The 72,089-nt window shown below is 42.8% G+C and overlaps 1 protein-coding gene and 2 long non-coding RNA genes across 12 annotated transcripts; 1 reads left to right on the forward strand and 2 right to left on the reverse strand.

Annotated features, from left to right (window-relative positions):
- Positions 1-660: 660 nt before the first annotated feature.
- Positions 661-42,790, forward strand: CSNK1A1 (casein kinase 1 alpha 1; the record flags this gene model as incomplete). Of its 10 annotated transcripts, none has more annotated exons than XR_013982892.1 (13): positions 663-1,233; positions 2,107-2,213; positions 14,293-14,419; positions 16,081-16,179; positions 18,403-18,486; positions 23,659-23,798; positions 24,525-24,603; positions 25,209-25,283; positions 25,503-25,609; positions 26,729-26,877; positions 29,822-30,072; positions 33,653-33,701; positions 38,156-42,790. XR_013982892.1 is itself a non-coding variant. In XM_080995288.1 (12 exons), exons 1-11 carry the CDS (start codon positions 1,111-1,113, stop codon positions 33,655-33,657), a joined length of 1,095 nt encoding a protein of 364 aa, XP_080851414.1. In that variant the 5' UTR covers positions 663-1,110. The 10 variants fall into 10 exon arrangements, 8 of the variants coding, with proteins under 8 accessions (XP_080851410.1, XP_080851414.1, XP_080851411.1 ...); XR_013982893.1 differs by having other exon boundaries at positions 26,729-26,841; XM_080995288.1 differs by lacking the exon at positions 29,822-30,072.
- A 16,480-nt stretch (positions 42,791-59,270) lies between these two features.
- On the reverse strand, positions 59,271-71,091 carry LOC308471922. The gene is made up of 2 exons (XR_013983212.1): positions 71,060-71,091; positions 59,271-59,522 (listed from the first exon to the last, which is right to left on the reverse strand). It is a non-coding gene; the product is annotated as an uncharacterized lncRNA (long non-coding RNA).
- On the reverse strand, positions 60,497-70,854 carry LOC308471921. The gene is made up of 3 exons (XR_013983211.1): positions 67,680-70,854; positions 61,159-62,712; positions 60,497-60,633 (listed from the first exon to the last, which is right to left on the reverse strand). It is a non-coding gene; the product is annotated as an uncharacterized lncRNA (long non-coding RNA).
- Positions 71,092-72,089: the final 998 nt, after the last annotated feature.

The raw sequence follows: 72,089 nt of genomic DNA on the forward strand, positions 1-72,089 counted from the left end.
AACAACAACGCCCATTCACTTGGGCATCTAACATAATTAGACGTGTGGACCCTATGGAAAGTGTGGTGTAGTGGTTAAGAGTGTAGGACCAAGACCTGGGAGACCAGGGTTTAAATCCCAACCTAGCCATGAAACTCAGACTAACCTACCCCGCAGGGTTGTTGTAGGGATTAAATGAGGAGGCGGGAGAGACACGTACGCCATCCCGAATTCCATGCAGAATGAACGCGATAAAAAGCAAACGATCAAGCCGCGCACACCTGGCACATTCCAGTTACAGTATAAGGGCTTGAACCGGTTGCTTCAGTCACTTCGAGAAGCCTCTCTTCGACTATACGCTATATTAAACTTTTCTTTCTTTCTTGTCTCCCCCTGCCCCTCCCAACCCCGTGTGTGGCGTGATGAAAACTGCGTAATTCAAAGTGTTGCCTACACAGTACTTAACGGGCGGGTCTACTCTTAAGGGGGGGCAAACACAACCCGCGCCTTCCTGCGCATGCGCCAAACCAGCCGATCCCTTCCAAGCCGTTAAGATCACGCACACTTCCTGCTTGTCCTCCCTCCGGGAAACGCATGCGCAGAGAGACGCTTCTCCCCCCCTGTTTCCCAGAGTGCTCTGCGCGGTGAAGAAGCGTCGGTCGCGGGCTGAAGGCATTTTGTGTCCTGGATATCAGCAGCGAAAGAGAGAGAGAAAGAGAGCGAGAGCAAGAGAGAGACAGACAAGATGGCGGCGGCGGCCGAATGAAGCGTCAGGCGGCGGCGGCGGCAGCCGGATCCGCTCGAGCTTCTCCCTCCCTTCCCAGCCCTCAGGGCTGCCTTTCCTGAGAGGGCAAAGAGAGCGCTGACAGCCGCGGAAGCGTGTGGAGGGGGACGTCCGCTTCCTACAAAGGGGCCTGGTTGCGAACGGAGCCTCGGGGACCGGAGTCCTCCCTCCCCCCCGTCCTCCATACACTTCCCCCCTCTTCTTCTTCCTCCCACCGACAGACCCCTCGAAATCCTGGCTTTTTCGTAGCGGGAGCTCCTTGAGGAGAAACTCGGCAGTCGGGCGCTCGACGTGTGAACAAGCCCCCCCTCCTCCCCCCTCCCCGCTCGCGCTCTCCCTCGGTCGCCATGGCGAGCAGCAGCGGCTCCAAGGCCGAGTTCATCGTCGGGGGCAAATACAAGCTGGTGCGGAAGATCGGCTCGGGCTCCTTCGGGGACATATACTTGGCCATCAATATCACCAACGGGGAGGTAAGGGCCGGCGGGCGCCCGGGCCTCTTCTCCCCCCCTCTCTCCCCCCGTCGCGTCAGAGAAGAGGGGTCGCTTCTCGCTCCTCCCCCCCCCCCCCCCGCCTGGCAGAGCATCAACTCGGGGGAAAAGCGCCAGGAAAAGCTCCCCGGACTCTCTTGCCACAAGTCTGGCCGCCCCCGCTTCGCCCTTATGTCGAGGGCCGTTTCTGACTTCTCCTTCGCCTTCTCTCCGCTTTAGTGGTTTATAGATAGTAGCGTCGGACTTTTTCCTCATTTTTATTTTGGAACTTATTTCTTAGGTTCTTTTTTTGGGGGGGGGGAGGACACGATCGTGACAAATCATAATAAGCACCTTCACGGTGTAGGGTTTTGATTTGTATTTTTGTAATAGGGTTTCTATCCTGTCTTGGCAGTGATGAGTCTGCAATGCTTGGTTCAGTTTCGAAAATGTTCTCCCTTTCCCCCGGACTCTTTTAATCGTTAGCTTAGTAGTGTTTGTAGTACATAAAACGCCAGGCTGCCTGGATAGATGGATAAAGAGGCCATTTGTATTGTTTGGGGGGATCCTTATGTGATCTGTAGAGAAACTGCACCTAAGCTCATTTCTTGCATTCACAATTACCTTGTTCAAGAGGCAATGAAGGCACCTTCATCTAAGTGTTTAAACACTTTCCGGGAATAATGGATTAGTGTTAGTATCCCTAGGATGGATATTTACAGAAGTCAGCACTGTGTGGAATATGTTTGCGGAGCTTGTCACTTACCAGGATATTCCTGTGGAAGGCTTTCCCATGCCCTCAAATATGCTGTAGTGGAGAAATGCAGTCCTCTTGCTCCAATAGGATCTCTGACCCATATTCCCTCTTCACTGCAGGAAGTAGCTGTGAAGTTGGAGTCTCAGAAGGCCAGACATCCCCAGCTGCTATATGAAAGCAAACTATACAAGATTCTGCAAGGGGGAGTTGGCATCCCTCACATACGGTAAGAATTATAGCTCTTGGGAGATAAAGTAGTCATTATCTCTTTTCCCCAAAGGATGAGTGTATTTTGTTTTTCACTGCTGGAGGAAGTGATACATATATGTTGCCTGAAATAAGCCTTATTATGAGTGGTAGCAAGTTGCATCTAGAAAAAGATCTTGAAGGATCCTTCTCTACCAGCTGCTTGTTTCCCTTCCCCATCTCTGCACCAACAAAATTATCTAGTACTTGAGAATATGGCAGTAGTTGAAACAGGAGTACTGGTTACTCTGAGGATTGGAATAGAACAGTGGAAATGGCTGCTTCCTTTTGTGTTTTTGTTCCAACATGTCTTCCTCCTCTGCTCAGAAAATGGCGGATGTCAGTACTTAAACATTCCCAAGAAGTGGAATATATTTCTTTAATTTCCCACCTCGCTCCCATTCCCTTCTACCATCAGTATTGTATCTTGAAAGATTGGGGCTTCTGAGGACTGGGGAGGGGGAAGGAAGAGTGCAGAAAGTGGAAGCCCCTTACAGTTGCTGACGCATATGCATCACTGAGCTCTTAATTATGCACTGCTGCTTAAATCACCTTCCTTCCTTTTATTCTCTTCTGAAAATGGAATTTCATTGTGAGATCTACTTGAGAGGTTCCCAGTCTTGTAATGGATGAAACTAGTAGCTAGTGGGAGAGTAAATAAAGTAGCAGCTCAGTCTGCTTTTCTATTGTGAAACTCATAAAAAGCACTTAAAAAAAACTTTATACAAAGGAAAAGATTCTGAGTCAAGACTCTTAGCAGCTCTTTGCTAGTGCTCTAAAACATCAGGCAGTACTGTTAAATACATTGTATATCTGAAAAAAATAATCTGATTGGGTTTTGCTTACGAATAGTGTTAGTAATAAGTTTGGCAAGTGGAGAGACTACAGTAAATGGATTCAATTTAGGATGGTTATTCTACTTACCTTTTTTGAAATGGTTGGACATTCTGAACTCTTACATTTCACTTCTGTATGTTGTACTGTGACTTCTGGCATTTGTACCTCATAATCAAAGTGAACCATGTGTAAGCAGAAAATAAACTTAGTAAAGGCACTTCTTGTAGATATTCCAATTCAATTCTCTAAGTAGTTAAAAACTGGTTTGCAATTGTAAACCAGTAAGAAATGTTGATGTCTTAGTCATAAGAGGCTTCTGCTGCTGGAAGTTTGTGAACTACATAAACTACAATGCCATGTTGTAACCTACATAAGTCCTTTACTGAATGGATACAGAATTATTCAATGACATACTTGTATGAAGCAACTACCCCCCGGATTTAATTACATTGTGCAACTGTAGGAATAAAGCTGCATTTATTACGTAATAGATTTGGCAGTTCTGCGTTCTGTTGATGGAGTTTTCACTTTTGATAAGATTCTATTCAGGCCTGTGCTTAGATGCAGAGCATAATATTATTTAAATTTTTGCTGCTAAGGTTGAAAATTGGATGATCTTGCTTTGAAAGCCAGTATTTTGTTATGAAGAACTGTAGATGTCATTTAAAAACCACTGGATTGTATGAAGTTACATGTTGTTTAGTGAGGCTATTTTTTAGTTTAAATTGATTAAATTTTACTTTTTGCTTTATTAAACCTGGCAGTTGTTTTTAAATAATAAAACATTAATGGAAGTATATTTTTAGGAAATGCAGAATATACTTTAGCCACCCAATTCCGTAAATGTATATAATGAAGTAATTGGTGACTTCTTTCAGTAAAGGAAATTGATTTGGTTGAGTGATGATAAATTATTATGAGGATATGGAATGTTTGCCGAGGCAACTGTTCTTTCATCTCAGAAGTAATCATTGAAGTTTTTGTTGTCTTCTTTGTTTGCATGTTGCTAGCTACACATGCTGGTTGTGTTTTCACATTGTAAGCTATAAACTATGGCTACCTGTGCACAAGCCAATTGTGCCTAATTTTCTCCATTGTGCTTGTGTTGGGTGGAAGCAAACTATGATCCCCTGCTTAGTGTTACATCTGAATCACGGATTGTGATTCATTGGCACCAAGCAAACTGCAATGATAGGTCAAGGAATGTTCTTTGTTTACTGTGATTTGTTGGATTACCATCAGTGTTAAAAACTCAGATATGGCTAGGCACCAAATGGCTCCTTAAACCAGGGTAACAGTTTCCAAAACAGAATGCCTAGTTGCAGTTTTGGGGCTAGATGCCTCAAAAGTCATATTTTTCAATACAGCTATTTGGTTCCTGAAATTCATTATGATTGTGCAGATAAAATACAATATAATTCTGCTGGATGTGTTTCTAGTGTATGAAAATAGTCAAGCTCCAAGGATCCCGAGGCTTGCACCCCCAGTTGGTCAGGTGTCATCCTGGTGCCCGGGCATCTTCATTTGGCTGCAAATGGCCGATAACCAGGCGCAAAGTGCTCCTGGCAAATTTCAAGTATTGATTACCATGGCATGCACTTGTGATCATTGCATAATTCAGGGCTTGCTAATCTGTGACTCTCCAGATGTTGCTGGCCATCATCCCTGACCATTGGCTATGGTGGGTAATGGAAGTTGGAGCCTGACAACAAATGAAAAGGAACAGGTTATCCACCCCATGTGTAGCTAATGGCTGAAGATGGTTCAAACTATGGTTAAAGGAAGACTGTAATTTTGCATATTGTCTGAATTGACAAAAGCATGATTTCAGTCAGTTGGCAGACCAGCAGGCCAAATGGCCAGTGCTAATGGATGTGATGTGATGTCTAAATTGACAGTTACTGTTGCTCTGCCTCCAGAGGCTGCTGCACTGTGAATATGAAGTTAAAACTATAGCTGCATGATTCTGAGAGATTAGAAAATGAAATCAAACTGGATGGTGAAGGTTAATGGAGTTGGGTATGTTTAGTCTGGAAAAGAGACAATTAAGAGGCAATATGGTATCTCTTCAGATACTTCCAAGGGCTGTCACATGATTGGATTGAGCCTGTTTCCTGTTGCTTCAGATAGTAGGACCCGAACCAAAGGGTTTGAATTACAGTGGTGCCTCGCAAGACGAAAGTAATTCGTTCTGCGAGTTTTTTCGTCTTGCGAATTTTTCGTCTTGCGAAGCATGGTTTTAACGGTATTAACAGTTTTAAGAAAAAGGAAACAAACTCGCAAGACGTTTTCGTCTTGCGAAGCAAGCCCATAGGGAAATTCGTCTTGCGAAGCAACTCAAAAAACGAAAAACTCTTTCGTCTTGCGAGTTTTTCGTCTTGCGAGGCATTCGTCTTGTGAGGTACCACTGTACATGAAAGGTGATTTCAGCTAAACATTAGGAATAACTGCATGTGCAACTAGATGTTCAGATCATGGTTTGAGTTCTGCACCTGTGGTTAGCACAGTTTGACAGTGGAACAGGCTGCTCTGGAAAGTGGTGGGCTCCTTCCACAGGCTGTACTACATGGAATGCTATAGTATTCATCAGCTAGGGTTGAACCAGATGGCCTTTAAAAACATTGAAGTACATCACCTGGATGAATGAATTTGTGATTTATTTATTTATTTATACCTCCATTGATTTGGTTGGCATTATGGCTCTGCTTTGTAATTTCTGATTTATTTTATTGATTATCTATCCAAAACACTTTTACTCCGTTCTTTAGCCAAAAGTTCCCAGAGTGACTTAGAAGATCAGTAATAAGACAGCTCCGTTCCTCACATGTAAAATACATGAAGCACAAGAAAGCATATGCACTCTTAGTTTATTCTTGCAGCAAATAGTTCGTGTTGGAGAAACTGAACAGGTTTTCCAGTATGTTTTTTTGTTATATTATTTTTGCAAATGATTAATTGGTTTGACGAATGATAGCTTGGATTAAAATTTAGTTGCACTTTGTTTCCAGTGAAATAACTGCGACTTAAGTCTTAACTAACATTTCATAGTTTTCAGTAGGACCCTAATGCAACTAGCTTAGACTGGTTTCAACCCAATATAACACAACACAATTTCACAAATACCAATACTTGATATCTGAAAGATGGCCTCCTGTCCAAAATTAACAGTCTTTATCAGTGACCGTATTGTATGTGCCACCACAAAGGGAGGCTAGGTTGATGGATACCCAGGACAGGGTCTTTTCTGTACCAGCACCCAATTGTGAAACTTGCCTTCCTTGGAGGTCAGGTTGGCACCATCTTTTCCTAACTTTAGGCCAACCCTAAATACTGTTTTGCTTTGTCTGGCTTTTGATGGATTTTAAATTCAACTCTGTAGTTTTGTGGTGTTAAGTTTTATTTAGTTTTAACTGATGTCTTTATACTGTTTTTACAAATTATAGCTACTTGTGGGCAGAAAAGGTATTCATAAATACTTAAAAAAATTTAAAAAGTCTAAATCATAGTCTAGTAAAATCTTGTCAAACAAGAGACTTGTCTTTGCATCGCCCGTCATGTGTTTATGTAACATAAGAGAGTGCCTGTAGAGAACTAATATCAGAATGAAAATCATGTTAGTTTGATTATAGACACTAAACTTTGCTATTAGAAACTTTTGTCTCTCCTAAAAGCAAACTGAGCTGGTTAATATTGATAGGACTTCAGCAAAAGCAGGGCCCATGATAACCAAGAGGGGAGGTATCAGTATGATCAAAGAAGCCACAGGGTTTGCAGATATACAAACAATCCGTAAGGAATACGAGAGGGACAGTCCACACACATATCAACAGGGCAGTGACGGCTAAGCATGCTCACTGGCCACAGAGCATCTTTGGGAGGCAATTGGAGGGGAATATAGTGGAAGAGGGTATATCTGGCTGTAACCCTGAACAGGAACACTCCATACAGCAACACTCCTTTTGCAGGTCCCCCTTGTTCTGTCCTTAGGAGCATCAGGGCAGTTTCTTTCTACATACAGACTTGTTACAGGCCCAGGTCAAAAAGGCTGCACAACATGCTTTGTATGTATGAAAGGATTTCTGAAATGACCCCACCCCATCCCTTTCTGAAACCTGCTCCTAGCACTGTTTGATAAGTTGCTTTGGAAACTCTAGGAACTGACTTCCGCATAACATAAGGATTTGCATTTTAGGGATTTTGTGTGTGTGTGTTTAAGCTTACCTTTGAATATTGGGCCCTGTTCTATGGTTATCCTATTTGCTACCACTTCATCATAAGAAACAAAACTACAGTGGTACCTCTGGTTGCGGACACGATCTGTTCCGGGGTGCCGTTTTCACGCCGAAAAGTCTGTAACCAGAGTGGGGCTTCTGTGCATGTGTGAAGCGCTATAGAGCGCTTCTGCACGTGCGTGTGCGCACACGCGCACGGTAAAACCCAGAAGTAAACACTTCCTGGTTTGCCATGTTCTTAACCCAAAAAAAGCAACATGATGCGTTTGCAAGAAGAGGTATGACTGTACAGAACTCTTTCAAACTGACCAGAGGGAAGGCATTAAACGGACAGTTTTGAAAAGGTGGAGTCATGGCATCTAACTTTTGATTGGTTTGGGTTAAGATGCATTTTCATTACAAAAACTAAGTGTGTACCTTTGCTTATGGCTGTTGAATGAAGGCTATCAAATATTGTCTTTTCTCTTAAAATAGGTTTGTAAAAAACAAACAAACATGGTGGGATTGGTTCTAAATCTCGTATGTCCATATAATTTTGGAAAATTGTCATAAGGACAACTTGAATGAAATGTTTCAAATTCATTGACCGTGAACTAGTTCTTAAACATTTCTTAAGTGCCAGTGGCAGTTTTTTAGGTGGCTTGAGGACTAGGTGCCATTGTTAGAAACTCAGATATATAAGCTAGGTGCCAAGTGGCACCTTAAATCTAGGTTACTGTCATCACAACTGAATGTCTTTTCGTCAGGGGGTTGGACTAGATGACCCTGGTGGCGCTGTGGTGTAAACCACTGAGTCTCTTGGGCTTGCCGATCATAAGGTCGGTGGTTCAAATCCTTGTGATGGGGTGAGCTCCTGCTTCTTTGTTTCAGCTCCTGCCAACCTAGCAGTTCAAAAGCATACCAGTGCGAGTAGATAAATAGGTACCGCTGCAGTGGGAAGATAAGCAGCGTTTCCATGCGCTCTGGCGCTCGTCACGGTGTTCCGTGCTCCAGAAGTGGTTTAGTCATGCTGGCCACATGACCTGGAAAAGTTGTCCATGGACAAATGCCAGCTCCCTCGGCCTGAAAGCGGAGATGAGTCCCGGACCTCATAGTCGAATTCAACTGGACTTAACTGTCCAGGGGTCCTTTACTTTGCCTTTACTAGATGAACTTTGGGGTCCCTTCCAGGACTACAATTCTATGATCTCAACTACATTGCTTGACTGTAGCTTGTTCTTACAACAATTCACTTGTCCCATTATGCAAGAAGGAGAAACGCGCAAACTGAAAATGGAAGTGGTATTAACTATGGACTAAGGCAGAGGTTTTTAAACTCTGGTCACCAACCTGGCACCCAGAAATCTCCATGTAGTCGCAACACCACTACCAAAATGTACCTGGCTAATTTCAAACACTGCTAGGTGCCCCAGGTTTTTCTGTTCCTAGTCATACAAATGTGAAATACATAGGAATGCATAAATTGAGGGGTCAAAAGTGTATCATCTCCATTTGCAGAAGTGAATAATTGGCTCCAGGAATAATTGAATCATAGAATTGGAAGGGACCCTGAGGATCATCTGGTCCAGCCCTTCAGTGCAGGAATATGCAGCTGTCCCATATGGGGATTGAGCCCACAACTGTGGTGTTATCAGCACTCTAAAAAACTGAGCTAGTGCCTTGTTTAGGGGAAGGGGATAGATTGCCCAAACAGCCCAGGTGATGGAGACAGAGCATTTCTGGTGTTAAAACCTGGAATATGAAAGCTAGGAGCTAAATGGCACCTTAAACATAGATTATGGGCTCAACAACGGAATGTCTAGGTGCGCTATTTAATAACAAGAATACAAAGCTGAAAATGAATGAACTGCAGCTAAAATGTTATGTTCACTTTTCACATGGTCTAGTCTTTCCCCTGCCCACCCCCCAATATTTTTAAGAGGGTCTCTTCTCCAGAGAGAGTAGCTGGAAGTGGGGAGGCAGCAAAAGTTCCTCCTTTCCTTCCACTATGCAGTTTTAATCTGAAATCTTAGGTGCAGTACTGCGCCCAGAGCTCAGAAACGGCTCATGCTAATGAAATTCCCTGTTGCAAAATGTGCCTAGAACAATGGGAGTTTTGAACACTGTGCATTTTTGCTATTCCAGATTCGCCTTAGCAGAGAAGCATGCTTGCAAATTAATCATGTTTAACTTCCTCAAGTTACCCTTTTTAAAAAGAAGAAGACTATTTTGTTAAATATATGATGAGCCAGTGTGGTGTAGTGGTTAAGAACAGTGGACTTGTAATCTGGTGAACTGGGTTTGATTCCCCACTCCTCCACATGCAGTTGCTGGGTGACCTTGGGCTAGTCACACTTCTCTGAAGTCTCTCAGCCTCACTCACCTCACAGAAGGGAAAGGAGATTGTTAGCCACTTTGAGACTCCTTACGGTAGTGATAAAGCGGGATATCAAATCCAAACTCCTCTTCTTCTCTATCATGAATTTCAGGAGTAGATACATAGGGTTACATAGGTAATATAGGTCTTGGTTCCAGGTGCTGATCAGACCTAAGCCTGCTTTCTTTGGCAAAGCATTAACTTAGCTTCTGAAGGTTTCACCAAGTGTTCACACTATGCCCTCTCATCCCCGGACTTAGACTTGTATCCAAAGTAGTGCTAAGTCAGTCATTCCGTTAGTGGAAGGATTTCTGTTTTCACAGTGGAACTTTCCCCCTCTCATCCCCCCCCCCCCAAATTTGTTCTGGAGTTTCCCCCAGGGTGTGTGTGCAGGAGGGGGAAGTTCTGTTGTGTAAGGCTAAATCCTTTGTTAACAGAATGAGAGCAGCTGCTCAGTGTGTTGGAGGGAGAAAAGGTTGGAAATGCATTGCCTTTTACCACTCCTTCCTTCCAAGTTAAACTATGGGCTAAAGAGCCATGATTAATATTGTTTCTCTGAATTTCAGTCAGTTCTCCATTTGATGGAATGTATAGGGAAGTTTCATGTGAACTAGTCTGTAGATGCATTGAGACAGTAGCCTGCTCTGGTTTATTACTGTGTTTTTTCCAACAGTGTCAATGACTGATATCTTATTGTGCATGCATTCTGACCCACAATTGCCTCTTGCTAGATGACTAGTTGCAAGGCAGAATTTAGCAAAATGAGGTATGGCTTTACTAGCTTGCATTGCTGAAATATGTGGTTTAATTGTGCAACTACCTTCAAAGGATAGTTGTCACACCTTAGAGTTTGGGTGCGTTCTGTGTTTGACTTCTAACTTATCCTGTCTAGACTTTGTGTTATGTTAAAAGTATAAGAAAAAGTGCTTGAAGTAGTAAAGAGACCCCTGACCATTAGGTCCAGTCATGGCTGACTCTGGGGTTGCGGTGCTCATCTCGCTTTATTGGCTGAGGGAGCCGGTGTACAGCTTCCAGGTCATGTGGCCAGCATGACTAAGCTGCTTCTGGCGAACCAGAGCAGCACATGGAAACACTGTTTACCTTCCTGCCGGAGCGGTACCTATTTATCTACTTGCACTTTGACGTGCTTTCCAACTGCTAGGTTGGCAGGAGCAGGGATTGAGCAACGGGAGCTCACTCTGTCATGGGGAATCGAACTGCCGACCTTCTGATCAGCAAGTCCTAAGCTCTGTGGTTTAACCCACAGCACCACCCACGTCCCGCTTGAAGTAGTACTTGAACACAAGTAAACATCACATTTTCTTCTGCTTTCAATGTTATATATATATTAAGTCGTGTTGCGTTAGGTTCATGTTTTGGCTTTTTGGCTTGCGAATGCGGCACAATTCCGGGTTTCGCCACGTGCGCAGAAGCGTTCTGCGTGCTTTGCACATGCGCAGAAGTGCTGTATTGCGCCGTGCTCTAGTTATGGACTTTTCGGGGTGCAAATGGCATCCCGGAACGGATTGAGTCCGTAACTACAGGTACCACTGTATCTGGATAATCACAATAGTTTCAAAAAATTCAGTGTTAATTTATGGTCTCAGTTGGGTACATTTTACTTTGACTAGCCCTTTCAGTGTTTTATTTAGGTAAACATGAAGTATATGTAATTGATGCATTTTAAATATAAACCCATGGTGAAATCACTATTGTCAGTCACACTTTCTGCCTGTCTGAAAGTTGCTAGAGATGCATTTAAGATGTGAGTATTGTGTAAGTTAAAACTTACTCTGCATATTATTTCCCTTATCCCATATATGGGATGCATAGCTCACTTCTGCATTTAGCACTATGATTGAAATTCCTATCTGGTGCCAAATAATTATGAGCCCATTAGACAACATTGATTTATATCCTTAAATTCCATAAATTCCATAATTAAGATATGGCCAAAGGTTGGCAAATCTATCTTCGTAATAACACATACCACAAATGTAAATGTTTAAGATGTTTTAAACATTGCCTTGAATTCTGAGTTGATCTTCTATGCCCACTGACTTCATTTAGTCCTTACTGGGCTGCTCTGGGACAGCCCACCCCATTGTAGTTTTTTGTTTGTGGAAAGATTGACTCATGCCCAATCCTAGAACTGATTTATCAATTGATGTCTACAGACAGCTCTCAGTTCCATCTCTTGAGACACTTAAATAGTTTATTCTTGTTAACCTGGAAGTGACCTACCCAGAGAATGTGATGGTTCATCTAACCTTTGTATACTTTAGTGCAGGGGTCAGCAACCTTTTTCAGACATGGGCCGGTCCACCGTCCTCAGACCATGTGGGCCGGACTATATTTTGAAAAAAATATATGAACAAATTCCTATGCCCCATAAATAACCCAGAGATCAATTTAAATAAAAGCACACATTCTACTCATGTGAAAACACGCTGATTCCTGGACCATCCGCAGGCCAGACTGAGAATGCGCTTGGGCCGAATCCGGCCCCCGGGCCTTAGGTTGCCTACCCCTGCTTTAGTGTCTCTACCTCTCACCTTTCTTTTCAGTCACTCCATTTCCCCCTCCCACCCAATTGTCTGTTCTCCCCTCCCCCAATTCTGTCTCAACATCTTGTACCATAGTGGTCTTATGCAGTTGTGGGAGGGGGAGTTTCTCCTCTTAAGGTTTTTTCCTGAAGAGTTTCTGAGCATCTGTAAATTTGAGACCAATATCTATCTGTAGCATCTGAAGAAGTGTGCATGCACACGAAAGCTCATACCAAGAACAAATTTGGTCTCTAGGGTGCTACTGGACTTTAAAAAACAAAATTATATATATATATTTCTGTAGTATACGTAATATGTTAATACCTCATGCAATTTTGCATGATACTGAGTACGTATAGGAAGTTTTGAATCATTGCTAGAAGGAATTAATAGTAATACCTGTATGAATCCCAAAGGTAATTTCCCCCTCTGCTTCTCTAGATACATGAGCATCTAAGGAGCATCTAGGGTTGAGTGTCTTCATTCCCACAAGACAAAGAGCCTCTTGGTTCCTCAAGTGCCAGCTGCTTGTGAAGGCTAACTTAAAAGTCAGTTGACTGGCTGTATCTTGCCAGTTTTCAAACATGCAGCCTTCACTTACGTATTTTCCTTCAACTGACCTTAGTATATGTTGTCTTCTGCTGGTGCCAATAATTTTATTATGCCCATCTTGATTTGTTGCTCTTTCTGTCTTTAGAGGGCAAGTTGAGATAGTGATTTCAGAAATGTTGACCTTGCTTTTATTTTTTACCCATTCATAAAGTTTACATTGGTGTGCCTCCCTGCGTTCAGACACTATTTTACTCTTTCATAGAATTCAGCATTGCATTTCAGATTGGTATCGTATTGTGGTCTTTGCTGTGGTGTGTTCCCAGCTGTGTGCAATTTACGCTCTCCAAGTAGTTAGACTCCTCAGTTTTAAAAAAGAAATGATTGAAACTATTTTGTACACAGATTTTTAGACTATCAATTGTCTGTTCCCATTTCTAAGTGACTCTACAGTGTGACCTTTCTGGTATACCAAATGTTGCTGTCATGGTAGTTTCTCAATTCTAGAGAGTGTTGGAGAAAGATAAAATGCCTGAATGTTGTTACATATGCATCTAGGGCGCTTCCTGAAAGTGATTTCACTGTGCATATGTTGTTGCTTTCTGCAGCAGTTGAAAGGATCAGTGTTTTGATTTGGTTAAACCAAAACCACTAGATGCAATCTAACTACATTTCCATGATAATTCTAGATTTTAGAGGGTCCTTAAGGAGAGATGCTCACAGTGGGTCCTCCTTACTCCTATTGTTGATGCCCATTCACTTGCTTCTCTGGGCTTAGTCAGCACCATTTTCCAGAGGGGTGTGTGGGAGAGGGAGGTCAAGGTGTGCAAAGCTACTGCTCCTTTTCATTGTCTCATTGCTGGGTTTAACCTTTAAAATCAGTTTAGGGGTCCCTTATCTAAAGGACTGCCTTCACCTAAACAATCATTCTTGTTTAAGATCAACTGTGGAGACCTCTGTGACTGCCCAGACATTAAGATGGTAGGCACAAGGGATAAAGCCTTCTTGATTGTGGCCCTGCAGTTAGCAGAGCTGCCTATGAATGGGAAAGGGAGCTTTCAGTACAGGCCTTCAAACACACCTTGAGGATTTATTTCATCCAGTCTGGCTTTTTAACAATGTTTTTAATGCCACTGAGACCTTATAGTTAAGAATCTGTATTCTTTTACATATCTTAGTTCACCTTGACTTTTTTTGCTGCCTTATGAGGTCTATGCTCCCAAAGCCAGCATATAAATCCTTATGGTCTAGCTTCTGCTGTGCTAGTGAGGAGGAGGAACAGGGCCAGGAGACTCCAGGGATTGGCAAATTACCCAGCAATGCTGATCCTTGACTGCATTATGTGGCATCGTGTGTGCTTTGTAAACCATAACCAGCTGTCAGATTTTAAAATGTTGTACAGAAAAATACGTCAACAAAAGTGGGATTCATTAAATATTAAGAAAACAATATTCAGAAAACAAGTATTTTCTGAAACAAGCTATGAACATTATGTTTGGTTACATTCAATCTATCCTAACCATTTCTGCTTCTTTATAGGTGGTATGGTCAAGAGAAAGATTATAATGTTCTAGTCATGGATCTTCTTGGACCCAGCCTTGAGGATCTCTTCAACTTTTGTTCTCGAAGGTTCACAATGAAAACAGTACTTATGTTAGCAGACCAGGTATGTAAATCTGCAAACATTACACAATGGCTATTACAGTGCCTTAAAATGCTGTTCTTTTCATTCTTTCAACTAGGTCAGACTGTATGACTTATTACATGTACTCGAATGAATATAGAAACAAAAATGATAGAAAGAAAAAGGAATAGTGATAGTAGCAGATTATTTAATGTATATAACACAATATTAGAATTCTAGAAACTGTTTAATGGAGCCATGCAAGCAACTATATTGAGAGTTTTGCCTCATATCTTTACTTGCAGTCTTCATATTAATTGCATAAGACTGAAGTTATGCATGCATCTTTGGCTAGGAAGATCATCCAAAATAGTGCAGTAGTTCACATTTCTCAGGCCAAGAGCCTATTGTAGCTATATTTCTCAATTAATTCATGGTAAACAGAAGCTGAATGAAATAGGAAATAGTAAAGCCAACATTCACAGAAGGCTTCAATAAGATTCATTAGAATCAACAGATCTGCAGCATGGGCATATAATGCAGAGATTTGCAAAGGCATAGATTCTTACATTTAGAATAAAATGGCTATTGGATAGCAATTTGTTTCTAGAATAGCTTGAACTGAGTAATCTGGAGGGCTAGTGAGCACTAGCCATTTAATATCAGAACTAACACAAGAAACACTCAAATACTCCAGAGTTGACATTTTAACAGTGTCATTTGTTCAATAACTGCTTGGAAGAAGTAGTTTGCAACATACAATGGGAGAAGTAGTTTGGATCCATAGTAGCTTCATCCCTGTTGAACAGAGCAAGTGAAGTATTCCACTGCTAAAGTTAAGCGTTCTTATGGATTACTCCTATTCAGGAAATATGGACATACTGGGTGTAGTAGACAGGTGCTCATTTGTATGGAGACATGCTTTACAAGTATTACTGTGATTCTAAATCTGTTATTTTAGTATACATTTAAATTGCATGATTAAATAAAATGTCTGTTGTTTTTCTTCTAAGTCATCAGCATGAATGCCATCCATACATGACGAAGCCTTTTAAACCTTTTTAGACTGTTAGGAAGAAACTCAGTATCCAATCTCTGTAGAGTGGATGAGTCAGCAGGGGTTTTTGTTTGTTTGTTTGTTGTTTTACACTAGCTAACATTCAAAAGCATTACTAAACTAGTAGTCTTACTGTCTGGTTTGATTTGTATGTTGTAGGTCAGGATAACTAACCATCCCTCTCGAAGCCCATGGGCCTGCTCTTGTTACCCAAGCAGTTTTTTTCTGGACCCTCCAACAATTATGGCAGCAGAAAAAGAAAACAAAGTGCTGGGATAGTTGGAAAAGTTTCAACCCCTCTGCACACCCCAGTACCTTGATGGCAGTGCATTTTACATTTCCCCCAATCATTTGATGAACAGGAAGAGGCAATAACCCCCCCCAAACCCCCCCCCCCCAAATCTCATCTGATTTGCATGGATCAGCTGAGGACAAACCATGTGTGGTGTGTGTTTGTGTAGACAAGAGGGTGAGAGTGGGTGTGGTGTGGTGTGGTCGCACCAACTCTTGGCTACCAACATGCAGTCTTTGGGTTCATAAAGATTAGCAACAATGCAGGTAATAGCCAAAACATGCTTAGATTCATGCCTAAGATATTGTTGCTTGAAAAGCTCTGTAATCTTGGTCATTTTTCTTTTGTTCACAGATGATCAGTAGAATTGAATATGTGCATACAAAGAATTTTATACACAGAGACATTAAACCAGATAACTTCCTAATGGGTATCGGGCGTCACTGTAATAAGGTTAGTCTAATACTTTTTTGCATGAAAGAATGGAGGATGCTGAAATGGCAGTTCATGGAAATGCTGTGCAGCTTGAATTAATTGCTTGTCATTGCTAAACATGTCAATTATTTGCTGACATCTGTCAATTATTTGGCAACAGATAGGAATTTCAATCATAGTGCTAAATGCAGAAGTGAGCTATGGCCCCAACCTTTGGCCATATTTTAATTATGGAATTTAAGGATATAAATCAATATGTTGTCTAATGGACTTATAATTGAGTATGCAAGTTCACTCTGTTCAGTGATACTGTTGATCATTCAGAACCCATGAGTTGCAATAGCACTGCTTACCATAAACTGCGATTTCTTTTTCTCAGTTGCATTTAGGCCAGCATGGTGAAGCCTTTACTACCAGCTACCTAGATATTAAAATTGGCTGTAACCAATCTATAGAGAAACCATTGACTTCTAATAGTAACACAAGCCTGTTGACTTAACTGCTTCCTTTGCTTTCACAAACCTGTGAAAGTTCAAAGTGCAGTTAGTGTAGATATAGCATAACAGTCACAGACTTAAAGTACTGTAACTTTTTTTTTTTTACTAGAAGGGGATGATTTATTAATTTAGCTGGAGATGCATGTCTTTGTTGGATTTTTTTCTTGACTAGACTGTGGGATTAAAATTCATTAAACTACATTGAGCTTGGACAGACAGGCAGCATTGGCAGTGCATTAAGCATGCTGTTGGATAGAAATTCTTAAGTGCAGGACAAATGTATGTGATTGATTATTTTATTGGGAGCAAGATACCCATCTGGTTCTTCATAGGCCTTCAGTGTTGACTCTTCAGATACTACTAGCTATAAAATGTTACCTTTGTTTGCCTGTATGGATGCCAACTTGGGACCATTACTTTAGAACCAAAAAACAAAACAACCACCGTCACTGTTGAATTCTGTTTTAAAGGAGTTACAGTACACCAGTTAGGAACATTGGGGAGGTGGGGTGAGAAAAAACAGCAGCACTCAAAAATAAGGTAAAATGCCTTCCTGTAATCCTATTCCTGTTAAATTTCATCTATCTCTAAATTTTGCACTCTTAACATTCTGTTTCCCTAATGCAATCCAATTCTTTAACTTTCTGGCAAGAACTGGAAATATAGCAAGAACAATTAAACCAGTTAATGCAATTTTTCTTCTTTTGAGTCCCTTTCTCCACACTCTTGACAGTTGTAGTGGGCTGGCATTGTAGCTCCTTGATTTTCTTTGAAGTGAAAGAATAGCCGGGAAAATGCTGTTGTGCTTTTATTAGGTGAGTTTCTTAGGATCATATTGGAAGATGTAAACCGCATCCCGTTTCTCATTCCCAGGGAGGCACTTGGAGTCTGTACCAAATACTTAAATGGAAAGCAGATGCCCACTATTTAACATTTCAAATAATGCTGGACATAGGAGTCTAAATCCCTTGGTTTAATCTAAGCAGAATTTAAATAAAATTTTGCTTTAGGTCTGTGTAAATAGCAGCGCGCTCTCTCTCTCTTTCTGTCTTTTGAAATTTGGTTTTAGATATAGTATGCAGTTTTCTTCTTGTAGCAAAAATGGAGGTAAACATTTTGTATCTTTCATGAATTCTTTCAAAACACACCAGTTGCAGTAGGATAGCTTGTTATGGTAATCTTGTTCCAGTAGATTTTTTTCAATATAAATGAATTTAAAATGTAGTGATTAAAATTGGAATGCTGCATTTCTCAAATTTGTTCTTAATTACATATTTAGGCGTGATTTCACTTCTAGCATAAGATCATCTCTGAGCTGTGCTAGAATAAGCCCTGCATGCTTATGATAGTGAATTTAAGGTGACTAAATGCCTTCTACCTCTTCCTTACTGAAGATTTACTTCCTACATGTCATTTGGGAGAAGGGCAGTTTGTGGAGTCAAAGGATACTTTTGTACATGATATCCAAATTTCCTTCTTATAAAAGCCAAATGTTGCCATTGCTATCCCTTATTCAAGGCAGTGTCATTTTGAAGTGGCTCATGCTCAAAATTTACCTTGCCACATCTAAATTTTTCCTTATAACATTATCTCTTCTGGAAAACTATAGTGCTTGGTGGAAGAAGGATGGCATTTGGCTACCCTATTCTTTCTCTAACGCCTCGGTGTTGCCTGTCTGCGCCAGCCATTGTTGCAATGTAAGCAATACTGTTTGATGCACTGCCACCCTCTATTGTTTGTTCAGTGTTTAGAATCTCCAGTGGGGAAGAGGAAAAGAAGCATGACTGTTAGTACTTCTCAGGACCCATCTTTCTCAGGATTAAACCAGGTCTGAAACTGTCTCCTATTCCAACCTCAATCCCAAACTCATATGCTTTTTTGTTTTGTTTCGGAAAACATGTAGACTTGCAAAAAGCACCTTTTGTTGGCATATTATTCAGACATACTTGGCAAACATGTAACATTACTAAAACGTTTTCCTTGTGGCGCTTGTTTAAACTATAAGGTTCTTATGCTGTCTGTTAAAATGTGAACAAAGTTAAGTATCACTTAACTACTCTAATGTTCTTGTTCTTGAGAAATAGCCCTGTGTTCAAAAATGCAGCAGCAAGGAGGATGTGCTGTGAGGGAATTGCATATGCCTGCTTAAATGTACATGGTCTGTATCTGGATGTAGGAGGCCTCTTATCCCGTTCATTGACAGCATGATGTTTGTTTGAAAAAAATGAATTTCGGGTCTGGAAACATTCAAGACAAACTCTACTTCTTCCTTGTGTATTAGTAGCTCTGATGGTTTATTCAAATGTAGAATAAGGGACAAGGATCATCTTGTTGCCAGTGGTACATTTAAACAGAATTATTTGATCATAGATCACTGGTAGTTTTGTATTTTTTAAAGCTTTGCTATATCCCAGAAAATGGGCACAAGGTGTCTTAAGCAGCTTTTTCATTTGCTTTTTAAGGCCGAACCTTATTCCACTTCTTTAGAGACCTAAGTTTTGAAAATGCAGTAAGTAAAATGGATTATCTTTTGATTATGCCTCTTCTTGGGCTAGCATTAACATCTACTTCAAATGGATGTTACTTAGTTTCCAAAGCTACACTGTAAGCCCTGGGTGTTGTGCAATTTAAGAGTTTTAACTTCTTAGCTTGCTCTGAAATTACTTTAGTTGTTGAAAAGGGAAGGAGGAGTTGGGCCTTAAGTATGGTGCTACTCATGAATATTACTACTTACGACTAGTGATGCTTTTGTGTCAGGAAGCTGGTGCTGGACAGGAAAATTTAGCTCTGGTGGGAACTTTTATTCCAGTGCAGATGTCGGTCCCTGGTCTGGACTGGGACCAGAGAAGTAGACAAAGTTGATTCTAATTAGGACCCCCTGGCCTGCTACTTCCTCTACAAAATATAAAACAATAAAAACCTACACTATTCATTCAATTACTAATTGCCATGTCTAATTTGGCCCATAGTACTCCACTTGCAAGTGAAGCAGCTTGGCTTCCATAGCCTTATTCCTTGCCTGGTAACATCCCTTTTCAACACCCTCCTCAGCAGAGAGGCAAACTTTGCAAACGAGCTACAGAAGGTTTATTGCCATGGAAGAGGGTGTGTGGAAAACAAGTCCATGTTTTTTCATTCACCTGCCTTTTGCCACTGGGTCATACTCTTTCAGAAATGGTTGGGAGGGGGTGTTTTCATCTCCAGAATTGGGTGCCTCACATTATCCAAATTGCTAATGCATATTGCTTCAAAATATTGCTTCACTCTGTTAGTGAAAATTATCAGAAATGAAGGAATGTATTGCAGATGAAAAATATGCAGGGTCTCGTATTCCAGTCTGCCATATATTAGTGTGCTAGCCTCACTAAAGATTGAGGTTCCTATGAGAGTAATTTTAAGTGAGTTCTCCCCTAAAAACTCACATGGAAATGAAGACCACCTATTTTGTGCTAGTATGGAAAGAGGCATTTTGGAAAAGCCCCAAACTGCCGGTCTGAAATAGCATCTTCATTTAGATCAAGAACATTTTTTCCCCATTGCATTTATCAGTAAAACTGTTGTCCAGAAGAAGTTTTAATAATAAGATTTTGATCATTTACATCAGGCACCCCCAAACTCGGCCCTCCAGCTGTTTTTGGACCACAATTACCATCATCCCTGACCTGTCCTGTTAGCTAGGGATGGTCGGAGTTGTAGTCCAAAAACAGCTGGAGGGCTGAGTTTGGGGATGCCTGATTTACATCATAGATGCGTCTCTGAAGATCCTATCTTGGTACAGTGGTGCCTCGCAAGACGAAATTAATCCGTTCCGCGAGTCTCTTCATCTTGCGGTTTTTTCGTCTTGCGAAGCACGGCTATTAGCGGCTTAGCGGCTATTAACGGCTTAGCGGCTTTAAGAAAAAGGAAACAAACTCGCAAGAATTCGCAAGACGTTTTGTCTTGCGAAGCAAGCCCATAGGGAAATTCGTCTTGCGGAACGACTCAAAAAACGGAAAACTCTTTCGTCTAGCGAGTTTTTCGTCTTGCGAGGCATTCGTCTTGCGGGGCACCACTGTACCTGTAGTGAAGCAGTCTGTCATTTATGCTAGTAGAGAGGAGGACATTCAGAGTAGTATTTGATAACTGTGGAAATTGCAAGTTGTGACAATTACTCATTTGGGTCAGTAGTTCATTCTATATGTAGTTGCTTCCAGTTATTCATTTGTGATGGATGATTAGAGAACTTTTGTCTGCATCCGCTCATAGCTTGAAACAATTCTTAATTCTTTTTAAATGCTGCTGTCCTTATTCTTGGTTCTGTATGCCTCAATTGAACTGTGATAAGTGTAGAAACTAAGGAAAATAAATTACAAAGTACTGTATTTTTCGCTCTATAACACACACCCGACCATAACACGCAGGTAGTTTTTAGAGGAGGAAAATCCGTAGGCATGCCACCCGTAGGCATTCCCTCCATAACATGCACAGACATTTCCCCTTACTTTTTAGGAGGAAAAAAGTGAGTGTTATGGTGCAAAAAATACGGGATATCCGTAAAGGCATTGGCAACCTGAAAAAGACAACTGTTTTGAACTAGTTTTGGGGGTTTTTTTAAAGTAAAAACTTGCATATTAGAACTTAGTTTTCTATCAGGTGTTCTCTTCTGAAGAGTTTTTAGGAGAATTATTTCTCCCCTTTAAACTGCGGCTTACTTGATATAGAAGTCTGACTTTAAAACCTAGTATAATTTAAATAATTTGCACACTTTAAAAGTTAAGTATGGTTAAACATATATTGATGCAGCTGTATAGGTCTATAGGTCTTTTCTAACTTGTTCTCCATAGAGCCAAAGCTGATAAATTATTGTTATTTTATTTCTATTTTATTTCTATTTATTAAATTTCTCTACCTCCCTTTGCCTGAAGATCACAGGGTGGTTTACAATATAAAAATACAATTTTTTTTTGCCATAGTAAAAAACAAAAACAAAATTCCCCCACCCCATTTAAAAGGCTATAGATTGTTTAAAAAGGGAGAGGGTGGTGCTGTGATCAAAACCACTGAGCCTCTTGGTCTTCCTGATTGGAAGGCTAGTGGTTTGAATCTGTGCAACGGGGTGAGCTCCCATTGCTCTGTTGCAGCTTCTGCCAACCTAGCAGTTTGAAAGCACACCAAAATAGATAAATAGGTACTACTGTGATGGGAAGTTAAACGGCATTTCCGTGTGCTCTGGCTTCCGTCACGGTGTTCCATTGCGCCAGAAGTGGTTTAGTCATGCTGGCCACGTGACCCGGAAAGCTGTTTGTGGACAAACTCCCTCAGCCTTAAGCAAGATGAGCGCTGCAACCATAGTCACCTTTGGTTGGACTTAACCGTTCATGGGCCCTATACCTTTACTTCTATCTTTTACATTGTTTAATTGGCCGAAGGCCCGGGAGAACAGGAATGTTCCTGCCTGGTGCCTAAATATTGAGCCTCCCTGAGGAAATCATTCTACAAGTGAGGATACACCCCAGAAAAGGCCTGTAGATAAAGGGCCTTTCCTACATACTAGTCGAGATGTCTGTGATGAGATGAATCAAAGTTCGGGAATTGCATCTTGCTTTGGTATAGAAAAGTTGGTAAGAGGTTTATCCTGTGGCAGTCAAATGTTGAATTCTACCATGGATGTATTTAACTACCGTATTTCACCACATAATGGCCACATTTTTTTGCCGATTTTCCTTTTAAAAAGGGAGGGTGCAACTATTACACTGTGGCGACTTTTACACGGTGAAATAACAGTAAGAAGCAACAACATGCTATGGACTCCGGTTTCTTTAAGAGGGCAATGGTGCAATACAAAGCAAATGGCACAGATATTGTCCTTTCCATTCGAGATCTTGCCTTCTCCCTGTGCGAAGTTCTGTCAAAAGAGGAGGCGGCTTCAGTTGTCGATTAAAGTTATTTCTTCCTGGGTTTCTCATTCCCTTTCAATGCTATTCGCTTGTGCAGAGGTGGAGGAAGGAATCACGGATGGGTGGTGGAGGTGGTTGCTCGTCTGCTGCTTCCTCTTCTTGGCTGGGGTGGCCCCAGGGTGCAAGCTCAGGTTGGTGGCAGTAACAGCAGCCTGGGCCTGGCTTTGCCTGGCCTCCTCCAGCTGGCAAGCCAACGAGGGCCCGGACTCCCACCCTCACCCCCTCAGGAGCCTGCTGTGCCGACCCTTGGCTCGCACCAGAGTTATACCCTGCTACTATTATGCGGTGAATACTTTTGGAACAAATTTTAAGGTACCCAAAAGGGTGGTGCAACTGTTATGCAGTGGTGACCATTACGCGGTGAAATATGGTAGTGGTTTAAAAAAAATTAATCCCGCTCTTCAGTAAAAAAGGTACCCAGAGCAGCTTATAAATGACTTTAAAAAGAACATAATTTCTGCCTTCAAGCTTACAGCCTAAAAAGACAAAAGGAAAGAGTGGAAGAAACAAATGAACTTAGGTGCAAGTTGTAAGCAATAATTTTTAGTGACTGATTGGGAAAATAATAACAAAAACATCAGGGAAGCGAATTGAAAAATTTGAGTAGATTAGCTGTGAGCTAATAAGTAAATGGCAGAAAAGCAAATTTATTTGAGAAACTAAAGCCAGAACACAATTGAATAAAATTGTGCCCCTCTTTTTCCTAGTTCATAATTTTTTTTACCTAATACCTAGGCTTGAGACCAATGACTCAATCATATACCAGTCTACTCAGAAGTAAGCATTCAGTTCAATGGGGCTTGCTGCTAGGTAAAATACGTTAGAATCTGCCACCTAATTCTCACTCTGTATAGTATGAAGTTTTTCCTTAGCCGATTTAGGAATATGAGTGTTCTTTGTTTGGATTAGTTATACATACGACAGTGCTCCTCTTAGGCTTAATTATAGCTAAACATGATTTTGTTAGATCCAACGTTTCTAACAAATGCATTTTAAAGACATGGGTGTAGTTTCCAAGCACTGGCTGGAATCCATTAAACCCATTTCATTATTTTTTTTTAAAGTTATTCCTTATTGACTTTGGGTTGGCCAAAAAGTACCGGGACAACAGGACAAGGCAACATATACCATATAGAGAAGACAAAAATCTCACTGGCACAGCCAGATACGCCAGCATCAATGCACATCTCGGCATTGAACAGAGGTAAGGTCCAAGCAATTTCTGTAATGATGCTAGAAGCTGTTAATATTTGGGATCTTGAATGGACACAACCTAAATGAATTTTAATTTCTCGCTAAAGAAATTAGCTAAGAAATGAAGGTAGATTAAATGTTCTCAACAGTTTAGTATCTTCTTGTTAAAATGATTCCCTCACAACAATTTCAGTAAACTAGGATCTGTCAAAGCCTGTTTTACAAATAAAACAACCCATTTCTTTCCATCTGGATGACACAATGTAAAATTCCCCAAACCCAGATTCTGTTCAGTAGTTTTGGTAAAGTATTATACTGCTAGTGTTTGGGTTTCTATGTATGCCAGTTGTTTTGAATGGGGAGAGCTTGCTCTTACTATGTTTAGAACTATTTTGGTTGTTTAAATTTTAGTTGCCTAGTTCTTAATTCTAGAAAGATGGCTGAATAATATCATCTAAGTAGATTTCCATGACTCACTGAAAATGCTAAACTCTGCTTAGAGCACATTCCTATCTTGTGGTACTATTCTGTTTCTAGACTTCTAGGTCCTCATTCCGAAAATCAAATGTACCCAAAAAACTAAATTTGTTTATAACTCAGGTTATGTATTGGTATGTTGGCAGTTTTATTGATCACCAGCTTCCTTTCAAACCATGCTAAGTCCTCAGATGGCAAGTGCTTTTATACCTTTTAAGCATAAACTAAAAAACAACAACACCTGCCTCTTCCTCCACAGTCGTCGTGATGATATGGAGTCACTAGGATATGTATTGATGTACTTTAACAGAACCAGCCTGCCGTGGCAAGGATTAAAGGTATGTCATGAAATTTTACTTGAGGTTTATATTCTCCCCCCCAATCCATCACTCCCACTAGTGTAGTAGAGAACACCGCTACACATAGTACTGTATACTTGGCTCAATTGTTAAAAAGTCCTCATAACTCCATGGTGTCAAATGTTTTCTCCACATATCTTGAATAAAACAAACACAGTATGCTTAATGCACAATAACCATATGATGTAGGCATTAGACTGCAATAAATGGCATTCAGCTACATTCAAAACTTAATACCAGATTGACCTTCATTTCCTTTGCAATATATTGTGGTACTGTGGTACCTCGGGTTAAGAACTGAATTCGTTCTGGAGGTCTGTTCTTAACCTGAAGCACCACTTCAGCTAATGGGGCCTCCTGCTGCCGCTGCGCCTCTGCGTCATGATTTCTGTTCTCAACCTGAAGCAAAGTTCTTAACCCCAGGTAATATTTCTGGGTTAGCGGAGTTTGTAACCTGAAGCGTATGTAACCCGAGGTACCACTGTACTTGGAGATTTCATATAAAGCCTTGTCCATCAAGGTTCTGTCCATCTGATATTTGCAGCTGTCCTTGTGTCACATATATTTATCCATGTGTCCCACAGGCTGCAACAAAGAAACAGAAATATGAAAAGATTAGTGAAAAGAAGATGTCTACTCCTGTTGAAGTTTTGTGTAAGGTGAGAGAAAAGCTGTTGTTAAGAACATAAATTGCTTTGGCAAGGAGCTATCTTTTCATTAGTAAAGTAGCCAAGAACTCTTAGACACAATATAAATTCTTTTCTTTGTTTTCCTGCTCTTAAAAAACAAAACTTGCAATAATCCAGAACTGATGTCTTGCATTTAAGACCTACGAGAATCTTTTCTGTAAGTCACTGTTTGTCTAATTCTGTTTGCAGGGTTTTCCTGCAGAATTTGCAATGTATCTGAACTACTGTCGTGGCTTGCGCTTTGAAGAGGCTCCTGACTACATGTATCTGAGGCAGTTATTCCGTATCCTTTTCAGGTCAGTGGGGCTGAGGGTACCACAAAACCTTTGAGCATAACAGTGATAAACTAGCAAGTGTTTAGAACTAGAAAAAAAGTTCTGCTGACTTTTTATCAGCTTTAACAGAAACCCGTAGCCCTCACCAGGATAGCCTTAATCTCCATCTGGTTGAGGATTAGCCTGTCACCAGCAGCACTGAAAACAAATATAACATGCGTTATCTTCAAACACTCACCCAGATCAGTCAGTTTTTGTTTTGTTTTTTAAATTGAGTAAATGCATGAATTATCTGTAAAAGATCAAATCTAGTATTTCAGCAGAAGAAACTACCTTTATTTCATTGACGACTTCAGTTAACTTGATTTGTCAAGAGTGGAAAGCCAAGCAACATTTAAAGATATATGGCTGCAATAAAACACAGTTCATGATGTCACATTTCACAGGGCAATGGGGTTGTAAGCAAAATTTGCCCCAAATTTACAAGCTGGTTGGATGAACGTAGGCCTTGTGTTTTAGAAAGAATATGGACATACTGGGAAGGGGAATGGTCCTTGTATACTAAAATGGTTTTGTATCTGAAATTTCATGTTACTACCCAAGGTTCAAGCTGGTTTGTATGTGTAAGTTGTACATTAATTACAATGTAAGCTGTCCTTACTGTTTATAAATGTTGAATTGCTCAAAATGGATTACAGCTTTAATACAGACTATTATAATAGAAAATGACCAAGATCCCAAGTGTCACATGTGATGGTCTGCACAATCAAGCAGTTTTTTTGAGTACTCCAAAAAGCTTCGGGTGGTTGCCTCATAGCATGGATAGGTAGCCAGATGGAGGAAGGGAACTGGGTGCAGAGATAAATTATTTCCTCCCACACTAGCATGTGAAGTGCTTTACACTTTATGTATGGGGCTCTTTGGATCTTGGCCAATACTTTGTAAATGACTGCTAAGTGGCTTTCAAACTTGCTGCAAACAGGTTTTTAATTATTAATCCACCACACTACTCAATCTTCAAGTGTTTTACAAAGCATTATTAATTTTAGGCTTCAGTAAAATTTGTCTGCTATATAACGGCAATGTAGGTATTGCATTGCAGTGAATATTCTGCTTTCTTTTTCTTTTTCTGCTCACTAGGACTCTGAATCACCAATATGACTACACATTTGACTGGACAATGTTAAAGCAGAAAGCAGCACAGCAGGCAGCCTCTTCCAGTGGGCAGGGGCAGCAAGCCCAAACCCCCACAGGCAAGCAAACTGACAAATCCAAGAGTAACATGAAAGGTTAGTAGCCAAGAACCAAGTGACGTTACAGTCCAAAAATAATAAACACTAATTTGGATGTCGGTGAAGTTAAGTGTTAGATCAAGGAGGCCATTAAAAACATACATTTGGCTATTTAGTATTAAAGAAAACGGACGTCCTTGGAAAATTTGACTACTAACTTTAAACCAAGTGTCCTTGTTTTTCATATCATTTCTTTGGGGATGTTGGGTCATTTTAACCACTGCATCTTCTGCTCCCGCATTAACCCCTCTTCAAAACTGGCTTGGTGTTGGGAACATGACAAACAGTATGATCCAAAATCCTAGACCTAACACTTTTTAAGAGGAAAGCCTTCTGTTTATTTTTTCTATTGGGTCAGCATTTAGAAGCTTTGGTACGGGTACCTTTATTCTTGCATCCAAAATGAAGATGGAAAAGTAGGCATGATCTCACTTGGAATTCTGCCTAAAGCACTTGTGTGATGGATTTTTATTCCTTGGCATAGATAGTGTTAATTTTCCATCTTCAATTACAAATCCAGGCATGGATTATTCTGTGGGGTGAACTAATAAGGGGACTCTTTAATTTAAATTGAATTTTAACTGTCCATTACGTTAAGTTTTTGCTTTTATTAAAATGTGGATTCAAATGAAAACTGAATTTAATATGTTTTCAACACTGACACCTCTTAAACTGGTTTTCTATGAAGACCAAACCATGGGAGAACTTCTGTCCAAAGCTTAATAAATACAGCCCAGTACTGTATATCCTGGGCTTTTGTGGCTATAGGTGAGCCATGTCCTCTATCAGGTTGGCTTCTTACCCACAAAGGAGCTCACTCTGCTCCTTCCTAGAATGGGGGTTCCAAGATCTCTCAGGGTGATGCACTTCATGAGGCAGCTTCATGAGGTGACATCTACAGAATTGCAAATGGTGGATGCCACATCTGCAGTAATTCAGGTTTAAACAGAACCCATTTTACAGCAGGAAGGTAGACAGTAAGATAGCTAGGAGCTGAGCCTGCTGCTAACCTGTGGTGGGAATGGATAGGGTTGTACCTGTCATAGGGGACCATCATGCCAGTCCTTGAATAAAGAGTCTGAAAAACAATCCTAGTGTGGGTGGGGGGTGGAATACACCTATTCCAGACAAGAAAGAATGAGATGGAGCTCACAATGCGCTGAAGGAAATAGTAGAAAATCTCTCAAATTTTATTGTGCGCTTAACACATTTGAAGCGTAGCCATTCACTATTGTCTTCTGAATAAGGTTTAAAGGGGGAAGGGGGACAATGAAGGTCTATGAGTTAGTGAAGACTTCACTCTTCTTGAGAAGCAGAGTCTCCAAAAATGCCAGAAACTGGGGTGTCTGAAGAGAAGAGAAGCCTTCAGTGAAGCAATCTGAGACAAGACTGTGATGATTGTACCTACCTGTACTTAACATGGAATAAAGTGAAGTTACCTGCTGAAATTGGTTTGCATCCTGGTATCCGTGGGGCAGACATGGTCAAAAGATAATAGAATGGAACAAAGAGGTCTGGGCCAAAGGGACTACAAGTCTTCATAGATTTGAGCATCCAGTTCTTGGCTTTAGCAGACAAACAACCTATGTTTTACCATATTCATCCACTGAGTTCACTTGAGTTGCCTTGTAAGTCCTATTTTGTAGTCTCAAGTCCTTGAATACTGCAATTTGCTCAATTCACAAATGGTAAATAATTCACAAATTATTACTCTTACCAGCTGAACTTGAATTACTACTTTTCATAAAATGGAAAAAATACTGTCCAGTAATAAGCAAATGCTTCTGAAAAGTCTGCTTAATCTTAAAGTAGATAATCTTGATCCATGCCTTTACATGAGGAGAGGGAGACAAGACAGCAGAAAGCACTAATTTCGCATTTCTCCACCAAGTACAAATAATTCTGTAGGGCCAGAGGAATGTGAGTTGAACAAAACTTGAGATTACTGGCTATTTTGTTATTCTGAGGTGGGGCAGAGGAGTGGATGCAACACAGAGAAGAAACTCAAGGCAGGTAGGGAAAGGACAGCTTTGTTTGCTCTTCTTAGCATCTAGGGTTGGTCACAATTAGCTGTTACACGACTTTCTGGCAAATAGAAGGCTCTTATTGGAAAATAAATTCTTCCAGTGTTAAACAAAATAATCAGGGGGGAGGTGTATTAAATGGAAACTGGGACAAGGAAGCAAGGCCTGGTTTTCAGAATGAAATGTTGTAAGAAATGCTTCTCAAGAAGAAATGACTTCAAATGATGTGGACCTATGTGAACACTCTGGATCAACTGGTTAGTAAACATTTTTGCACTTTTCTTATTTATTGTACCCACATATTGCTGTGCTAATATAAGCAGAGCATATTGGGGTGGATTATTTTGGAGTTTCAATGTACAATTAATTAGTGAATTTATGGGAATATTTTAATTGCACTCTTGCTGCTGCTGCTGTAGGACTGATATTATTGATTGTTCGGCATAAGCAAATACTCTGGTTGAAGATTGTGGAACACTTGTTATGCCATAGTGAAAAAAAACCACTATTTAATTTGCTTTTGAGAGGGCTGACACGTTGTTAAATATGAGCTTATATTTGGCTTTTTCCTTGTAAATATTTTGAAGTGACATCCACAGCAGACCAAGCCTCTGAATAAGAATTTATGAATGCAAACATTGTTGTCCTAAAGGATGGTCACCTGAAGGATGGTCACATCCCGTATTTATAGCAAACATTACTTGTTTTAGAGCAAAACAGCTCCGCAGAATGTAAGAGTTTCCCATAAACACAATTCCTACGTGCTTTAATCATATCCCAGCTCTATGGACCAGTGTGTGTGTGTGTGTGTGTGTGTGTGTGTGTGTGTGTGTTTTAAAGAATGGGTCTGGCAAATTTTACAATTAAAGCAAGTGTACTCAATTACAGAAGTTGACTTTTCATTGTTTTTGTTTCAGGGTCCATATAAGAGGTTATAACTATCCGTTTGCAACATCTACAGCTTCATAGTCATCTGCTGGTGCCACCAAAACCAGCAGTGCTGCAACTTAAATACATATTGGACAATAAACTGCATGCTTCAAACAAGATATCTTCATCCAATTGGAACCATGGATGATTTCATAATAGTAGTTGATGAAAAATGCTCTGTTTGTTAGTGCAACTAACCCTTTTGTGGGTGATCAGAATAAAATCTTTATTGGCACAGGTCAGTAATTATGACCAGGCTTTTATTTCATAAGTCAAAATAGCCATTGCTGAAAAGTTACTGAATATGTGTGTGAGTAGTATGAAAAAACAACAACAAAAAAACAAGATTGGAAACTTGCTAGCTTGTCTTACTGGGTGGAGCAACATAATGATTCAGCAAAAAGCTCTTTAGCTGAAAGCAGATGTTGAATTTATTTTTCAGAATATCTGATGTTAGGAACTCAACTTGGGAGAGGCAGGGGTGAAAACTTAAGAGTTTGCAGCAGCCAGAAGCAATTCTGCAAATGTACAGTGCATAAGATCTGCATGATGGAGGAAACATGAAATGCCACAGGTTTTATTTAATGGATCTTTTAGCTTACTGGAAATAAGCCACATTGAATACAGTAGGACTTCTGAGCAAATATGCATAGGTTCAGGCTGTTGATGAAAGAAAAGAGTGTCTGAGATGAAAAAAACACTGAAATTTCAAAATACTTCTACAGCCAACTTGCTTTGACTTTAATGAAGAGAGCAGGTGGATTTAAACTAATTCTTCCGCAAGATACAGCTGACGTCAGCTGCTCTGACCTGTTGCACAGTTTGTTTATGAACTGGCCTATTCTAATGAACAGTTTGAAGAAAACAATTACAACACAGATGGAATTAGCAGCTTTTCATCATTTCCTGAAGGAAAAAAAGGTAGACTGCTTGGAATCTTGAAATCTAATTCATCACACAAAGATTACTGATGCTGTCAAACATTTGGAAAGAAGACCACGATCTTGAAGAAAAATGTGCCAACAGAATTCAGTTGCAATATAAATCAAGCATTAAATTAACTTAATCTTCCTTGCCTATATTTTAACCCAGAATGCAGGTTAGATGCCTGACTGATGAATAAGACATTGTGACATAAGCTTTCTTCAGTAAACTCGCCTGTAACCTCAGCGCTAGAGGTTGGCTATTCAAGGTATACATACCTGTTCCTTAACTTTTTTAAAGAAGGCCACTCACTCCAGTGAACTGGTGAAAGCTTTTGTTAAGCATCTGGAGACACAAGTCCCCCCTCCCCAAGAACTAAACCAGCTTTTCACAGCAAAGCCGCCTCAGCAGGTAGAGAGAGTGCTATTGGCTTCATTTGAAATTCGGCAGTCAAAGATGAAAAATGAACTAGGAAATGAAAAAGCAATTTTTTCTTTGTTCCAGTCTATAAATAAGTTGATGGTTTTTATTTGAAGGACATTGTAAATAGGAAATTATACACTATTTGAGTTTGTATTTTAATAAAAGAATAGTCTTGGTTTTTTATGTTATCTATAAACATTGTAAGCAAAGAGTTAATCTATTAAATAAGCACTGTACCAAAAGCCGCTTATTAAAAAGTATAATATGGAAAGTTTCATATCTACCTATATAATTTTGAAGCTTCTGTTTAGTTCAATATTGCTTAGTTCATCACAGCCACAGGCTTGTGGTTTACTGTAATTTTAGAATGAAAGGATATTTAGATAGTGGAATTGTCACAATTGTCAGTTTACCTTCATTCACGTACATAGAAAGGCAGTGCAAGAAGTAGTTTTATGCCTGTATTCAACTTTGCATTGTGTATTCAGATGAAATTTCTATCAAACCCAACTCCTAAAACACCAAGACACTACTGTGGCCACGAAGAGTTGGCTTTGACAGTATTTTTTCATCTTGTTTTGCTTTGATTCTTGACTAGTAATTGTTTCGACTGGTAAACTTCCATCTCCAAAATATCACTGCAGACTGGAGCTGAATCCCCTTAATGTAACAAAATGTATGCACCTTTGGAGGAGTATTTAGTTTCACTTCTGATTTTGCTAGTATTTAGTTTGGCTCAATACCCTGTGTAGAACAATATGAATGTAGCCAGACAAAGATGGTCATGGAAACATAGGAAGCCTGGTTTGCTAAACAAAAAACCCTTTTGTCTATGGGGACATCAGTATCCTAGATACAAAATCTTAGATACGGTGTTTGTGTTTAACCCCTTTTAGGTCCTGTACAATAGCCACTCCGATGTGATTTGAAAGTAGCTGGTTTACCTCCAAGAAAGTTGTAGGGTTTAATAAAGGTTATACACTATAGCTGGAGTATGTCTCACAAGTTCAGTTCAGACTAGAAAGTGAGTCAGTATATTCTGTGTGAATATGCACCACCAAGTGTATTTAAGCAACCAGTTGAGGTGCAGGGACGCTTTCTCTAGGTAGAACTAAGGAAACTTGCTTGAAAGTATTGCTCAGTTGAGAAGGGAAACTGAGATGTGCACTGCTTCTTGAGGAAAAGCTAAGTGCAGCAGGAGCAAAGTAAAGGCTGTGCTGAAGTAATGTGTTAAGAGCTATCAGAGTAAGAAAGCTAATAGAATTGTAGCGTCTAACAACACAATAACAAGCTCTTTTCTCAATATTACCTTTCTAGACATTTTTCTTTTTGTGGGTGAGAAAGGGATTCTGAATGTGAACAGTAAGGGGAGGGGTATTGAAGGGTGACATCACTTTAACTGCAACATCTCATGATGGCATGCACATGTACAGTTATAGAAATTGCATGTTTTCTAATTTCACCTCAGACTGTGCTCTTCAATGGAGGTGTTCACACAGTTAGCTGTAAGCCAGTGATGTGCATACCACTGCTGGGAGTCAGCCTTAATTTGGACATAAATATTGTGCTACCTGCTGCTTTGGTGATTACTTAGTAGGCTTCCCTTTGTTTTTCACATTGGTAGTAATGGGAAAGGCAGTGGCAATGCACTTGGGCAAGGAGCAGTTGGAACACTAGTTCTTGTGTTGCAATATCGTTGAAAGTCTGAAACTTGGGGGTGGGGGACGACTTTCTGGAAAAGGTAAAATCTTTAAATGAAGGCTTCTATGTACTAAACCACTACCAGACTCTGATGCTTAAGAGATCTAACATATGGTGTTTTCTACCATATTTAACTTATTAAATGTCTGTGTCTGCAGTATACATATACTGCTAATTCCATAGTATTCAAGGCCAGGCCCAGTGAGTGGTAATGATGAATTTAGGTCACTCCTTCTGTATATTTACATTTCAGTGGAGGTTTTTTCTTCTTCCCTTTCAGTAACCTTAATTATAGTACAGTCAAGAGGTTGCCTCCTTAATTTCAAAATAGAAACCCAGTGGGCCAATTGCTAAGTTTTGGTCAGCATTATACTATCAATTTAAACTTGTAATTGAAAACTGGAAGACTGTCACCTGAACTAAATAAAGCTTTTTTCTTTTTTCTTTGATACCACTGGGCTTGTGCCTCTGCAGTTTTTCCTCATTGAGTGAAGATGACAAACTACTGTATATATTAAATGCCAGTGTGCCTGGAGCTAGTGGTCTATAGTCTCTAACTGCATAATGTCAAGTCAAGCATGGGTTATTGCAGAACAATGAGTCGTACAAGTGATGTTGACTCTTATCCTGTACCCTCTACTATCCACAGGAGCGTAGAAATATTACTTCAAAGCTTTTACTGTGGAGTAAATGCTTTTCTCCTAATGTTAGTACATATAGATGCTTTTGTTCAGAATAGCTTTTGCCTTAATTATTATTTTTGGTTTCAGATTAGCGCAGAGTTCAAGTTTTGTCTTACGTATAATCAACACATTTAAGGTAATTTCATTAATAAAACAATTTTGAAATGTTTTCGTACACTTAAGTAGATTTTTGTTTTTAATGCGGTTTGTCAAGTCTTGAGTTACTTTAGTTGTGTTAATTTCTGAACAACGGAAAGCACATTCTCAAAAAACAAATGTCATAGCTGTGTAACTGTCTTGGTGATGGTTCCTCCAGCAGATTCTGTCAAACTTAATTCTGAAGAGCGGAGTTAAACCCAGAAGATTAAAATTGTAAATTGAAACCATCTAACTTATTTCTGAGGGAAGACTTCTATCAGTACTGCTAATAATACCTAGGTATCCCATATCCCTTGTATCATACCTGACCTCTAATGCTAAGGCCTATGAACTGGCTGCATATTTTAAAATGCACACCAGCTATATTGGTTATGCAAAGGGTGTTTGTTTTTTAGTTCTTTGAAGTTTAGTAGTTTAATATTGAGGACAGTCAGAATTAAGTGACTAATTTAGAGCAACAGACAGTGGGCTTGTGGGTTGCTGCCAACTTTCTGATTAATAGTGATTTCAGGTGTGTAACATGCAAATGTGCAGAAGAGTAGAGAGGGCAAATGATAGAAAACTTAAAAACTTCCAATCTCTATTCAGACTAAAAGTTTTGTAGGTGGTAGTCTTGAAAGCCATGAAACAATTGCCCCAAATCTTCTGACCTAGATTATAAGAATATTTACTTTCTGCAGAGGTGAAAGGAATTCTAGTGTGTCATCAGTCTATCTTGTTGCACAATCCCAACATTACTGAAGGGAATAGAACATATTAAAAGCTAGTTCCAAAGATCTCCACAAACAATCAGGAGATCTTTCCACCCACACATGGCTGTTAACAATTTTTCTATTGGGTTGCAGCTCCCCAAAGAAATATTAGCAGATCGTCTCCTGAACATAGAAAAGTTTCTCAGAAGCTGTGAGGAGGAGCCCAAGACATACTTATGATTAAAGAAGCTATAAGTTTAAGGAATGAATAGAAAAACTGCCAACACGGAAGAAGTTGGGAATGGGGTAGTTAACTATGGCTTACATTAAGACATCTTAACTTAAAATGGATTTTAGTAATTTTTAAATTGTGAAACTACTGGTAAAATGTGACTGTTTATAAGTTCTGCTAGAATACTACCTGAATAAAAGAGAAGGTTATAGTTGCACACTTTAAAATTAACATGCTGAATTCCAGACTATCTAGGAAATACTGAACTAAAAATTCTTTTAAGAAGTTCTTCCTTCACATAACCTTTGTGGCTGCATTCTAAAATGAAGAGTTATTGGAGATTAAACATCATACTGGTTCGTGGATGTTGGCGCAGTGTCCTTAACTTTGAAAATTGCCACTGAATCCACCTGTGTAGTTGTAGTTTGAAAATCTATTTCTGAGTGGTTTCCAATCTTCATGTTTTACTCAAGATCTGTAATGGAAGTTGGGAGAACAAATTTCCAGCTGTCAGGAAAAAACCTTACCAGCAATTTCCAGTCAGTTGTATTTTACTGGACGGTCCTTTTCTGCACTTGTCCTGATCATGTCCTTGCCTGGTTATACAGACTATTGGGAGTTTCTTTGACAACTGCTTCTCAGCCTATGAAGCAGGATGCTATGGTGGGTCACCAAAGCAGGTAGTTCTGTTTTGCTGATACTGAAGCTGTATAGCAACAGGACACAACATTGCATTCAAAAGCGGAAAAATTCTCTCCCCCAGGAAAGCAGCTGGCATGGGGATGACCGGTTCTCCAAACCCAGGGAGAAAATAATAGCCATAGGAAGTACGTTTCCCATTCAGTCCCAGTAAGGAATGGGGGAGAGAAAATGTAGAGGTTACTGACTGCTAAAATGTAATTCAGGAATAGCTTGAAAGAAGTTGCCTCTGAGTAGAACACAAATCCACATCATTCCAAATAAGAAAAGGCTCACCAAAAAACTTCCAAGGCCTATTTGTGTGCTACTGAATATTTGTCCAGGGATATATATATTTGTTTGAAATGAATGTGAGATAAAGTCCTTCCTGAAACCTTTGTTTTTCAGTAACAGAGTTTGCTGTGCCTAGACCCTTTGTGAGAAGTCTCTGTCCCCCCCCCCCAACTTCCTCTTGTTTTCCAGAGGAATCTGTTTCTATAATTTATCGTTCTTTTAAAAGCCAGTCTACTGCTGATTGGTCTCATAATTCACCCTGCTTTTGCACTACCACCCCATCCCTTTCTCTGGAAAAGGAAAGGTGGTTTTTCACTTCCCTCATAGAAGCTGTGTTGTCAGTGTTTTGTGTTTTGTGTTTGAGTCCCATCAACTGCTAAAATGTAGGTATTCATTCTCTGGCATACCAGCAGTACAAACAGTGATTATGAAGGGAGCTTGTGAATGAAGGGCAACAGTGTATATAGCTTATTTTTATAAAATGATTGCTGCCTCAATATCAGTGGAGATAGAAATAGAGATGGAGGAGAAATTGGTTTTAAATGGATTTATACGTGGAAATTGTTTGTTCCAACCTAATTGAGCTTTGCCTGCATCAGATAGTCTCAGGTATTGAACGCCTGCCTATGTCTGAGCCACTTATCCATTAACAGTTATTTTTAAAGCCTAATTATACGCAGAATTATACACACGAAAACGTATATTGTAATTGCAACGCACACAAGTCCTATGTGGTACCATATTTCTGCAGCATAATTTTATTTATTAACACATGTATTCTTATACAGCTATATGCATTGTTGTATATATCTCTGTGTTGGTTACTTTAGGAAACCTTGAGCATGTATGTGTATAATAATGCGTATAATATATGTGAGTTCTTCATATTTTTAGTGGAACTGATAAAGTAACTCATCATCAAGAATAAGCTTAGCATCAGTGTTTTCATAAAATTGCTTCCCTAATCTGATATTATAGTTTGTCTACTCTTGATGGCTTCCTTCATATATTTGGATTAGGTAGATTCCTTATGGAAACTGTACAGGGCATTTAAATAGATGTAAACAAGTTGGATTTAGAATAAATGTGATTTAGTAAACATTACTGGGTTTATACATAGAATTAAGTTTCATAACATCCTAACTTGAACAGCTGCAGTCAAACAAAACTTTGCATCATTTAGCAGTATTGCAACGTAATTGTAAGGACTATTAAGCCTAACCTAATGCTGCTAAATGTTCATCAGCAGTCTGCAACTTCCATTCTGTGCTGGTAATCCCAGTAGTGTTTTACAATTTGAGAAACCACAAAGCTACATTAGATGAGAAATCACTATTAAATAAAACTCTTAAATGGGTTCCTTGTGGCCAGACTAACATTTCTTTATTTGAAACGTTTGTCGAGTACTTTGATGCGACATACCTTCCCTTTCATTCAGAAAAGAGATCTCTCTGACTCAGCTCATTGGCAAGGACCAGACTGTACATTCCTTCTGAAAGAATGGATGCTGCTGGAAATTGCTGGATAAATGTGTATATGAATGGTAGAAAAGCAAAAGCATTGTTCACTTTTGTTTTGCTATGGGCACACACCATGGCTTGATTTTACAGTAATCTGTACTGGTTATGTTTTATTGCAGATGTTGGCTGTTTAAGCAAGTCTCTCAATCCTGGTTGCAGGTGGCAACCATCCTTTGAGTCTCTTTCTTAGACCCACATTTTGGATTATTTGTAGTGGTGCACAGCAAAATCTATATAGCCGCAGTTTCAAACACAGATAAAACAATTATCTCAAGTGACAATGTTTTTCTTATGTAGAGAGCAAGTACTTGTAAGTTTCCAGCTTTTGTACGCACTTCCCTGGGAGGAAGCCCTATTGAACTCAGTGGGACTTGCTTTTGTGTTGACATGCATAGGACTGCATCATAAGCCGTGTACCGGCTGCTCTTAATTCTACAGTCTGTTCCCTTGCACATTCATGAATCAGGGCTGCAAGCTTCGTTCAATGGATAGGGAGTAACTTGAATCAGTTGGACTTGAGTTAAGAATATGCTCGTTATTTCAAGGGCCAATTTTTGTTAATGTAGAGTATGAGAGAAGGCCACTTCTAGTGGCCTTTCTAACAGACCAGTTTCCGGTATCCTAAACATGCAAATCTATTTAAATATAATTGGCTAAAAGAAAAGTGGTTAATGAGCTAAGCAGCCCTAGCATGAATGTATCAAGAAATATCATACTTCACTAATGGTGGTTGGATTATGAATAGCGATGATGCGTTGCTAAGACTGGCGGCCAATAGTAGCATCGCCTTAAGGAAAATGTGAATTATTGCATGCCTTTCTCTTGGTGTACAAGTAGGACTCTTTTTACATGGGGCAAGGCTGCTATCAAACAAACTCAATCAAGCACGGATTTAAGTCTGTAATTTTGAATTGAGTAGCATTTTCCTTTGAAGGCCATAATGTTTGTTTAAAGCCTCCCACTCAAGTGGCTGTTTTTTATTTCCAAATATCAAAGTGTTCTGTTTGCTTTCCAGGTTTTTGAGCATGAAGAAGAGAACAGATGAAGCAGAGCAGAATGGAGCAGGATCTATCACTCCCCAAATCCTAGGAATTTTAGTTCATAAACACACTTGCCGGTGGTTGTGGGCAACCATCTACTTGATGTAAAGAACTTAATTTCAGTATAAACTGGCTCTGGGCAGCGCCGTTGATGCTGCAGCTTTGAGTTGTAGCAGCTGTAATTGTGAATATTTCTGAGATAGTGAAACATGGTGTCCAGTTTTCTATTGCATTTTTTCAAGTGGAAAAGTTTAACTGAATGGTTGACACACAAGTGGTGGAAAGAATTGTGCATATGCCAATTTTTGTAACCTTTTTACTTTGAACTACACTGCTTATGAGATCTCATTGTTTTGGAAGAATGGCATGAACAAGTCTTCAGGAACAGTTGTGGTAAATTGTAAATGCTCACAATTGTGCACTCTTTCTGGGTATTCCTCCCTGGTTTTGAAAGCTGTACACTTAAAACATTCTTAAAATTGCTGGTGTCTTGAGTGACATAAGCCAGCTGACAATGGTAGTAACCAAAGATTCCAGTTTTTAAGCATATGAAAGACTCTGCCTGCTTACCTGTGCTAGAAGTAACAGCATCTAAAGTGAAGACTTAAGAGAAACTTAGCGACTACTAGATTATCTTTAGGACTCTGCATTAACTCTATAATGTTCTTGGTATAAAAGGAGAAACAGCATATTTGTCACAAATTTAGTTAACATCTTACAACTGAAACTTGTATGTAAGTTGTTTAGATAAATGTAATCACTGTAAACATCTATATGAACGAATTTTGTTTTTATTTTGGAAACGGGAGCTTTTTTGTTTACAAGTTCATTAAAAACTAAAATGTTTCTGTAAGGAAATGAGGTTTTTTTTTAATTTGCCTTGATAATTTGCAATCTAAATTAGACACCACCCTTTTTTAAAATGGGCAACTACAAAGCCATTTGTTAAAGCAAAAGTCCTATTTCTTAATCATTTTAGATCTAGTGTTGTAACTCTTCCTCACTTTTGTTTTTCAATAAATTTTGTATTTTTTTTCTGGATGGGGAGGGGCGCTCTTGCATTTTTATAATCTGTTGCATCGATACCCAGCCCACTGTAACAAGAGACTGGATAAAAATAAAGGCATCTTTTCAGACCCATCACAGCAGCTCACAAGCCTTGCCATTGTCTTGCATTGGCTGGACTAATTTGCAAAAGTAGCTTTGAAGATTTTAAATGGAAGTGTGTGGAGGATTTTAAAAGAAGGAATTTTCTTTTCAAGTTCTTGTGAAGTGGATATGACCAGATTTACTCTTGTTCTCAGGCAGCATCTCGGTGTGCGGTGTTCACATGGGTTACTGCCTTAGGCTATCCTCACTCTAATCCAGCTAAAAGATACTCTTACTGCTGGTGATTCGTCTAACAGTGTAACTTATTCCTTTATAGCATGTCAGAATAAATTTTAAAAGTTGTCTGAAAATTCTGCCAGATGCCTATTGTGTACATGGTTTTTATGACTTTCGGACCTGTTACATGTTTGGGTTGCAGTGCATATTATGCGGGACACTGAAGCTCTTGAACAGTTGTTTTTCCACAAATTGAATTTTCAGGTATTTTATGGTCATGTGAACAAGAACATTTTCAAGATGCATAGTCTACTTTTAAGAACAATTTGTGGAATGTTATGTACTGGTATGGTACATGCAGGTTAGCTCAGTTAAGTGAGTTGGGCATTTTACCTTTGCTTTAAAAAAAATGCAGACTGAACAAAAGCTCCTTAATTGCTCAAGAATTGAGAAATGATTGAAATGGGTTATGCTGCAGAGACCATGGGTAATGTATGGCACGTCTAGCTGTTGTGATGCATTTTTCAGTCTCTCTAGGGAATGATAGGAAACTGGTAGAATAGCAGATAAAAGTTCAACTTGAAAATCAGTTGACTTGTTTAGCTACAGCTATCACCTGATTGAAGAAATCTTAGTCTGTTTGCATAACTTTCACTGAATAAATTAGAACAAATTTGTATATAAGTAGCATTAACATCATTTTTTAAGTTTACATTCAGCCTTCAATCTGAAGATTTGCAAAGAGGTGCATAGCAATATATTAAAATTCACAAACCAGTACAGGAACCATAGAACAGATATCAAAACAAAATATCAAGAAATAGAAATTCTGACAATCAAGCAGTAATCCAAATCCACAAGTCAGGACAAATAAATGTCGTACATAATGCCTAATCTAGGGAACAGTGCCATATCTCTGGTGAGGCAGTTCACACCTGGAGTGCCACAACAGAAGACCTTGCAGGGCCTCTCCTGCAGATCCTTCCAGCCATCCTGTACTTTAATAGTACTTGTGCCCTAAACCAAAATCAGCACCTTAAATTGGGCTGGTAGCAAACAGACAGACCATGCTGATCCTTAAGGAATCACTGCTACAGGATCCTGCTTCGCTGCAGTTTCTGGACTATTTTCAAGGGCAGCACCACACAGAGAACACCACAGTACTCTATTTGAGAGGATGCATGTAGTACTACTGTTGTTAAAAAGAACAGTATCTAGGCATAGGTGTTCCTTGGCACTTGCACCACCTGGGCCTCAAGGTAATATTGACCCCAAGACCCATCTCTAAGCAAGGATTGCAACTCCATCCAGAACAGGCAATCTTCCTCACTTCCCAAATAGTCTTTCTAGGGTTTAGCTTCCGTTTATTGGCCTTCATCCAGCCCATTGCCTCCAGGCATCTGTCCAGCACCTGAATCAGCCTCTTCTGATTCAGATGGAGAGATGAGGTTGTGTGTCATTGGCATGCTAATGCCATTTTACTTCCAAATTTCCAGATAACAGCTTCCAAGAGATAGTAAAGAGCATGGGGACAGACTTGTGCCCTGCCAGATTCCACAGCATAACTGCCAGGGGACAGAGCAAGAGTCTCCCAGTGCTACTCTCGAATATTAGTTCTGCAGTTAAGATGCACTATAATATGGTGCCTCTGACTCGCAACCCACAGAGCTGATTCAGGAGCATACTATGGTTAATGGTATCAAATAGCCATGGAGAATAAGAGAACCAGGAGGATTGCCCCTTTTCTGATAAAGGTCATGTGAGATGACCAAGGCCATTTCAGAGCTGTAATAATTTCTAAAGCCAGACTGAAATGGGACAGAAGCTGGCAAGTCAGCACCCTCTCAATCACTTGCCCTGAAAAGACATTTGTGGCTAGGTAATAATAATAATTTTAATATTTGTATCCTGACGGACGCTGGTCTCAGAGCAGCTGACATCATAAAAAACAACAAGCACAAAAACAGACATCAATTAATTAAAATACATCTTAAAATATTAATAAATTTTTATTTGATAATAAATTTTTATTTGCAGTTACCCAATACCTCCAGCTCCAAGGAGGATCTCTTGAGAAGAGGCCTCACCACTGCCTTTTTGAGGACTGAGTATGGCCTTCCTAAGTGAATCATTAACTGTTTCCTGGACCTCAATAAGGCCCTCCCTGCTAGCTTTTATTTGCTATGGTGGACAAGGGTAGAGGTGGTAGGCTTGGACACCTATCAGCACCTTGCCCTTGGGCCACAACAACTGAAACTGACCCTAAAATCCCTGCGAGCCTCTGCCAGACTAGCTTTCTACCAGAGCAGTCCTTTTTCTAAAGGAACAACTTTTTAAAAAGATGCCTCTTCTAAAATTATTCTTGTTCAAACAGGCACCCCTCGTAATCATAATCTTTGTGTCAAAAGGATGAATGCATCTTTTAAGATTGCGCCTATTGTCAACACTGTGAGAAAAAGTTTACATAAAATGGGCAATTAATTGTGGGCATCCTTTAGGTCAGTTGGCTAAATGTTGCAACCCTGCTTTGAACCAAGAATTCTGAACAATGAAGTGTGCAGATAAAACTGTTCACTAAGCTAATGCTGGTGCCTTAATTGCTATCTAATAAAGGCCAAGAAGTGCAGAATGTTGAATTAAACTTTCAAAATCTAGGCTATGAATTTTTAACGGGTTGTGTTGCCACATTGTTACAGGAATCTACCGGTAACAAGAAATTATTTAGCAACATGGCAGGTCTTTTCAGGCTCCCCCTCCTCCATTTACTTATTTATTTTTAAACAACTGCAACAAACATATAAAGGTCTTTTCAAGCTACCTTTTAACACAGATGGAGCAGCAAGGCTAGAGGTTCCCCAAGCACTTGCCTTACAATAAAATATTAAAAGTGTGCTAGAAGCTGCTCTTGATACATACTAAGAAAATAATTCCTTAACAATTCACATCAAGACCATATAGTTAACAATCACCTTTTCTTTACAGCCTTTGTATCCGCAGTGGTCAGAATTGCAGTTTGGTGGTCGTGTTGGAACTGGGCTTTTCTTAGCATTGATAATGAGATTCTGTTGGAGTCTTCAGGAATTTTGAGTTGAGTTCAACTTTTCTTTCAAATGTTTCTGGGCTACTAAGTGAATAGAGATTGCTGAAAAAACCCGTCAACTAACTTTATTCTAGGATTGGTTCCACTGCTGGGTATTAAACTAGCTTTGTACTGAAGTAGTATTGTTCAGAGGTTCTATACTCTCCATGTCATCCTGTTTTTAAGTAAACACTGTTTAAAACTTCCCTAAATGTGTATGTTGCATATGTTCTGAAGTGACACGGAGCTCTTGCAGCAAGAAGTTTTCACATGCCTGTCTTGGAGGAAATCATCCTGAAAGCGAAAGTTCGTTGCTCTGGTTGTGCAGATGCCTCCATAAGCACTCAAGGCCAAGTCTTCCATTTTTTGTGTGTGCGTCCTCTTCTTAATTTGCCATTAATTCTCTTCATTTTATACTGCTGTGCAGGAGTTATTTTTTCTATTTGTTTAATGGGTCTGCTCTTGTAACCTATGTCTGCGTTTGAGCAGATTCATCAGCCCTTTAGGACTTTTTTTTTTTTCAGATTAAAAAAATACTAAATAGAGGAGAGTCTTTGCAAGAATTTACAAGTGCCTCAGAATGGGGCACGACATGTTAAAGTAGTTGAAGTTCAATTTGAATTCTTGATTGCCCTGAGATGCACTGTTCTGCCAGTAAAAGGGCAAGAGCAGAGTGTTAGAATTCTAGACTTGGTTAATCAAACCTTTTGGAAATATAGAAATCTTTTTATTTTTCCCGATATACAATAAACAAGCTCTCTTTTCTGAATTAAATCATCCTTTAAAAATATGCTGCTCTTTAAATAAAACAACAGCAACACCTTGACATCCTAGGAGTTTTGTTTCTGTTTGTGGTCCGTAGTGGTATTTTAAATGGGGAGCTTCAACCCCTATCCTATTCTGCTGAGTCTGGATTCCACTATTCAGTTATCTTGGATTTTAACTGCTTAGAAGCAGCTCTTACTTCTGGTGAGTGAAATTTGCACAGCTGTGGAGGTAAGCTCCATTAAGAGAAGTATCTGCTGTCTTAATTTGCAGAACATGAGCTGAGAAATATATGTTGAACCATTTCTAATGAACTTCAAAGCTAGTTTTGGCCTTTATCAGAAAATATGGGGATATTCTTAATTATTTTTCACCCCCAAGGAAGGGCATTCAAAATATGTTAGAAATAGCCATCTTCAGGTGTTAACTTCATAGAGGAGCCTGAGAGATCATAAGCCAGCTCAACCTTGATGTCGTGTGATCAGAGTGGCCATCCATAGGTTGGAAATCCTATGTGCAATGAAGGTGGTCCCCTTCAGATTCAGCCTATTGGTCTTCAGCTTAACTGTGTAGCTCACTTGTGTGGCATCGTTGGAGTAGAGGTAGCCCTGCATTTTCCCACAAGCCCCTGGAAGTGGGTGTCTGAAGACAGGTAAGATGAAGTTCCCACTGAAGGAGCAACAATTTCATTGTGCTTCCAGTGTGGGAAAAACAATCCAAGCTTTTAAAAAGGCTGGTATGCATTGTTGCTGTGTAAAATTACCACCGGTACATAAGCTTTAGTCCAAGCAATGGCCTAAACCGAATTAATGTAAAAATTATAGGTCTTTAAAAAAATGTCCTTAATGAACTCGTTTGCTGTGGCTATTGCTAATGTCTAGTTTTTGTTTTTTGGAATGATTTTGGTCTGTCTCTGTTAAGGAGATGTCTCAGAGTTACATGGGACGACTGCTCTGTTATTTTTAAGGGTTACATGTAGAAGGTTGAAGTGTAGCACCTAAGAGAAAACAAAATAAAATAACTATTTGCTGGTGGGGGTGGAGGAATATACACAAATACTCCAGGATAGTATTTCATTAAAATGAGTGCTGTTCTGTTATGAAATACAACAAAGAGCTAGCGATGTGATGCAATATGTAGAAGTCCTTTTTAAAAACTTCAGTATGCAATGTTTTTGCATGCTTTTTGTTCTGTTTTGTTTGCCAGCTAGTAGGAATATCTAGGAGGCTGAAATGGACTTACTCAATTTGCCCATCTGTTCCTTAAACAGCAGAAGCATCATCTTGGAACAGGAAAGGTGTGGGAGACAAGTTCTTGACCAAAGTGAAACAATTTGTTAAAACGTCTGTCTTGAAGCGCTTATTGTGTGCTGGAATTGGATGGTCTTGTTCATATTTTGAAAGGCTTGATTTAAAATTCATTGTCCTGTTACCTTAATTCTATTTTTCTTAAATGCCAGCATCACTGGCATTTAGGGACCCGGTGCAAAGGCAGGGATTTCTTTTGAAGGTGCTTAGAAAGCTTCAGGAAGCTGATAACATTAAAAAATTCATTGTGGAAGTGCTGGAAGTTCACTTTGCTTGCCACTTAATGCAAAGTGCCAATCTGGTTTTCATTTAAGGCCTACAAACTTATAAATTATTGATCATAAATTCTAATTCCTAAAAGCCCGTTTTCATTTTTCATTTTTTCTTTTTAAAGAAAAGAGCACTTCCCTTCACGCACAGTATACCTGGTGGTTGGGCTAGGCAGTAGCAGTGAAGTCTTAAAACGCATGACTACAATTTACAAGTGTTAGAGCACGTGGGATATAGCATTATACAGTTAGTTAAGCTATATCGAGCGATACTGAGCTCTAGGAGGATGAACTGGAAGCCCTACCTAGATCGCAAAGTGGCTAATAATGGCTGATTCACATGTTTCCTGGATTGTACCACTTCAAAATGTGAGGTGGATATGGGTTGTATGACTTTCATATGGGAAGAAATTTTAAACTCAGTCAAACCAGTAGTTAGTCTAGCTCAGTATTGTGTACATGAACTGGCAACAGTTTTTCAGGGTTTGCTAGCCTTACCTGGAGATGCCAGCAATTGAACCTCGGTTATATGCAGAACATTGACTCTTCCACTGAACTATTGTCCTTTCCTGAAAACTAGAAGGCTAAAACCGCCTCCTAGTGTGCTTTTGATGGGATACCTTGGCCCCGACCATTCACTAATGAGGTCACCCACCTCCAGAAGAGCTATATCACATGCTTCATAAAAATTGGCTCTTAAGATTTTCTAAAGACATGTCTGTTTGACAGAGGGGTACAAGCAACCTTTATTTTTCTGGATACTTCTCTTTTCCATTGCTGATAAAGTGGCTTACAAGATAATTGAAGCAACATTAAAAAGACACACAAAACAGTTCACTCAGCCAAGTAAAAGCACAGCACTTTTCTTTTTTTATGTAGAGTATCAGATCATAACATATGCAACAGTAATATGTAGTAATGAAATGGGCACATCTTAACAGCTCTGTGAAAGGCTGCCAGCAATTGGGTTGAGGTGAGAAGGCAATCTGTGGTTTGGCCACCGCCGCAGAAAAGGTAGGTCTCTTGTACTTATTGCCAAACATTTGGTGGTGGAACAGAGCATAACTGCTAATGGATTTCGAAACATGGGAAGGTCCATATGGAAGAAAACTGTCTGCATGATATTATGGTCTCAAATCATTTAAGGCAGAACAGGCCAAGAGTGGCATGTGGAGCATCAGTCTGACCTGTGGCCATCTTGGCTCTGCACAGAGCAGTAAGGTTTAACCCCTGCCAAAATAACCCCTGTTTGTGTGAATGGGTCCATTTTTCTTACCCTATTGCGTGGAACAGGGTTAATGCTGTGTCGCTGGCTGCAATGTAAATCCTCTAACGTGGCAAGTTCCCATCTGCACTGGGCAGTTGGCAGGAAAGTAAGGGGGAAAGGGGAGCTGTAAGTCCAGGGGAAAGGGGTAATGGGCCTCCTTTTAGCATTGACGCTGCCTATTGCTGGCTCCAGCTTCACCCACTATTGGCCTGAGAGAATGCCAGCCTTGTCACACAATATGTTCCGCATTCCTTGTTTAGGGTTTAATTTTCACTGGAAATTCTGTACTTCTACCCTGAAAAATTCTGATTTAATGTTTTTATTTTACAAACTGGTCAGTGGATCTACTAATGGTTTGTTTGGATGGTTTGTGGAAAGGCAACAGTAAATTTTATAAGACAGGCTAACAAGGCTCTGGCTTAAGCCTTTGATTTCATGGCACAATGCTGGTGCAGTCTTATCAATTTTCCCGTTTAAAATTCCTCAGTGGCGTGGCCAATTCTCTTCACAGGACCGGGTTTTGATGACACTGCTGGAGCTGAAGGAAAATGTTATTAAAATATGAGATATATGTGCTTTGATATGTAGAACAAAAATAACTTTTTTAAGCGGTCCACTGAGATCCCTCACCATTTTCAGTTGGTTTGTGAGGGAATAAAATTTTGAGAACCTCTGCATTAGGTGATAGCTGTAAGCAGGTGCCAACAACTTTTTATTGAGATATATTATTTCAGTGAGGAACCTTTCCCACCTGGGCCGCCCGATTCCACAGAAATGTTTTATTCAGTGTCTTCATGCATTCATTCCAAAAATTTGCATGCATCAATGCACAGTATGTTTGCAGGATACACTTCTGTGCGAATCCACCCTGAGAATTATCCCAATCAATTCCTCTTCCTTGGGAATGCCGGGAATTGTACCTCAGCAACTCTCAGCACCCTTAAGAAACTACAGCTCCCAAGATTATGTGCGGGGGAAGCTTTGACTGCATAGTGCTGGTGGAGCTGTTTGTACTAAAGCCACAGGCCAGGCTGGTTTGTGGCGGGGAGTGGTCATCTAAGCTATTAACCTAGATTGTATTTCAAAGTAAGTCTTTGGCTGCCAGTAAGTAGCATTGGTGGTGCTCTTCCATTGATTGATTGATTGATTGGGCAGTGGGTTCGATTCCAGAACTGAAATAGCTGGCTCCTATATATTCCTGCCGTTTCATCCTTCAAGAGGGGAAAGGGGTTCAGCAACCGGGCAACTTGTAAAAATGGAGCACGCAATCCTTGTGGTTGCTGGGAAACTGGTCAACATAGCAAGGAATAATTCTTAGGGGCAGGGAGATTGTGTTGCACTCTCCCTGCAGTTGGTGCCCAGCTGTTTCACCATCATATATTCCTTCTTAATTGCTTTGGGAAGCTGAGGAAGGGAGGGAAGAGGTCACTGGACCTGGCTCTTCCCACCATCAGTGTCTGGGTGTTTGTTTTACGTTCAACCACAATCCTTGTCTGCATTCAGCAAGGGCACAGGAGGTTCGTCTGTTAAGCAACATGGAAGCAGGCAGATTGCAGAGATGCATAAAAAAGAACAAATCAGACCTTACTGTCGTTGCTGGCATTATTTGAAATTCCACCGACACTTTTCTGAGCCTTTTCTCTGAAGTGCCGCTCTCCCTTAAGTGTATGTTGCCTTACGGGGTTTTTTTGGAATGTAGAGGGGTGCGGTTTGATTCCAAAGACTTGTTAAGGGAACGATGCTGGGAGGGTGTGTGTGTGTGTCAGAAAGAGAATACCAGTGGAGTTCCTGTTTCTCCTGCCCTCATCCCTTTGGGCCTAGTTGGTTGGTCTGTCTCTCATGTTGGACTGGAGTCTGGAGGCTTTTTTTTCTTCTGTTAGAAACTGGCAGCCATCCTCTTGGCACCAGCTTATGGAACGGGAGTGAGGAAACGAAGACTTGCCTTGTTTTTGCTGCAATTTAGGGAGTGATTTTGCACAGCTTGTTTTTAGATTTATAAATGACACCCGCCAGGTGGTGAGGACCCTTTTTCCCAGCAAAGAATGCAAAGCACTTGGAAAGGGCAATGGAGGGTTATCGGGAAGAAACCTTCCGACCTTCACCAGCTCCTTCCAAGAAGGAACTGTCTCTAGACTAAGATTCACGATGCCAACTGTTGCCAGTTAGAGGTGGTGGAAGCAATCTCTGTTCTCACAGCAGAACTGAGTCAGCAGTTTTGGCTTGCTTTGTACTCTTTGTTTCCTAGCAATTCAAGGGAGAAGCCTGATATTCCAGGGAAATAGTTGTATCATATCTAGGAGAGATACGTGTTGCTTTGTTTTCAGTGATGGAGTTCATTGCTGCTCAGTAGACGACTTCCTAGTGCACATGGCATGCTGACATTTGGCTAAAGTTGCTTTTTTCCCAATATTCAGAGTTGTTTGGCAATTCCAGCTGGAAAACTCAATGCTAGAAAAAATGTTTTTCCCCTTCTCTGGTGTTTCCAATCCAGCTCCCAACAAAACCATGGATTGGATCCTGACTTAGTCATACTTGAAGTACCAATATGACTTAAAAGTTAAGTCATGCTTAGCTAAAGATTAGTATACTCATGGCTAAGTCTGGATCCAGCCTTAAAGTTTGAGATATCTATGCAGGAAATGTTTGTGCTCTCAAAATGTTTCCTTCACCTTCCATTCCCACATTTCTTCTTTGTTTCAGCTTTCCAAATTTGTTCCTGTGTACTCACCTTGGTGTGCTTTCCCTTTCCTAAGCATTTCTCTCAGGGTGTGGGTTCAGATTTGCTTTATAAGAATGCTGAATACATGCTGCCACCCATACACACTCCAGTTGATTGTGATGTGATATGCAGAAAAGGAGGGCCACACCCTGAGATGTCTCCATGGGATCGTGAAGTTGGAGTTGTGCAAGTCTGGAAACACCTCACTTCCCGCACCCAGAAGCAATCGAGTCATGTGTTCATATACTGAATGAGTGGAGATACATAAATTCAGCCATGCAACTATTTTTGTCAAAGGTCTAGTACAAGGGTGGGGAAACTTGGGACCCTCCAAATACCATTGGGCTCCCAACAGCCCCAAACAGCAAAGATACTAGTCAAGGATGATGAGAGTTCCAACCACATCTGGAGGGCCAGATGTTTCCTGTCCTTGGACTATGGATATGGAGTGGCTTTGAAAGCGGGTATGATGAGGGATTGGTCAGCTTGCCCTAACAAGCTTGGGATGCTATGTGATGGCTAGTACCTAGAAACAGGAAATAGCATGCTAATTGAGGACAGGACGCTGGACAGACTGTATCAGTTTTGAGATGATTATCCGTGATTCATCACACACAAACTGTTTGGGACAGAGATAGCCGAAGAAGGCTTCAGGCATCACAAAGAGAATGGCAGCTGCTTTGTGCTGCTTGCCTTCTGTACCTCTCAGTCCCATTCATGATAGAGCTTCCACATTTCCTCTCATCAAGAGTCACACAAGATCCTAATGTGGAGACCACTTGTGCAACTTCCTCTGGAAGAGATAGATGTATTTTGGTTGTTGATAGACAAACACAGACAGGAAACCCAAATAGGAAAGGCTGCTTCATCCCCACGCCTGGAACCACGTTAAGGTCCATGGAACTACAGTTATCATGGGTGATACGATCCCATGGATACATTCTGGGACATGATACGATTTCGTAACTCCTGAGCAAAAAGTGATATTTTTACTTTCCCAAAGTCTCCTGTGGGGTGGGTGTTCCAAAAGCAAACAGTAGGTTTAGCATAGGCTTGAGCCTAAAGCCCCAATTCTACAGGAAAAACTTGTAGCTGCTTCATTTGAAAGCTCACTGCTTTTCATAATATTCCATATGAAAAGGGATGGTTAAATACGAAAACTGCACAATAAGAGGTTTTTGCTTTTAATAATGTCTTAAGTCTCTGTATACATTCATCTCAAGTTTTGGAAAGGATTTAAACTATTTATTAACATGCAGTTTTCTTCCCTGTATTCCAGGTTTGTTAGTAAGAACAAGAGCAGAGCTAGCCTTACTATTAGGCAAAGTGAGATGTCTTCTTTGGGCAGCTGGCTTTGGATGCCATGAAAGACCAGCAGAAGATTGGCAAGATGCATTTGTGGGATTTTTCTGCCTCTAGTGCCAAAATAACTGGCCTTGCGCACCATGTACATTGACTTGTGGGGCAGTCATTTGCTGATCATTCTTAGGCAGCAAAATAACCTGAGCTGGTCAGGAGCGTTGTGTCTAGAAGGGCTGGCCAGACAAAGCTTTATGATGCTGTCAAAGATAACTTGGGGGGCTCGTCTTCTATCTGTGGTGGTACTGCACTGAAGGTTAAAATGATACTCAGCAATAAATCCTATCCCATGCTTGCTTGAACTATTTACTCAGCGGTAAATTCCACTGAATCCTGCAGAACTTAAAATGTGGTTAGGATTTGGATAGAACTTGGAACTATAGAATTAAGCAAAGATTAGTCTTGAGTCTTGTATAGGACGCACTGTTTCATAAACTGGATGCAACACGAAAAAAGGATTCGTACTGGATATTTATAATGCCTTTGTCACTATCTGTCTCCTATTGGGGATAATGTTGGCCAACCTCAGGGCTTTTAGGATTACTTTGATGTATGTGAAATAGTTTGAACATTGGAAGTGTGACATAAATGCTAATTTCATATTTCTGTGTGTCTGTTCAGGTGTCCACCTAGGTATACCAGGTGTTTGCAGGAGAGGGTGGGGGCTGCGCCCTTGTCATCTTCTGTGACAATCATCTTCAGCTCAACTGTAAAGCCTCCTTGTGCTTCAGATTGTTGCTCCCTACTTGGCTGTAGGCACTGCTGACCCCTCTTCAGGAAAAGCAAGATGAGAGGATTAGCTGTTCTGCATCTGATCAGACCTGTTCTTCTGGGCAGCTGCCATTTGTTGATATAGATAAGCAAGCCCAGATAAAAACTTAGTACCTTTATAAAAGGTAATACAAATAGCCACAGTCTACTCTATAGAAGACTTCCCTGTCTTTCCCATGGCAGTGCCGAAATCTTACCCCATTCCTGCGCCTCAATGTCCCTTGACCAGTTCCTAATGCAATCTGTCCACTTCCTGTTTTCCTTGTAAACAAGTGCTGCTGCTTTTAGCAACATTGCAACACCAGAAATGTAGCCAGCTTGGCTCTGCATATGCTGGACTTCCTAGTTATAAGCTGCTTCGGGTTTTTGTTTTTAAGCTATTAATCCGTGGTGGTGCCGTAAACCTAAGTTTGGACACAACACCTGCTCTGGTGGTTCTGTAAGTACGGAAAAGGGAGCTGCTGGATCAGGCCAATGGCCTCCTGATCTGTCAGTGGCCACCCAGATGCCTGTGGGAAACCTACAAGCAGGACAAGAGCACAAGAGCACTCTCCTCTCCTGCAACTTCCAGCATTTGCAGTTCAGAAGCATTCCTGCCTCTGTGGAGGCAGAGCCCAGTCATTATGGCTAGTAGCCTTTGATGGCCTTCCTCTCAATGGATTTGTCAAATTTTCCTATCACTCCTAAGCAGGCTACACTGCATAGAAGAAACTGCCTTACACCAAGTCAGACCACTTGCCCATCTCGCTCAGTGCCAGCTGTGGCTCTCCTTGCCCTGCTTAGAGATCCCAGGGATGAAACCTGGACCTTCTGCATGCACCAGCACACCTACCCATGTGTGCCTCCCTCTACAACTGCGTGACCCAGTTAATTCACAGGTACATGAGGTCCTTTCATAGGAGCTGCTTATGATGCAGGACCAGCCCACACACTTTGGCCAAGTCATTTCTCTGAGCTGGCTGCCATCAAGTCCAATGAGTGTGTGAAGGAAACTTTTTGAGAACTAGGTTATCATGATGGAGTTAGTTCTGTGGAAGGGCACCCTCTTTTGGTTTGGGCCTCACACTGTTGCATTCCTAGTTGATATTTCAAGGTTGTATTTGCCAGCTTTTAGCTGTAGTCCATTTAGGGTATGGTATGAGAATGCAAGACGTCAGGGTGTGACTTGGAGATAGAGCACATTCTTGGCAGGAGCATATTATGACTACCTCTTGTTTGGAATCCTCCTCCTCCTCCTGTGTCTCTCAGCAAACTTGCCACTCAGTCTAGCTCAGGCACCATCTAGGCCTTCATTGACTTAACCACAAGCAGTCCACAATAGCTTGCTAAAGTAATGAGGATAAAAGGATACACATTACACATGTATATGACAGCCTGAGATCACAATCAGATAGCAAGCATGGCCATCCTCTGGCCCAGGGACATGTGGTCCTCTCAGATCTTCCAGATCCCATCAGCCTCAGCCAGAATGGCCATTGGCCAGGGGTGGTGAGAATTGTACTCCAGCAACATCTGGACAGCTTCTTCACCCTTGCTCTGACCTGACTTGAAGCAATGGTAGCCTTATGATCGTAGATTGTGGCCTCTGCAAAAGAGGGAACAATTAAAGGGATTTGAAGACTTGTGGAAAGCATGCTGCAAGGTAGAGAGTGTGCACTTTGTAGGACTGTGAAGTAACTGTGGTAAAGAGGAAATTTTCAAGTTGTAATCACTAGTCCACAGCAGCAGCGCATAGTTATTTCCCTTTCTGTAACCCTCTTGAGGTGTCGCTTGTCTGAAGGGGGTAAATGCAGTGAAAGAGGCAGAGGTGTTAAGCACCCAACGTTATGCAGCTCCTTCTACTCCTACTGTTGTCTGAACTTTGGAGGTGGGGAGCCTGCTCTCCACATGGAGGTTCCCAGCGTGATTTAGAACCCTGGACCATGAAGGCCTTTGACTATGAGCTGCCTTGCACAGGCTGGAGGACTTGCCCACCCCCTCTGCAAAACATCGTAAATTTCTGCATGGCCTGCCACTAATCCAAAGCAATTTGTCTCTCCTGCCCTCCTCTATTTTGAATAGGAGCTCCAACTCAAATCCCATTGCAACCTATTTATTTTCATGGTACAGAAGCTGCCTCTCAGGTCCTGGAGAAGCCCCGTGAAAAGAGAATGTTTTCTCCATAGCTATCCACCCTTTCCCTTATAACCCATCACCAAACTCTTAACTTGCTTCTTCTTGTTTTATGAATCTCAACCAACTGTAACTAATTTTTTTTTGGGGGGGGATGCTATTATTGTTCCTGTTGTTTAATCCAAGGATGGAGGAGCCATGGTCCTTCAGATGTTGTTGAGCTCCAGCCCGAGCCAGCAAGGCCAATGAGAAGGGATGTTGGGACATGTCATCTCCAAGATGCCTTCTATGCATCTGGCTACATAAACACAGTTACTGGTTTGAGAACTAAGCTCCGTTCACAATGGCTTTGCTAGGAACCTGAAAAACAATGGGCTAGAGACTAGGGAAGACCAACAATGAAAACCAGCATGATTAAACAGAAGATATATCAATACATGCATCCCCTTTCCTTCCTAGGATTTTGGTAAGAAAGTGGGAGACGTCTGCTTTGTGTAATGGTCCCCAGTGCCAGTGGGGGGTGTTGCTGAAAATATTCCCTGTCTAAAACCCTAGAGAGCCACTGCTAGTCAGTGTTGATGGTACTGAACTGGATAGACCAATGATCTGACTTTGTATAAAGCAACTTCCTATCTCATAAAAGCAGAGAATTGTAGAGTTGGAAGGGACCCCCAAGAGTCATCTAGTCCAACGCCCTGCAATGCAGGAGTCTCAACTAGAGCATCCATGACGGGAGGCCATCCAACCTCTGCTTAAAAACCTCCAAGGAAAGAAGAGTCCACCACCTTCTGAGGGAGTCCATTCCACTGTTGAACAGCTCTTGCTGTCAGAAAGTTCTTGATGTTAAGTCGGAATCTCCTTTTTTGGTTTGGGTCCTCCCCAGGAGAAAACAAGCTTGCTCCATCTTCATATCTAATTTGAAGATGGCTATCATATCTCCTCTCCATCTTCTCTTCTCCAGGCTAGGCATCCCCAACTCCTTAGGGCTTGGCTTCCAAACCCTTGGTCATCTTGGTCTCCTAACAAACTCATGCAGGATCGGGCTGCCAATGGTTTCTAGTCCCAATGGCTGTGTGCAGCCTCCAGTATCAAAGGTGGTCTGTCTCTGAATATCCGTTGCTGGGGGGCACAAGTGCTGCTGCTGCTGCACACATGTCCTGCTCATGGCCTTCACAGAGGTACCTTGTTGGCTGCTGTGAGAACAAGACACTGGACCTCATCCAGCAGGGCTCTCAAGCTCTTGGACGTTAACAGAGGTGCCTGTAAAAATATCCGAAGAGCAGACAGTAGCGTCTATCCCCCCTTGTAAGTAAGTCAAATCTTACGCAAGGAGCTGGGCAGCTCATGGTTTTCTCTAGCCCACAAAGTGGGAAGGGTATGACTGAGCTGGCCTTGGTTGCAAGCCCAAGCAAAAGACCTGTTCAGAGAAGCTAAGGAGAAGCTTTGGCCATTGGCTAGGCCTCCTTAGGGAGTCATCCTACATGACATATAAGAATGCTTTGAGCTGATGAGGTGAATGAGGGGCAATCCTGCATTTGCACAACTGGGTGCTGTTCATCAAAATGCAGAAGTCTCAAAGCTGGATATCTAAATGGAAAACCACCTGGGGAAGTGAAAGCAGGCAGGGAGGCACCAGAAGGGCCGAGCCCTGTTTTCTGCCAGCTTCCAGCTGCCTAGCCAGAGATCCGGTATAGCCTTATCTGACAGCAAAGAGGGACTGTTTGCTCTGCAAATAGAATAAACCAGCCAAGTGTCAAAATGAGGGTCCAAGGATCATGTGGAGTGTTGGAGTAGATGTACAGATGCCAATGGGAAATCTGGCCTGTATGCCTGTTTGCAATAATTTTAAAGGAGACAAAAATATTTTTCCTCCATCCTTATTTTCTCCATGCACTGGAGCCAACTCCAGGGGGCCATGGCTGCTTCGACACCCACAATAGTATACTTGTGGGACTGGGCCCCCACAAAGTCAATGGGCAAAGTTGCAGCCCTTTGTTTTGGGCACCCACAATCTTTGGCGCGAGATGGCATCTATGTCTCCATACATGTGCAGAAAGGGTGGCCTACTTCAGTATTAACTTATCGTACATGCCCAAATTCTTGCACATGAGCTGTAAGCTGCCAAACTGCCAAGTGGACCCTTCAGTGACATGCAGGGATGAAGCATTTTAAGAACTTTGCTGTGAACATGAACATAGAACAGTCAAGCAAGCTATGCTAGGGTGCCGGTCCAAGTCTGAGCCCTCCTCACTGGTCTGCGCCCTGCCAATACAAGGTCCTCAGGACTGTGTTGTGTATACATTGCACAGCAGCAAACCCAGGATTACCCAGCAAGTGGGCATCCAATTGGAACCAACGTCAGGCCTGTAGGACACAGCCTACAAGGACATGCTCGTTCCATTTGCACATGATATTCTAGGCATGTGTCTAGAGATACATAATGTGTGAGGAAGCCTAGACTTCTTGAGGAATGTTTTCTTGAGGCTTAAAACATTTTCTAATTGGAGGTTGAAGCAATTATTGGCACGTGAATTTGCTACTCAAAAGGTGGAGTGTTAAGTGTCATTCTTCAGGAGACTGTTCCTATTCCGTGAGTGTTCAGAGAAGAAGTGAAGAACCTTTTCTCAACATTACCTCATAGGCCACCTTCCAGGGGCTGTGTACTAGTGGTGGGTGTGGCCAAAGAGAGTGTGTTCACACACACACACACACACACACACACCTATCCATCCTCCATCCAGGCAAATGAGGGATCGCCACAGATTAAGGGCGCATTCTGGCCAGGTAAAATCACAAACTTGCCTGATGGGACAATTCCCCTCCCCATGTGCTGTTCTGGGGGTTCTCCCACCTCCATTTCAGGAGGGGGGGGGAAGCCCCACTGTGCTAGCAGATGTCCTTACACAGGGCTTCTGTTGATGGGATGCATTGGGTGAATCCTTCCCAGAGAGTCCACTCTTGCCCCTGTAGATGTGTCATGACTCATGACTCCCCTGTGTGTAGACTTACTTGCTGCACAACCACTTACACTATTTTCTAATTGGAAGAGAGCTGTGGTCCTTGGGGGAGCCTGGCAGCAGAGGCTGTGGCACTTATTCGCAGCTGGAGCCTTCTAAGGTCAGGTGGACTGCTATTCAGGTTTCATACCAAGCATACTGAAAACGTTGAATGGTGAAATGAATCCACCTCTGGGCTGACTCTGTGCTTGAGGGAATCACCCCCTGACTCCACTGCCTACATGCCAAGATCTTTGAAATCATAAGCTGGCACCCCGCACTGGAGGCGCAAGAAGAGAATGAGGCAGCGGGCAAGGCTGCATTGGAAGAAAGGTGCTACAGAAGAGGAGGGGAACATTTCACCCTCCCCCCCCTTTTTTTTTGCAAAGGCTGCATGAATGTACGCTGTTGGAGGGCGGCCTGCTGGCTCCTGTGGCTCTCTGAGCTTGCCTGGCGCACAAAGGGAGAGAGGAGCGCCTCAGAGGTCTATGGTGTACATTTGGCTAAAAGCTTGTAGCAACAGCCCTAGAGACTTTCCAATACACTCCGAGCAGATGGATCGGAGAAAGGGCAATTAGGCTATAATTCTCTGCTTAATTGTATGCCTTGCGCTTTTCCACTGTAAGGTAGGGGGAGGGAGGTGAGAGCAGCTGAGGGAGCCAAGCTGAGCGTTTAGAAAGGAGCTTGCCTTTGCCCAAACACACAACAATCCCTCTGACCCAGCTCCCTCCCACTTCATACAAACTGAACTCGACTCCACTTGCCAAATTATTTACTCCAGGGTTGGTTGGTTTTATTGTTCCAAATGCTCGACTCCCAGGATGTGTGTGTTTTCCCTCCTCCAGTCTCCTAACATTTCATAGCTAGTTAAAGGAGCAAAGTTCAGCATTGCATGCAAAAGGTAAAAAAGAAGCAGCTATGGGGCAGGCTTTGGAAAGAGGTGGGGGAAGCACTCCTCCTCCCTGTGGGATCAATTGCAGGGCAAGTTCGAAAAGGCCAGGGACATTTAGCTTCCCGAAAGCATGATTGATGTATATAGTCTGTAGGGGGAAAGGCTTTTGGCCTCGGCTGTATATATAGAAATGTTCAAGTCCTGTCTGCATCCAACCAACCAACCCACTCAGAGTAACCTGATGCAACAGGGAACAGGCCTCCATCCCTCCCTTGTTGCCCTGGACACCTTTCATAGCTGCTGGAATTCCACACACAGCAAGTCACGTTAGAGGGAGAACCACCCCCTCTCCACACAAATTCCCTCCTCTGCCCATCTGCTAAAGGCACGGGATCCCCATCGTTCTCTGCACATGCCCACTTTCAACTCAGAAGCTGTCGTTAGTACTTGGCTGCATGAGGACATTGTGGGCCTAGCTGTCACGGCCTCTGGGTGGGACAAGACTTTCAGCTGGTGCAGAATCCTGCTGCCTTCCTGTTGGAGGGTTGGGTGGCCCCAGCTGCACTGTTGCACACTTTGCTTCCTCATCACTTTCCTAACAGCAAAAAGTGGTTGGTTGATTTTTGAAAGCACTAGGCAACAGAGCACTTTAATCACCTTACCCAGGCAGAGATAAAAATCAATTTTTCCCTTTTACCAGACACTAGATATCTGTGTTCTATAAAAGAAGTGTGGTGGTAGTGTTCTTCTCATGACTCTGTAGTGATATATATCATGTTCTGTCTTCAATATGAGTAAGGATCAGGAGTTCAAATGGTTGTTCATTTGATATTTCTAATATATAAGCCAAGAATGTGGAACAAGCATTGGGCAGGGATCACATCATGAGGATACAGTGTGCTCCAAAAGCAATGGCTGGAGCTTATTGCCTTGCCTAGCTATTGCCTTGGGTATCCTGACTGGATGTGACTCTGATGTCCTCGTGACTGACATTGTGCAGCCGCTACTATCTTCTGTAGCATCTGCCAGATTCTGTGGAAACTGCTGTCAGTGCAGAATGGAGGAAGAACCCCTGGGGTCCTAACTAAGGCAAACACAGGGAAGTGTGCTCCTTCTCAATTGCCCTTTGTGGAGAAATGCGCTTCTTAAGTTTTGTAAGGGGCGAGGAAAGCAGGGAAAGGATCTGCTGCCCCCCCCCCATAATGAGGGCTTAGGAGCCATTTGTCTGTCCTCAACTCCCAAACTACTGGGAGGTAGGGATCAGGGAGAAATTCATTTCAAATGCATGTTCCAAAACAGTAGGCGAACCGAAACACAGCCACCTGTCAAAATTCACACTTCTGCGAATTTTGCAGGCAACTAGTTCATTTACAAAATGAATGTACTAGGGTAAAGGATGACTATAAAGTACATAAATGAATCAAAATAACATGAAAAACGTATTACATTAGAGAAAATTGCTTTGCAAAAAAAGTGCATATTGGGTAAAATATCATACAAAAATGTGTATGTTATGAGAAATTTGCACTAAAATACAAAAGAGGGATTAAAATAACAATTGCAAACTAATGTTAAAGTGTGTAACTGGGAGAAACTGAAATGGTCAGAATCATTCTTCTCTATGGGAGAAATTCAAAATGCCACAAATGTTGGGCTGACCCACTCCAAGGTAGCTTCATCTCAAAGGGTGGATGACAAATACCCAGCAGATTTGCAAAGGGTCCATACTTTGACCCAACCCCCATTTCTGTTGTGCAAGGAGGTTGCTGGCAGTAGTGCCTGCTGCTGTGCTGTTGACTGTGCCAGGCATGCTTGGGCAATGCCTCGCTCCCCAGGGTGCAGCTTTTTAGCCTGCCTGTCTCCCTCCTCCTCCTCCCCTGCCTGGCATAGGCGTGCCCTGCTGATAGAAAGCCCTGCCAGGCAGGAGAGGAATCAGGGGAACACCCTGCTTTTCATGCCTTCTGCTGTGAAGGAGGAACGAGTTCAGAGGAATGAGTATGCCAATATGCGAAAGGTGGTGCCCTGCACTGCCAGCTCATACACTTTAATCTTGATTTCCATCGTTTTTGGGCTTGTAGAAACCTGAAGTTCCACATGAAATTAAGAGCTTCAGATTCCATTTTAAAAATGCTTTTGGTTCTCACAGATGCAGAGAAAAAGGATTAAAAGTGGGATTAAAAGCAAGTGACCTAAATGCTCAGAACACAAAATGCATTTTTTAAAAAAAATCCTTTATCCATTTTATTCTTAAAGATAATCATCTGAATTTTTAAAAAGCCATTTCATTTATACAGACAGACAGAGAGGGAGAGAGGAATGATGGCTAGGAGATAAGACTGTAGACCTTTTGCTTGGAGCAGTGGCAGAATGAACTGAGGTATTATGGGACACATCACCCTTCCCCAACGTGGTGCCCATGCTGGCTGAGGCTGATGAGATTTGTAGTCCAAAACTCCAGGACGGCAAGAGTTTGAGGAAGGCTGGAATACATTGAAAATGGTAGAGCAGGTTAATATAGTAAAAGGAAGAGGGCTAGTCTTTATTTCCATTTTTAAATTTTAGATTCTATGGGGTGGTTTTTAAATGTATTTGGGGAGAGAATCTCCAACATCAGTTCAGTCAGGTGGGGAGGAACGGCATTGCATCCTGCCCTTTCTGTGCCCCCCTGTTTGCAAATGTCTCCCCCCTGTGCTCTGCTTCTCGTTCCTAAGCCCCATCTGGCAGCAAGGCAGGCCTGGCAAAATAAGCTTGTGGCGATTCAGCATTTGCATGGTTTCCCTGAAATGCTGATTCAGCCCATGTGGAGGAAAGGGGGGAAAGGTGGTGAGAAACATGCCATTCTGCTGGATCGTCATTCCTCTGCTTTGTCTTTGTGCTGCGATGGGTGAAGGGCAGGCAGATGAACCTCTCCAGGGCAAATGCTTGCCTCTTGCGCAGAGGGGCAGGGCATGCGACACACATACCAGCTCCACAGGCATGTCCTTCCTAATCAAGAACAGCTTGTTGCATTATCCGCCCCCTGACCACCCCTTGACGTTGCCTTTAAGATGGTTTGCTGCTTAAATTTAACCGAAGGTGGGTTTGAGATCACATGGGCCATCTGCAGACAGTAGGTAGCATCACAAATGTGCAGTTCTCATTTGTGTTGCAAAGGGCGCTGTTTTTAGGCGGGGTTTGGTCACATACCAACAAATTCAGGCAGTTCAATTCTAGTTGATTGGGAGGTCTTGCACAAACGACTCTCCTTCTCAAAAGATCAGACTTCTTGCAATAAGGGAAGTGGCAGAGAAGTGTGATGGAAATGCAGTGCCCCTAATCTCCAGAATGAATGACAAGTAGTTAGCTTCATCTGCTCCTCTGCAAGTAAGTCAGGATGGATGCTCAACATGAGTTTGAGAGTGCTCAGAGTATCCAGACATTTTGTCTTAGGACAGCATTTATATTGCTGAACATCACATTTTCAAAACACTCCAAACCAGAATATTTTGCTGCTAGGAAAATACTATTCCCATACACCCTTCCCCAACCTAGTGCAATAAGTTACAATTGGGAGTGCTGCAGGGAATGTGACTGAACAAGTATCACAAGCACCTCACAGACCTCACCTGGAGTACTGTGTCCAGTTCTGGGCACCACAGTTCAAGAAGGACACTGACAAACTGGAACGTGTCCAGAGGAGGGCAACCAAAATGGTCAAAGGCCTGGAAACGATGCCTTATGAGGAACGGCTAAGGGAGCTGGGCATGTTTAGCCTGGAGAAGAGGAGGTTAAGGGGAGATATGATAGCCATGTTCAAATATATAAAAGGATGTCACATAGAGGAGGGAGAAAGGTTGTTTTCTGCTGCTCCAGAGAAGCGGACACGGAGCAATGGATCCAAACTACAAGAAAGAAGATTCCACCTAAACATTAGGAAGAACTTCCTGACAGAGAGCTGTTCGACAGTGGAATTTGCTGCCAAGGAGTGTGGTGGAGTCTCCTTCTTTGGAGGTCTTTAAGCAGAGGCTTGACAACCATATGTCAGGAGTGCTCTGATGGTGTTTCCTGCTTGGCAGGGGGTTGGACTCGATGGCCCTTGTGGTCTCTTCCAACTCTATGATTCTATGATTCAAGCACCTATTGGACTGTGCCTGTACCATCACTGCCTTTGCTTATTTTTAAAGAACTGCTTGAAGGCCACACAACCCTCGGCTGTATCATGCATATACTGATGTGCGCATATAGTGCAAGGTTCTTGTTTCCAGGTAAGCATGAGCATGGCTATCCCTACCTTCACAGAAATGGTGGATCAGTTTTGCCTAGCTGCTTTCTGACTCACCCATTTTGTGGAGATGGGATATTGTGCTATTGGCAGCAGATCTGGGTTAATATTTAGTATGGGTAGCACTTAAAGATTCTGGATCTGACTGAGCAAGCGGTCTGATTCTATCAGAAATCTATTCCCCAGTGTTCAAAGGCACCCCCCTCCCAATGTAAATGTGCAGAGGAATGCAGCTTCAGTTACACTTGCATCCTATTCATTTCAGCTAGCAGATCTCATTGATTTCAGTTGGTGTTTAAGGATAATGATCTTTCTCTGGATTGAGAGAAATCTGTTTCTGGTGGTGGTGGTGGTTTTGATTTTTTAAAAATCTCTATAACTGACCCTCAATCTGTTTTACAATGAGGAATATTACCAGTCCAAACCCACTCAACAAACTGCTAGCTGAGAACGTACAAAGAGGAAAAAACTTCTTCCACAAAATCATGGAGAAGATAAGATGATGATGATGAGTCATTTCATTTCTATACCACTTTATATTTTTAAGAAAAATCTCAAAGTGGTTCACAGCACATTAAAAAATCAACAAAACAATCCAGAATAACACATTACTGAAGAAAGTCAAATATAAAGTATACAGGCAAAGCAACCACAATTAACAGAAACTAAAATATTATCTTAAAGATATCAAAATAAAACATTACAAAGGTCAACTACAGAATACATATTTAACACAAAGAAAGTTAACAAAAAAATCTTAGACATTTCAAAAGAAAGCATATCTGTGTGCAATGGCAGGTTCCATGCATGTATGTGTCTTGAAGAAAGCAGACATCCTTCTTTGCAAGATCCAAACATCTCCTGATATTCATTTGGGGGGCTGGGAGTTGCAGCATTCCTGCACTTGCTGCAGGAAATGGGGACACGAGAGAGAGCTCAACCAAGGCTAATTGCCACAATGTGCCCTTCCTCTATTGGCATTTACAATCAGTAGCGGCAAAGACCTCTAGCACAATTGCACCATGTTAACTTCCCATTGGACACTGGTACAGATTGCTGCAGAGAGTGACCTTTGTGTATTGCGCCAAGCATTTCTCCTTCCTCTTGATAAGTGCTGACGGTGTAATGCATATCTCTCCCCCCCCCCCCCCGCTGCTTCATGAGGTTGGCCATGCATAAAGTGGATTTATGCAATGAACGTTGGTCCTTTGGGGTGGATGGATCACCAACCTCAGTCTCCATTCAGCCAGTCCCCACCTGCATGACTTCTTACAGCCTTTCCACGGGGTGGTCCTGGCTGCCCACCTCCTCCTCCTCAGGCTGTTTTGCCCTTATAGGGCAGGGAGGAAGAGAGTGCTAAGCTCCGCCTGTCATCTCTGCCGGCTCCATCTCCTGTTGTCCTTCCTGCCCTGGTGTTATGTACTGAGTTGAATAGGATCCAAACTGTAGCAGTCTGATTGGTCCTAGAACAATAGGATCCAAAAGGCAGCAGTCTGATTGGTCCTAGAACAATAGGATTCAGAATGCAGCAGTCTGATTGGTCCTAGAACAATGCAGCAGTATGATTGGTTGGCAGGAACCACCCAATCCTGCTCCAGATAGAAGTGAATCCACAACCTGATTGGCTTACAGTAGAATTCCAGAATTAGCCAATCATGTGCAGCCCATTGTGTAAATAATGTATATAAAGCAGATACTGTGAGGGGACATTCATTCATTCCTCCTCACCACTATGAGCTGAATAAAGAGCATGAAATCACTTTGCGACTCTGAGTATATTTCACTGGCGACGAGGATGGGATCCCGCTGAGCTGACTGCCACACACAGCACCGCAGCACCGCCAACTGCCGCACCGCTGCCTCGCACCGTGTATCCAGGCTTCAGCTCCGGGGCACAAGGAACTCAGAATGGCAGCCAACAGCAGCTTCTCGCCATTCAACCCAGCATCTGGAGACTGGGAAGCGTACGCCTCCCGTTTCACCTTCCTCCTAGAAGCCAAAGGGGTCACCGACGAAGAAGACGCCTTCTTCGAAGACGAAGAGGGCGATATTCTTCAGCGTCTGCGGAGAGGAGACGTTTGAAATCGCCCGGGCTCTCCTTGCGCCTGAAGACGTCGCTACTGTTCCATACAAAACAATAATGGAACAGCTGAAGGGGCACTTTTCGCCGCAGCCCTCAGTGGTGGCTCGTCGAAATGCCTTCTACGCAAAGCGGCAAGCCCCTGGGGAAACCATAACTGGGTTTGTGACCTCTCTCCGCCAAGCCGCCCGGTTCTGCAACTTCTCAGAGCTGGAGAACATGCTTCGTGACCGCCTCGTCGGTGGCCTGAAGGATGAGAAGCTGCAACGACGCCTCTACGCTAAGAAGGACCTAACGTTCCAGGTCGCTCTGGAGGAGGCCCTGGCAACAGAAGCTGCCGAGAGGTCGACCCAAGAGGCACGGCCGAGCCTGCCATCCCAACCGAGGGTCCACCATGAAGACCTCACCGACGACTCAGGATCCGACAGGGAGGAGGTGCACCGAGTACAGCAGCGCACTCAAGCAGCGCACAGACCACAGCTGCCTCGACGAGAAGGAGGGAACTGCGCAAGCTGCGGGGAGAGTCACGAGAGGAGGACCTGCCGTTTCCGCAACGCAGAGTGCAGGCAGTGCAGAAAATCGGGACACATCGCCCGGGTGTGTCGGGCTCGGCCCACCCGACACCAGGCATCAGATGACCAATCCAAGAGCCCCAGGTCCCGGGGCCCAACGCACCAAGGCAACTCGACGGAGCTCACGGACTTCCAGGTATACCAGTTGCCCCACCCCAACGTAGAGAAAATTTATGTAGAGGTACAGATAGAGGGGGCCCCATGCCGCATGGAGCTTGACACGGGTTCAACTCTATCCATAATCTCGGCAAGGACCTTAAGGAAACTGTGTCCCACTGGGGGTCCCAAACTCAGGCCGGCCCCATTCACCCTCCGGGACTTCCAGAAACGTAAGGTCCCCACAATGGGGGTGGGGACCTTCAGGGTGCAATACCGAGGGCGGACGCGGCAACTGGACTTGCTTGTGGTCAAGGGCCCCTACATTAGCTTACTGGGATTGGCATGGTTTGGACCACTGGGGCTAGCTGTCACCGGGGTGAACCACACTAGCTTACAAGTGGACGTGGACGCCATATGCAAGGAATTTCCAGGGGTTTTCGATGGGAAATTGGGACAGTATACGGGCCCCCCCATTGCGCTACAGCTTGACCCCGCAGTACGACCGGTCAGGCTCAAGGCCCGCCGGGTCCCGTTCGCCTTGAAACCCCGTATAGACGAGGAATTGGACCGACTCGTAGAGCAAGGAGTGCTGGAGCCGGTGCCTAATGCTCCCTGGGAAACCCCAATCGTCACACCCGTCAAGCCTAATGGTTCGGTCCGCATCTGCGCAGACTACAAATGTACCATAAACAAGGCCCTCACGGCCCACGCATACCCAGTGCCAGTGGTCAGCCATGTCCTTGCCACCCTGGCTGGGTCGAAAATTTTTGGCAAGCTGGACTTGGCCCAAGCATATCAACAGCTGCCAGTAGATGAGGCCACAGCAGAGGCACAGACGATTGTGACGCACAGAGGAGCGTTCAGGGTAAAGCGGCTGCAATTCGGTGTCAGCGTGGCACCAGGCATATTCCAGAATATAATGGACTCTCTCCTTAAAGGGATTCCTGGCGTCACCCCCTTCTTCGATGATGTGTTGATTGCCGGCCCCACACCAGAGGAGTTTGAGGACCGCCTCCGCACCGTTCTGCACCGTTTCCAGACGGCGGGTCTCAAGGTGAAGCGGGAAAAATGTCTACTAGGAGTGCCTCAGGTGGACTTTCTGGGATTTATGGTGGACGCAGAAGGGGTCCACCCGACTGGGGACAAGGTACGGGCCATTTGTGATGCCCCAGCGCCCAAGAGCAAGACTGAACTTCAGGCCTTCTTGGGACTATTGAACTTTTACCATTCCTTCCTTCCCCACAAGGCGGCGGTAGCGGAGCCCCTACACAGACTCCTGGACAAGCGGGCCCCTTGGGTGTGGGGCCAGCGCCAGGAGGCCGCATTCCAGGCAGTCAAGGACTTGCTTGTCTCAAACTCGGTCTTGGCACACTTCGACGAGAGGCTGCCGGTGGTGCTAGCATGCGACGCCTCACCCTATGGCATTGGAGCTGTCCTGGGGCACCAACTCCCGGATGGAAGAGAGGTACCGGTGGCGTACTTTTCCCAGACACTCAACACAACCGAGCGGAACTACTCGCAAATCGACAAGGAGGGTCTGGCAATCGTAAAGGGAGTAAAAAAATTCCATGATTTCTTGTACGGGCGGCCCTTCACCGTGGTGACTGACCACAAGCCGTTGCTTGGCTTGTTTGCCCCCGAAAAGCAGACCCCCCAAGTGCTGTCTCCTCGCGTCCTCAGGTGGTCAATTTTCCTTGCCAGCTACCAGTATGCACTGATTCACCGACCTGGGAAGGCGATGGGCCATGCGGACGCCCTCAGCAGGCTACCACTACCGGAAACAGGCCCTGACCCAGCACCTGCACAAGAGGTTATGAGCCTGGAGCTGCTTCCCGACCGCCCCATTCAGGCACAAGAAGTTGCACACCATTCCAAGAAAGATAGGGTCATCTCCCGGGTCCTGGACTGGGTGTGGAGGGGATGGCCCAGCAGCAGCCCCGGGCCAGAATTCGCCGGCTACACAACCCGCAAACATGAACTGTCGGCCCACAAGGGGTGCCTGTTATGGGGAAGCAGAGTCGTTGTTCCCCAGCCCCTCTGCAAAAGGGTCCTCACAGCCCTACACGAGACACATCCAGGGGTAGTAAGAATGAAGGCCCTTGCCAGGAGTTATGTGTGGTGGCCGGGGATCGATGGAGAGATAGAGGCCTGGGTCAAACACTGCCAGGCCTGCCAAGAATCCCGCCCAGACCCCCCAAGGGCCCCAGTCCAGTCCTGGGAGTCCGCCCGAGCACCATGGTCACGCCTGCATGTGGATTTCGCTGGCCCCTTTCAGGGGAAAACATTCTTCATAGTGGTGGACTCCTACACCAAATGGCTGGAAGTCGCACTGGTACCGTCCACTTCCACGTCCGCAGCCATCCGGGTACTACGCAGGCTGTTTGCAACCCACGGGCTCCCTGACACTCTCGTCTCAGACAACGGGACTGCATTTACGTCAGGAGAATTCCAAACCTTCACAGCGCAGAACGCCATCCGCCACATCCGTTCGGCGCCGTTCCACCCTGCCACCAATGGCCAAGCAGAACGCATGGTGCGGACCACCAAGGACACCCTTCGCCGCATGACGCAAGGGGACTGGGAGTACCGCCTTGCCACATTCCTTCTAGCACAGCACAGCACCCCCAGCTCAACGACTGGCCGGAGCCCCGCTGAACTACTAATGGGTCGGCGCCTTGCAATCAGATTGGACCGCCTTCACCCCGATAGAGCTCAGGATGAGGTAGTGGTGGGGGAAGGCAGGAACCCCCGGACCTTCGAGGCCCAGGACCCAGTGTACGCAAAGAATTTTGGGGCAGGCCCAGCATGGGTACCCGCCACAATCACCAGGGTCACTGGCCCCGTGTCGTACGAGGTGCTAACGGATGGGGGGCAATGCTGGCGCCGCCACTGCGACCAGATACGGCGACGATTCCCGGGAGAAAACCAGGAGGAGGACAGGTCAGAGGAGTCCCAAGGGAACAGCGGGGCAGTGAGGCCCATAGAGCAGGAGGGGCCAGCAGGAGAGGCAGAATCAGTAAATACAGAGAGGACCCGTGAGGCCGAAAGGACACCGGAACCAGAACCACGACTGAGCGAGCCGGTTGCACCAGACCAAACAGCCGCACCACAGCCAGCATCCTTGGAACACGAGCCAGAACCCGGAGCCCGGACCAGGGAACACCCCAGGCCACAACGCACACGTAGGCCGCCGGCATACCTTGAGGACTATGAATGCGACCTCCCGGGCAGGACTGGAACTTAGAGGGGAGGGGTGTTATGTACTGAGTTGAATAGGATCCAAACTGTAGCAGTCTGATTGGTCCTAGAACAATAGGATCCAAAAGGCAGCAGTCTGATTGGTCCTAGAACAATAGGATTCAGAATGCAGCAGTCTGATTGGTCCTAGAACAATGCAGCAGTATGATTGGTTGGCAGGAACCACCCAATCCTGCTCCAGATAGAAGTGAATCCACAACCTGATTGGCTTACAGTAGAATTCCAGAATTAGCCAATCATGTGCAGCCCATTGTGTAAATAATGTATATAAAGCAGATACTGTGAGGGGACATTCATTCATTCCTCCTCACCACTATGAGCTGAATAAAGAGCATGAAATCACTTTGCGACTCTGAGTATATTTCACCTACCATGCCCAATGGGCAGCAGATACCACTAAATTAATGTGCATCCTCCGCGGAAGACTTTCCACAGTAATGCTGGCTATGGTTCTTTCCTTGACACCTGCACATGGGGACCATGCTCCATTGTTTGAAGCTGCTATTGCAGCCATACTTGGCTGCCTTCTCTGTGGGCCTTTCCACACTTCACTATTTATAGTGGAATAGTTGCTGAAGGGATTTTTATTTTTTTTAGCGGGGGATGACACATTGCCACAAGATGCCCACATCCTTCAGCTAGTATTCTGGAATAATGTTTCCAAACCCCCACTTTTTCTGCTACTGCAAAAAAAGAAAAACAAAATGATGTTTGTGAAAATTTAGAAAGGATCATCAATATTTTCATTTGGGTGGCATGTGTCATCCTGCATCATCTTGCCTTTTGTGTGGAGGGGGTCGCTTGGAAGATGCCTGTTTTGCATCACTTCCCTCTGGCTGGTATGAGCTGCTAGGGTGTGAGCTCAGTCCAGAGAGAGCTATGGCACTGAGTCAAGTATTGCCCATGACAACAAAGCTTAGCTGCAGACAAAATCCCACCTCAGTAACCAGGTTAGCTATATCTCAGGCAGACATGTAGTACCTCTTCTAATCTATTCTCTCACTAGATTAGAATTTTGGAATACTAGGCATTATATATCCCGCCCCCCCAAAAGCCACAAAGGGGCTCATAACTCTGGCATTTGCTGGCACAATGGCATGTTAAGAATGTGATGACAACTAGATAACTTTTCTCACTTTGGGCACAACCCACCATTAGTGTGGAAAGGAAGACCCCCACACTCACTCATAGCAACAATGTGAGCAGCGGTGCGCTCAGATTCACTCTTAAAAACGTTGGCTCAAACAGCAACTTGCCACACCAAGTGTGCAAGGCCCATGTGTTGCCAAGAAGGACCACACCAGCCACCTCAGTGCTTCTGCAGCTACAACTGTTGCTCTTAGTATCTCTACCAAATAGAAAAATGAGAGTTCCAGTTGCAGGAAGAAAGCCTCGCCGAAGTGCTGAGCACTGGCATATACATCAGCTTGCATGAGGCAGAAAGCTGTCTGGAAGGAACGCTAGGAAGTGGAGCTAGTCCTGGAGGCTGCAGAGGGCGAAGGCCTGTGTCTGCTTTTGCGACTGTTTACTCTGATAACCACGGGTGCAATTCCATCTGTGCCGAGAGCATAGCCTTCTGAGCCGTGTAGATACTAGGTTGTCACTGGAAGGTTGTGGCCTCTTTGGGGGAGCTATGGCACGGAGCAGAATCAAATATCACACTTGAAGGGCCATTCCGGATATTTTTCATGCTCGTACCCAAATGGAACCCAAATTTAGCTGCACACAGGGATGGATTTCGGGTTCCATTTTAGTACCAGCTGGCGGCAGTGCACCCCATTTGCCGATCAGTGGCCTGTGTGACTAATGCAGCTGTTTTTGTTATGCATTAAACCATCCCTAATGACAGAGCCTTGCATCTGGACGAAGTGGTGTGGGGGTAGCAATGTTTGGTGACTAGAGAGGCATGTATCCAATGCTTCACTTGGACTGGCCTCTTGCTCAGCATCATCATATACTTGCAGACAAAAGAGCCAGACTGAGGAGGGATGACGTGTGCCTCTGACAGACAGAGAAAGAACAAGAGACAGAGATGGTTGGTGCACTTCTAACTGGGAGCTCATAGAATCATCCTGCTGCCCCAGCAAGAACCTCAAGCGGTGCAGTCAGCAAATGTACACTTTTCCTGGCACTGACTCATTCCTCTCCCTCCTGGCAGCTGATGAGGGCTTGACTCACCGGAGCGACTCAGTTTCTGAGGCTAGTCGCGGCTTGCTCTTCCTTTCGCTTTCCCCCTTGCCTGTCCCCCACCCCCCTGTCAGATTCTGCTCTTGGTCGGTGTCCCACTGCCTCATTCCCAGGCGGATTCCTTGCGCTTTGCTTCCTCCGCTGAGCAGCCTCTCTCTCAGGCCCAAGAGGGCAAAGGGGGACAAGCCGAGATTAATGGTAAGCTGATTGCTGCAGCCAGTTAGGGAAATGCTGAGGAGATTGTTTGACCATCATCGCTCCCAGCTGCTGGCCAAGTCACATGACACCAGGCCTTACCAGAGAGCTGAAGGTGGGATTAGATACGTCAGTGTCAGATCAGAGATGTGGGGATTGACGAGAGCCAGAAATGAAGGCTTCCATCAACCGGGCTCTTCTGCCTCAGCCTTCCTGCCAAGGAGTTTTTTGGCCCTGCCCAATGCAGCACACAAACATCCCCGTTCACAAGTCAAGGACAGAAACTATGGTGAAATCACAAAGACTTAAAAGTGCAGAGACTCTCAAAAAACAGTGGAAGCTAAGCCTGGGGCCATTGCACTGCAGTTTGCTTTGCTTTGCTTTGAGCGGTGCAGGAAGCAAAGTTACTGGTGCTGAGACCCTGGAAGCTGAAGCAGTACATTTTTGTGAATAAAACATGGCTGGCAAAGCTGTTCCTGCTGCTAATCACTTCATAAAGGGAGGCTTTCCAAAGCCGTATGATCGGGCCCGGTAAGCTTTCCGTTGGATGAATTGTCCTGTCATTTCTTTCTCATAAGAACACAGGAAGCTGCTTCTTATCATTGGGTCTATATAACTCAATAATGCTGACAGTGTTTGGCAGTGGCTCTCCAGGGTTTTCCCCAACCTGGAATTACCAAGGGATTAAACCCATTGCCTTCCGTGTGCTCTGCTTCTGAGCAACAGCCTTTCCTTGTCCATCTTTCACTCGGGTTTTCCTTTCTTTCCTTTTTTTAAAAAATCATTTATTAGAATTAATTTCTTTTACTTCCATGGAAACGAACTCCAGGCTGATGGCCCTATTATTCAGTTGCAATGAAAACCAATAAAATGGAGGAGGAAGCAGATGTTGTTTTTGTAAATGCAGGCTCAGCAAGATAAAGATTGCTTCCAAGTAGGGCCCTCCTAGTGGCCACCACTTGCTGCTTTCCCCATTTGCTGCTGAATGTTAAAAAGAGAGAGAAAAGAATAGGGGGAGCAACACACTGTTCCCTGCTGGCAAAAGTTTTTGCTTTTACACTATTGCCAGATGAGAGATTTTGGTTAATATTGTCTTTGAATCTTTTGATGTATTTTAATTTGGTATTGGTTTTTCTTTTCTTTCAGAAATTCTAAGTTGCTTTGAGACTATATATATATATATATATATAGATATAGATATAGATATAGATATAGATATATGTAGCAATAATTAAATAGGCAGCATATTCCTTTTCTTTCTTATGATATCTTTCATATAACATGCCCTCTCTCCACGCCAGTGGAACATGATGGGATCCAGCCAGGCTCCCTCAGGTTGACCTCCTCTTCTTCCCTGCTTCTTACCCTCTGCCAAGTTCTGCTTCTTTGAAGTGCAGGTCTACATCCACACGCCCAGGTATATTTTCTTCTTCTTCTTGAAATATTTAGCTACACACCCCCCCCCCAACATCTAATGCCACTGCTTGTTCAAGATGGAGCCTCATTCACTTGTCCTTGGATGAAATTCTACCTCCAGGTGTTGCTTGCTGTAATCCAGTCTTCCCCAACTTGGTGCCCTTCAGATGCTGTTGGGCTACAACTCCCATCAGCCCCAACCAGCACAGCCAATAGCCAGGGATGATAGGAGTTGTAGTCCAGCTGGCTGCTCCTGCTTCACAGAGTTGCCCATGTGATCTAGAGGAGAGGGAGGAGGATGCAAAGAGGTGTGGCTGCTCCTGAATTGCTGAATTGCCCAAACACCTCTGCCCTCCCTGGTTTATCTCACAGATCCCTACTCTTGCTTGCCAAAAAAAAAAAAAAAAAAAAAAAAGGATCACAGAGGCCTCTCTTTAAGCAAGCACTGCCCAGATCGGTGGCTTCTGCTTCCCAAACGAATGCAGCTTCTCATTCTTCCTTTCCTGGCAGACCTGCTACCTCGGCGGTGATTCAGTTTCATCTCTAAAAGAAATAGCAGGATGGCTTGGGGTTGGCAGGTGTGGCCTCCATCTGCAATCTTGGGCATGACTCATCCTGCCGAACTGGCAAAGGGTGACGAACGTGAATGCCCCTTGCCAGGTGGCACATTTGGAGAAGGGGGTGTGTGCGCTCCCGGTGGGATCACAGCCACAGCGTGGCAGGAAGAACGCTGAATGGCGCACCGCAAACCTGCTTCCTCATGCAGGCCTCCCCCCAGCCCTGCTTCTCTGCTCTGTTTGTGTGTGGTGTGCTTCTGCAGCCTCAGCATGTCGGAGCATCCTTGTGTCAAGGAACAAAGAAGGGAGAAAGAACATGAAAGAGCAGGGCAGGCCCAGCAGAGTGAAAGAGAGAGATTTGCAGAGCCAGAGGCAACCTTCTCTCCTAGATAGAAGAGATGGCTGAGAAGCTAGAGAGGGTT

The sequence above is a fragment of the Podarcis pityusensis genome, assembly GCF_964106645.2.
Source record: "Podarcis pityusensis genome assembly, chromosome: 2".
NCBI classification, from domain to species: domain Eukaryota; kingdom Metazoa; phylum Chordata; class Lepidosauria; order Squamata; family Lacertidae; genus Podarcis; species Podarcis pityusensis.